This window comes from Euleptes europaea, chromosome 8, assembly GCF_029931775.1.
Source record: "Euleptes europaea isolate rEulEur1 chromosome 8, rEulEur1.hap1, whole genome shotgun sequence".
In the NCBI taxonomy this organism is placed as follows: Eukaryota; Metazoa; Chordata; class Lepidosauria; order Squamata; family Sphaerodactylidae; genus Euleptes; species Euleptes europaea.
Window position 1 is genome coordinate 64,633,280 of NC_079319.1, and position 72,089 is coordinate 64,705,368.

Sequence of the window (72,089 nt, forward strand, 5' to 3'; positions counted from 1 at the left end):
CCTTAAGGGGTGTGACGATCGGGGTTTCCCACTTGGCGTTGGGGACAGGCATCAGGACGCCCTGCGAGACGAGACGGTCGATCTCAGAGTCGATCCGATCTTTGAGTGCGAAGGGGACCCGGCAAGGTTTGAGGCAATTGGGGGTGGCGGCGGAGTCGATGAGAAGGCGAACAGACGGCCCCTTGTAGCAACCCAGCGGGCCCTTCCAGACATCCTCAACGTGTCTGGTGGGGGCACTTGCCCCTGGCACAAGAAGAGGGGGGTGCCTGCATGATAGGGTCGCCAACCTCCAGGTACTAGCTGGAGATCTCCTGCCATTACAACTGATCTCCAGCCAACAGAGATCAGCTCACCTGAAGAAAATGGCCACTTTGGCAATTGGACTCTATGGCATTGAAGTCCCTCCCCTCCCAAACCCTCCCCTCCTCAGGCTCCACCCCAAAAAACTCCCACTGGAGGTGGTGAAGAGGGACCTGGCAACCCTATAGATGAGCATGGAGAGCACGGGCATGGGCAGAAGGAGCTCTGCCTTGCCAGCTGGTGCACACGCCTCACTCCTACCCGCTGCTCTCCCTCTTTTTGTTTCTGCAGGGGCAGCCGCCGCGTGCCCTGCCTGGTGCATTTGTCTTCACCCCAGTGCCTGGCTCCAGCATGTGTGTGCATGTGGCATACCCCCTCCTTCCCCCCTGCCCCAGGCACCCCTTCCCCCAGCTCTATGCCTGACACAATGCAGCTGGGGTGTACTTCATTTAAGCAAGTGGACTAGCCATATGTATAACATGCTGAGTTCTGTGAGGTACAGAAGAACCCGTACTCTTCTCCACTGCAGCAATATAATTTCTCAGCATAGTGTGTGTGTTTGTATATGTGTGTGCAGATAGATGTGTGTGTCTTGGGTGTATAAATAAATAAGACTTCAGAGACTTTCTGCTACTCTATATTTCCCTGCAGATGTGTAATTTATATAGTGTCAAAGGTTTGGCATGTCTGAATTTATGCAGTCCCAGGTGGATAACTCATGAGCCAAACAACATGAGCATCCAATGTTTAGTGCCTTAGGTAGATAGGTAGGTAGGACAGAGTTTGCAAACTATTTTCTGTTTGCTGTCTTCATGATGTCCAATCGAAGTGGTGAATCAGATCAACTGCAGTGTCTCAGGTGTGCTGCACACTTAACCAAATTGTTGCTAAGCTCCCTGACAACCCTTTTTTGCTCATTCCACCGGCCAAGATGGTATATGCAGGTCTCAGTGGAAGCAGCAATGTCAGCTATTCATTACACCATAGAGATTTTTGATGTGCAGAATAAACTGCTCAGCAGCCAGCCTTTGTTTAAATAGTAGCTTTGATGGGAACTTTTCAGAAAAGACAAATTCGACAAGGTTTTTTTCCCGCATCACTTATAAAACATTTTTTTCATGTCTGATTACTAAAGTGGCAGCCTGCAAAGACATCTCCTGGCATTGCTGTGAGGTACTTGAAAGCTTAATGGTCTGAACACTCCATAAAATGGATACCTACTAAATGAAGTAAATAAACCTTTAGCGTTCCTATCCAATACTGCTTTCCTACATTCCAGAAATGAAACATTTGATTTTTTTCATTAAGTGTTTTAAATAAATATTTAAATCTATGCCAGCTTTTTCCCTAGATGTAATCTCAATTAGATGCATTTCTTTTTTATCTGCTTATTATTTCATGAATTAATATTTAGTTCCTCTTACTTATGCAATAGAAAAACTCATATTTCTATCCCATATATTTGCTTAAATTGTCAAATACGCATTCCAATTTGAATTTTTTTTTTGGGGGGGGGATACTTCCAGATATATTTTATATAATTTGGGTAAGGAAGAATAAACTAGACTTTAATAAAGATAAAAGTAGGGTTGTGCATAGCGATAAACCCGAACCAAAAATAAACCCGAAATTAGCCGTTTTGGTAAATTTTGGGTTTTGGGTTTACTAAACTCTAAAACCTGGGAATAAAGCCGAAGCCGAATAGCCGATTCCAAAAAAAGCCAAATACTTATTCGGTTTTGTGGGTTCAGCTATTTGCCTTTGCTCAGTCATGGCTCTGTGCTTTCTCCCCTTTTTCTTTCTTTCTTTCTTTCTTTCTTTCTTTCTTTCTTTCTTTCTTTCTTTCTTTCTTTTTTGACTGGTTTTGTTAGGGCCCTATAATTGGGGCCCTTTTGAGATGGGGATCATGTCATTGGAGCCAACTTGGTCTGACCAACTTTTCAGGCATATTACCCAACAGAAGACTAGTCTGCAAGCAGAAGAGTCATTAAAAGATGGGGCTCACCCAGTCCCGTCCAGAGGGATTTACCCTCCAAATAAAAAGAGCCAGCTTCAACAGCTGCTGACACCATCAGGCTTTCAAAGGAGATTTCTTCATCCATGTGAATTAGCAATCTCCTTCAGACAGCCCCAATGGTTGAGAGTTCGGCTGGCTCCGATCTTACCACCCCAAAAAACCTGCTGTCAAACTGAAGATCTCGCTGATTAGAGGCTTCATTTCCCTGCCCCATGACCATCTCTTTGAATCAGATTTTTCATGACTACAATAAAGGACTGCTCACAGGATGTCATTTGCCACCAAAAGTAATGTCTTCTCTTGCATTTAAGCCCTTTTCCTTACTTTGGAAGCTCATTTGCATGGACATCAGGCAAAGCAACCCAGAAATGAAAACAGACCCCAGACTTTGAGGCATCAGCCTGGAATCACCACTTTCCACCAGTCCTCAGCAATGCTGAACTTTTGATCCTGATGGATAGCTCGGCTTGCAAATGCCTGGAGGATGGGGATGACCCCTTTTTGGGCTCATAAAAATGCTCCCCTGTCCCAAAGTTCACCAAACTTTGGTGACCGTCGAAGGAGAGTCCCTTGCAGCAACGCTGCAAATTTGGGGGCTCTACCTCCAAAAATGCCCCCAGGAGCTTTGAAAAAAATCCCCATTGACTATAATGGGCTTAAATTTTTCAGGAAACCTTAAAATAAGCCAAATACCCATATTTGCCAGTATGAGTATTCAGCTGAACAAACCCAAACCTGAAATTTACGGATTTTTTTTTGCATATCCCTAGATAAAAGTTAACATTCAAACTCCAGATAATTTCACATGTCAAATAGTGTACATAACATCATCTGTTTTGAGAAAGTTAACTATGTTCTGCCTCTATATCTCCTCAAAAACATTATCTGTGGCATTCCAGATACTATTACTGGGACAGTCTATGTATTACTGGGAAGTGTAGTGTAGAGGTTAGAGCAAGGGTGTTAAAAATATGGCTCGCGAGCCAGTTTAGGCCCTCTGAGGGCTTTCATCCGGCTCGTGGAGATGAGGCAGCCACCCCTAATTCAAGGCTGGAGCATGCAAGCCCTCAGAAACTCCATATGGGCTCAGAGGACGGCAAGCAGCAGAGAGCTTAACGCAGCAGCCTCCAGCAGGTAAATGAGGGGGGAGGGAGGGGGAAGGTACACCATTATTGCCCATTCCCCAGCCAGCCACCCCCTCATCCCAATTTGGGCAGCCACTTCCCCAGTCCAGATCCTAATAACAGGGACCAGAGATACAAACTTTATAGAAGACACAGGCAAAGCCAATTAAGTATATTTTTTACTTTTTTAAAACTTAAAATACATGTTTATATTTTAAGTAAAAATTTCATTAATTGGCTTTGCCTGTGCAGGAGTGTGTGTTCTGCTTTTAAATTTTTAAAGTGTAAAGTTGAGTCTGTGCGGCGGCTAGTGGGTCTTTCTCCACTCAGCACCCGGGCCGCGCCTCCTCCTCTTTGTTTGTTTTTCCCATTTGGGGTTGAGCCACGCCATACTGGTTTGAGGGGGGCTTTGCCCGTTCTGCCTGTGTGTCTCTCTCTCCCTGGTTTGAGGGTGAGGAACTTCAGTTGTGTGTCCTCAGGTTTTCCCTCATTCATAAGATCGGTTAGGTCTATTGATGCTTGCTCAAAACTGGTTTTCAAATTGTGACTTAAACAATGCATTTGCCCGGTCCCGAGTCCCGACTCCTGAGTCAGATGCAAAAGGGGAAATTCCACCCCACCTGCTCCTTATACATAGCTAGCACGCCTCTGTCCCTTTCCATGCTTTGCAAACTCCCAAGGTCGCGTCACGTGTTGCTTTGCATGGTTTTGCAAACTCCGAGTCCAAACAGTCTATTTATTTCTATTCATTCCACTGGATGGATGGGGGGGGACCGCATATCTCGGGCCCCCGTGATCCAATCTTCACAAAACTTGGGGGTTCTTGCAAGAAGGGTCACCTCAAGCTACGCTGAACGTTTGAGGCGTCTACCTCCAAAAATGCACCCCCGGAGCACAGAAATGTGTTTTTAATGGAATAAAGATGCACATTAAGGAGGGGGGACCCCTTCTGGGCCCCATATCTTGGGCCCCCGATCCAATCTTCACAAAACTTGGAGGTTCTTGCAAGAAGGGTCACCTCAAGCGACACTGAAAGTTTGGGATTTCTACCTCCAAAAATGCCCCCCCCCGGAGCTGCGGAAAGGCGCAAATGTGTTCTTAATCGCTTTATTCCAATGGGCAAATTGGAGGGGGTGTTCCAGGCCCCATATCTCGGGGGGCCCTGATCCAATCTTCACAAAACTTGGGGGTTCTTGCAAGAAGAGTCACCTCAAGCTACACTGAAGGTTTGGGATGTCTACCTCCAAAAATGCCCCCCGGAGCCGCAGAAAGGCGCAAATGTGTTTTTAATGGTATAAAGATGCACATTAAAGAGGGAGGACCCCTTCCGGGCCCTATATCTGCCCCCCCATCCAATCTTAACAAAACTTGTGGGTTCTTGCAAGAAGGGTCACCTTAAGCTACGCTGAAAGTTTGGACGTCTACCTCCAAAAATGCCCCCCCGGAGCAGCGGAAAGGTGCGAATGTGTTCTTAATTGCTTTATTCCAATGGGCAAATTGGGGGGGCCTTCTGGGCCCCATATCTTGGGGGGCTCTGATCCAATCTTCACAAAGCTTGTGGGTTCTTGCAAGAAGGGTCACCTCAAGCTACGCTGAACGTTTGGGACGTCTACCTCCAAAAATGTCCCCCCAGAGCCGAGGAAAGGCGCAAATGTGTTTTTAATGGAATAAAGATGCACATTAAGGCGGGGGGACCCCTTCCGGGCCCATATCTCGGGGGGCCCTGATCCAATCTTCACAAAACTTGGGGGTTCTTGTAAGAAGGGTCACCTCAAGCTACGCTGAAAGTTTGGGACCTCTCCCTTCAAACATGCCCCCCCGGAGCCGCGGAAAGCTGCGAATGTGTTTTTAATGGCTTTATTTGGTCGAATTTTTCCCCGAACTTTGAATCTCATGCCGAATTCCACGGATCCGAAATGGGGGAGTTCAGACTTCAGCATTTCCCAAATCAAAATGGGCCCAAAAAAATTTTCAACAGCCCTAGCTGGATGGCCTTGGGCTAGTCACTCTCTCAGACTATCATTAACTTATAGGATGTTGTGAGGATAAAATGGAAAAAGGAAGACAAATACCTGAAATTACCCAGCTGGACTGTCCTTTGTAGCCCTGGAAATGGTGCACAAAGGTGCCAGGCAATTCAATATAACATGTTATCTCATGACACTTCCAATATAGCCTTCCCTTTTTCCTTACAATATGACCTTCATGTTTCCAGAGGTTGCAAATCCATAAATACATGATTAACTTAACCCAATGATACTGGCAAGACGAAGGTACATTTCTTGTTATCTTTAGAGATGCTCCTTGTCAGATAGGTAAAAGTAGCAATTTATAACTGGATGCTATTAGCCTCAACTGCTTCAAAAAGGAAAACAGTGTAAATTATTTGAAACCATCTCATGGAGTTCTCTAATGTGACTCCAAAGCCAAGCTCATTCAAGGTCAAGGGGGTTGAAGGTAATTCTACTTAACGTGTATTTATGCTTCCTACAGTTCAGAAGTTAAGCTTTGTATTCTCCTTCCAAAGGAAATAAATCAATAAAATGGGAATAACACAGATAAGACACCTGGTTGGATGCAGCTTAATAGAACTGGAATCACTAGAAATTTAAAAGTGAAGACATTTATCAATGCCTTATAAACTTCCTATGTGTCCCTGAACAGTTCCTTCCTAACTTTCCTCAAATGAGACAAGCTTTACATGAATGAAAATCAGTTTACCCACCCTTTCACCCACCACCTTCATTGAACTGTGGTTCCCAGGATAATAAACCTCCCTATCACTCAGATAAAAATTTCAACAGTGTATCAGCCACTTCAGAATGCATCAATCTTTAAAGCAAGAATACTTATCATTTATGAATTCTGAAGTACTTTCTAACATTTTAATCCTAGTTAGTTCCTTGTAAATGTCTTCCAGAAGGGTAGCAGCGGTGTCAACATGGAATTTACAATGGATCAAAAAGTAAAAGTGAAACAGCTCTTTGTATATTTTAAGGTGGCGATGAATCCTTAATTTTATTGTTTTTCTTTAATTGGGGGAGTTAGTTTTAGGGTTATGCATCAAAATGTAGGAAAAAGTACTTTGGAGAATAGTTCAAAAATAAATTGAGAAAATGATAGACCATGTATTTGAGTTTTTTAATATTTTATTATTAGGTGATCTTTCCAACCGAATATAAAAAAATATATAAATGCTGGGTTATGAACTTGACAATTGCAGGAAAAATGACAGGGATATAAACAACACAAGGATGGAAACAACAAGCTGTTCCAGAGAGAAAGGGGTTGCAGAATATTTGGTACATAATGCTAATGGAAAAGCTCATAACATACAGCTATATGTGGGAAAGGAAAGACTGGTCCCAAGACAAATTTAGTCAGAATTGGTGTCCTTTTATTACATCCTGTGATTTGTACAATTTACATGTTAGAATTAAGGCAGAGGTGTTATGACTACATGTGGGGGGGCTTCTTGAATAAAGGGCATATGAGTGTGTATTTGTACGGGGTAATTTGTTTTTTGTGCTTTGAAACAATAAATACAAAGCATGTTTGAATTTTGAACAGGTTTCTCTTTAAGATACGGCCCACTAGCAAAAGTTATTGATGTATAGGAACTGTATTTTTTTTTTAAATTGCTGTAAAGTACTGAGGAGATCATAGTGAAGTTTAAGATTTGTACAATCCTGTGATTTGTACAATTTACTTGTTAGAATTAAGGAAGAGGTGTTAAAATGTATATGACTAGATGTGGGGGGTTCTTGAATAAAAGGCATATGAGTGTGCATTTGTTTAGGGTAATTTTATTTTGTACTTTGAAACAATAAACAAATACAAAGCATGTTGAATTTTGAACAGGTTTCTCTTTAAGGTAAATTCCCACATGACCCACTAGCAAAAGCTATTGATGTATCTGAACTGTATTTTTTAAAATTGCTGTGAAGTACTGTAGAGAATCATAGTGAAGTTTACGAAAGGAAATATTCAATGGCAATTCTAATGTACACATTGCTTTGATTCCAGGGCTGCTTGGCAAAACACACAGATCTTCTCACTCATAATGGTTTCTCTCTTCTCTCTGTTATAGGAGAGCTACTCATAGGTTCAAAATGAAATGAATGAGGAAGTCTGCCATGGTTGAAAACTGTGTGCATAACTGGGGTTAGGGCTTCCCCAGCAGCCTCTTGGAAAGGAAATATTTTAACAGGAACCAATGGAGGGTCTTGCAGTCCTCCACTTCTGCCCCAACATTGCAAGGGATCCAGGGGTGCCCCTCACACATCATACAATATAAGCATCTCTATCAGCAAGATATCTACTTCCATCACTGGAACCACTCTAGTATATAAAATACACCTGATAAGACATCATCAGACAGAAATAGTGATTTATGAAATAATTTTATAAGCATAGATACTAGTGTGCCAGCTAAAATCACATTTAAAAATGAAAATCTAAAATTCAAACTTCAATTCTATAAACCTTTAACACATCGGGTCAGATCCAACCATTTCCAAGCGAAGTGCCACTTCCCAGATGGAACTGTTGTGCTTCCCCCTTCCTGCAATAGCCGCTTGAGCCCTGCAACTCCTCCCCAGGGATCAGGAGACCCCCACCCTCGAAGCAGCATGGGACATGATCTATAGTGGGATAGGACATCAGCAATAGTTACACCTCTGCTAGGGGAATCCACTTTAACGATTGTTTGCAAGTGGATTTTGCCATTTCACACTGTAAAATCCAGCTTCAAGGTGCATTGAAAGTGGATTGAAAGTGCATTATTCAGCATGTCTGAAAGTGCCCATAGCAAAAGCCAAAAAAGGACTTTAATGGGAAATGTTGGCAATGTCACAACACAGATGCAACATTTTATCATATGTGGTGGATGTGTACGAAAGCAAGAAAGTATTGGACAGTGATACATGATGAAATACAAGACATTAAAAATCAAGTTTGAATTGGATCGAAAAAACATGTCATTACTGTAAATATTTTGCCAAGCAACATATCAAGAACATATAACAAACTATTTAAGTACATGGTGATGGCAGCAAGAGTGATAAATGTGGCAAAATAGAAAGCAGAGAAATACCCTAATTTAGATGAACGGATTAATAAATTATCAGAGTATTCAACCATAGCAAAACTGACATCTTTTATACATAACAGATAAATCTCAGAATTTCAGGGGAAACTGATTTTTTAAAAATTGTATAGCTAAAAATTTGGAACAGAATTAAATTAAATTAGAATAAGAAAGATTTAGGTAATATATGATGGGAACAAGTAATAAATATGTTATAAAATATGGAAATATGTTGAGAACAAGGAGTAATGCAACTCAAAGAAGTTGATAATTTAGTTGTAATTTTGAATGGTAAGCTTCACATTTATTGTTATATTGTTTTAATGCTTTAATCTATTTATGTTTGTTTGTGTTTATGAAAAATAAAACTTTTTTAAAAGTACAGAAGAGGGCAACCAAGATGATTAGGGGTTTGGAGCACCATCCCTATGAGGAAAGGCTGAAGAGTCGGCGACTTTTCAGTTTAGAAAAAAGACAACGAAGGAAAGACATTATAGAGGTTTATAAAATTATTTACGGGGGGGAGAGAGTTGACAAAGAGAAGTTATTCTCCCTCTCCCAAAATACTAGAACTCAAAAGCATCCAATGAACATACATGGAGAAAGAAAGAAAGAAAGAAAGAAAGAAAGAAAGAAAGAAAGAAAGAAAGAAAGAAAGAAAGAAAGAAAGAAAGAAAGAAAGAGCTTAATGCTGATTTATTTTTTATTATTTTTATAATAATTTTTATTGTTTTTCAAAATATATAATCAAACAGTTCAACAATTAATGAAAATTATCAAAGAAAAATAATAAACAATGAATTATTGTTGAAGATACAAATATAATTAAATAAAATATAAAGACTTCCCCTCCATCTCCTTCTATCTCATTATAAATTTATGTACTCTTTTGTATCTAATTCTAATCCTAATATTATCACATATATATAAATGAATTTTTAATCAAAATCAAATATAATAAATTCATAATATCAAATCATATATAATTCTTTACCTATCTTAAAATCAGTCTTGTTATAATGACTATATATTTTAATATAAGAACATCCCTGATAGTAAAATATGGAGTAGATCAATGAATAACCCTTAAATTCTCCCGTTTGAAGTTCATTTTCACAATAAATTCTCCATGCCTCCCATTCGCCCACAAATTGTGTATTGTCTTTTTGATTTATCAGTGCCGTAAGTTTAGCCATTTCCACCAGTTCCAACATTTTTTGTATCCAATCTTTTTTGTCTGGAATGTCCGTTGATTTCCATTTAGCTGCATAAATCAATCTTGCAGCAGTGGTGGCATAAATTAAGAATGGTCTCTGAATTAAAATAGAGTCTGGTATCATACTAAGTAACATCATCTCAGGTGTTTTAGATATATTGTTTTGTATAATCAATCTTATTTCATTATAAATCATGTCCCAAAAATTTTTTGCTTTATCACAAGTCCACCACACATGATGAAATGAGCCTATTTCTGTATTGCACTTCCAACACTTTGGGGACATTGATTTATACATCGCTGCCATCTTTTTAGGTGTTAAATGCCACCTATACATCATTTTGTAAATATTTTCTCTTAATGATTGAGCAAGAATAAGCTTCATGTCTCGAGACCAAAGTCTTTCCCATTTATCCAATAGTATATCATGGCTCAACGCTGATTTATTGATACACAAAGAATAATGAAACAATGCATACATTTTTACAAAAGAAATATTAGTGGGAAGAAACAGTAAATGGCATGCACATAAAGAATCACAAGTTTTATTTGCACAAGGATGAAATTCAAAACAATGGTTTTCAGATTACATATAATGAAGGAGAAATCCAAATTATTCCTCATTCTGTGGCTGATGCATTGTGACTCCATAAGCAAAGCGGGCTTGTCAGAAAGGAGGTTAATAAATACACAGACAATTATTTATTGGGTAAACAAAGTACACGGCTTTATTGATTACGCAGATGGAGCATTGGCGAGGCATGGGGAGCGGATCCACAACATCGGCTGACCAGCCTGTCATCTGATAGATCAATACAGCGACAGATTAATAAACCGACCCCAACCCACCTGTAGGGGTAGCAACCAGAGTGGCATATAAGTGGCTCCACAGGATGTAAATCTCTGAGTGAAACCTATGCCACCTGAGAGGGCAGCTACGAACAGCCCCCGAGCTGGGCATCAATGATGTAATCCATCCCAAGACCCCTTAAGGGGGTCCCCAAACGGGGGATGGCAGGCACGCTGGTGCATCTTCCCCCAATTTGATCTGTCCCAGTGCCAAAAACCACCTAAGCTGAGCCAAAAGAAAAGCAAGAAAAACCATGAATAAAGGGAGGAGGGTGGGATTCACCATAGCCAGGCACTAACAGGCCAGCTGGCCAGGTGCACTGGCTTTTAATAGGTGACAGGGGCAGAGCAATGCAGGGGTACCTGTGTCATCAGCCCCTGATGCTGGCACATTATTTAGCCCTCCCCGAATGCAGCAATAGGCTGTGAAGGGGGCGAGGAGGAAACACTCACCCCTGTGGAGCTCCCCTTTCTTCTGGAGCCAGCCCCATTGTGGCCGTTACTTCAAGAGAACCAGCTTTCCTTTGTGCTCCACATGATAACCACCCAACCAATATTGTATCCAGTTATCCAAAGAAATGCAGAGATGGCCAGTCGGGAATTGCAACAGAAAAACTTACCAGAGAAGTCAGTGTAAGGAGGGATCCCTGAAGACAGAACTGTTAAAAACCCAGAACTAATTTCTAACACTAGGCTAGTGGTAGAGGTAAAGGTAGTCCCCTGTGCAAGCACTGGTTCATTACTGACCCATGGGGTCACGTCACATCCCGACATTTACTAGGCAGACTATGTTTATGTGGTGGTTTGCCATGACCTTCCCCAGTTGTCTACACTTTACCCCCAGCAAGCTGGGTACTAATTTTACCAACCTCGGAAAGATGGAAGGCTGAGTCAACCTTGAGCTGGCTACCTGAAACTGACTTCTGTAGGGATCAAACTCAAGTCATGAGCAGAGCTTTTGACTGCAGTACTGCAGCTTACCACTCTGCACACGGGGCTCTCTAAGTCTAGTGGCAGTTGCTACTATTGATACTGCTAATTTGAAACCAAGGTAAATTCTTCAACATTTTTCATGAATAGCCGAATTCTAACCAAACTCAGATCGACTGACGGGTTTTTTTAAACATAAAAGGAGGACTTTGCTCAAGAAAAGAGTCCAGCATCTTGAACATGAATATATAATTCCTAGTGGATTGTATGGTGGGTTGATAAATGCCAAGACAAGTCTGGGTATGTTTCAGAACTTTTTCTCGATGAAGAACCGAAAGATTAATTATAGCAATAGATAACAGGTTATTTACAATGGATCATAAATCATATCCTCCTTTCACATAGTAAGTGAATGAAATTGTACTTGGGCCATTTTTTATACAAACAGGGGGAAATGTTTTATTTCTGTGTTCATTGCCTATCACAAGGAACCAGAGGTCTCAGAACCTAAGAATTTCAAGAATACAGGACAGTCATCTTAGTAAACAATAGGGTAGCCAGGTCCCTCTATGCCACCGGTGGGAGGTTTTTGGGGTGTAGTCCAGGAGGATGGGGTTTGGGGAGGGGAGGGACTTCAATGCCATAGAGTCCAATTGCCAAGCGGCCATTTTCTCCAGGTAAACTGATCTCTATCAGCTGGAGATCAGTTGTAATCGCGGGAGATCTCCAGATACTACCTGGAAGTTGGCAACCCTAGTAAATAAACATCCTCTTTGGATGTCCTCAGAGAAAGTTTTTAAGAGCATTGGTTATCTCTGCCCATGTGCACGAAATCTTTTTTCCTGTGTTACATCTTTGGATTCACACTGGCTTGTAAAGATTTATGAAAACTAAAAGCAAACTCATGCAGGTGCAGAGAGGTATGTGCAAAAGCATCTCTATAGGGCTTAATACAGCCCTTTCCGCTTTCCTTGTGAGCACTTATGGACTCCATAGCATGATAGACAACATGACAGCCAAGCAATGGAACGTACACAAATCCAAATGCAGCCCCTCCCATTCATCATGGGTGCTTGAAGGTTGTGAGAAGCATGGAGATATTAGAGATATGTATGGGCAGGGCCTAATTCACTGAAGGGGAAAAGAGGGGAAATGTGTCTCTACTGAGCCCCTATTCTTATCTTTCGCTATACAGGCAATAGTCCCAGTATGAAAATGGGGCCTATCCTTTAGAATTTTGAGATTCATGAATCTTCCAAGATTCTGTATTATGTCTGTTTTATGAAAATAAATAAAAGCAAGCACCCTGCTTGATAAGGAGCTTCTCTCATTAATGCTTTATTAAGAATATTAACTGCTCTGCAAATGTCATTTAAAAACAGAGCATAATGATGGTATCTATATATTTAGGGCATTTAAAGAGATACAGTGCATTCCTAAGGAGAGTTACTGCAGTCTAAGCCCATTGAAATGAATGGGCTTAGACTGGAGTAACTCTCCTTAGGAATGCACTCTTAATCTCTCTCTGAGTTTACTGGTTGTGACTCTAATAATTTGCTTTCCTCTTTGATAGACAAGTCTGGGTTTTTGTGTGTGAAAAATGGATTCTTATTAACTTCATTAGCATATGTCTGGTAGTAAATGAAAGGCTCCATTTTAATATGTGTTACACAGCCTTTAATAACAGCGAATTAGCACATCTGTTCAAAGATTTTAATGGTATATACTTCATTTAGATTGGTTTAAAGCTCAAGTGAACACATAGACATCTTATTGAAAGCTACTTCTGAAAGGGCAAATTCTCTTTTACATTCAGAATGTTGTGGTTTTGCATATATGAACATAGGAAACTGTTTTATACTGACAGCCCATTCCTGAGCTTCAGGGTCAATTGGTCATAGGAGGTGGCATGAATTTCCTGCATTGTGCAGGAACTAGGTGATCCTGGAGGTCCCTTCCAACTATGATTCTAAGAAAGGAAAAGCACGCACCCTCATTCTGATGGTGGTCCACCTTAGAATATATATTTTTCTAGCTACTGATGCTAACCACCAAAGCAGACTGGTCTGGGAACAAACTGCTGGTCAAACTGAGGTCCTGCTTGTAGGTTATTGGGCATATCATGGCCTAGTTCCTCTAGAGAAATTGGGCTGCTATTAATTGCTATTGACGTGGCTATCAGAAGTGTTTCCTCAAAAAAGCATGCCCAATGGTAACATAAAAGGGGGAAATGCTAATGAACTAAAAGCTGCAGCCCCTGCTCCAATGCTGGGAATAATTTTAGAAATTCTAGTTAAGACAGAATTAGAGAAGAGTGGAATAAAGCAAAGAGTGAAATTCTAAAACGAAAAAGGAAACCAGAGAACCACTGTGCCTGGACTCAGACTAACTGAGAACGCTTGCCCCAGCAGCATTTTTAATTTAATTTTAACTGTTCTGATTCATTTTGGAAGCCAATTTAAGGCTGAAAAAATGGGATCAAAACAAATAAGTAAATTGTAATAAACATATATCTGCAAAACAGTACAATAGGCCTACTAATAATGAAATGACTTTTCCCTAAAGATTTCCTTTCCAAACTTCCCATTATAAAAATGATTTAGTAGATAAATGCTTCTTTTAAGGGAAAGCACATCTAGACTTCTTCACTCAGTCAGAAGCTTTTTGTCAAAGTGCTAAAACATCAAATATGGATTTGTGTTTTGCTCTGTGCTCTGTTCTTGAATTTGTCAAGTGTAATATACCTTTCCAGCAGTGTCTCATTTGTCTTGGAATTCATGGATATTTTCAAGTGAAGTGATCTTTCCTGTGCTTGAAGAACGGTTTTAGCTACACCATCAGTGAAAGCCAGAATGTGCTCTATATTGACTGAAGAAAGTTGCCTCTCCAAATTACTGTACTTGGAACAACTTCTTGCCTGGTGAGGGATCATGCTGATGAGGGCTAACTAGCATCATGGCAGTGTGATCAGCCACACCTGAAGTAAAGCAGTTCAGGTGTAGCTCGAAGCCACACAATAGGGCAAGACACACACCTAGATTCAAGCATATTTTAAATGTGTCTAGTAAAAACCTTGACACAACTTGGCTTTTCTGAGCTAGTTTTTTCTAGAGTAACCCATGCATAACATTATCTCACTGAGACATCCTCAGGAAAACTATGTCGCTTATTCAGAAACACCAAAGCAGTTATTCCATGTATTTATTTTCTTTTTCCTGTGTGGATTGCTTGCGTTGAGAGACCCACCAATGTCTGATTGGCAAGGGGAAATTCAGTATCTCCTTGGCAATACTGCTATTTCATCTTAAATACTTTATTCAGTGGTAATATTGAGGAATCATTTGTTCAGTCCATGGTCCAAGGATAATTAGCTGTGCTCAACTCCCACTGAAATTAGTGAAGTAGAATCATAACTAACTTATCCTGTCTTCATATTCTTAGGGTTGAAGCCTGTACATTTAGTTAGGATGGAAATCTGATTTAGTAGAAGATATGCCAGAAATTATTTGGAATAATTCAGCTCATGGAAAGGAGTTCTCAGAGACCTCTAGACATTGTCCAGAGTTAACAAAAATTTTTGAGGTTCCTATTTAGGTGGAAAGGTGGCATAAAGATGTTTTAAAATAAATAAATTTAAAATAAATAAAGTATTGTTGCATTTTTTATTGCTCAGCTCTTTGAATTAGAATCATAGAGTTGGAAAAGACTACCAGGGTCATCTAGTCCAACCCCCTGCACAATGCAGGAAACTCACAACTCCCACACACACACAAACCCAGAGAACCCTACTCCATGCCTAGAAGATGGCCAAGATGCCCCCCCTCCCATGAACTGCCCAAGGTCATAGAATCAGCCTTTCTGACAGATGGCCATCTAAAATGGCCATCTAAAAATCTCCAGGGAAGGACTGCTTACCACCTCTCGAGGAAGTCTGTTCCACTGAGGACTGAATGTTCTTGCTCCTCCTCCTGTGGGTGTGAATGAAATATTCTGAAGTTGGTCATCTATTTGTCTTTTGCAAGGAGAACCTCACATACAGGAGTCTATGTTCTTGCCAGCTTCTCTGTTGGATTAATCAAACATCCATCTGTACAGATAAACAATTCTAATTTGTTGTGCACATGTGAGCACAAGAATCCTACATTTGTGCACTTGCTGAAAAGGAGGCAGTTTTGTTCAAATTCGTTTCTGATGACAGCTAGAGCCAAATAAATCCAAGTCAGGGCAACCTGAAGTTATTATTGAGTTTTAATCAAGAATTTAGTTTTAAGCAATGACCATGATCAGGACACAATATCCACTAACCCAAAGTGGATCGTCAGAAATTCCTGTTACCATACTCATTTCCTCCACACATCTCTCAGGGTTATGATTTGACAACTGTGGGGCCAGCTGTTGTGATGAACTGTATCAATTTTATGAATTTAGTATATGATTATTAATAGTTCTCATACCGAGACTTCCAGAGATTAATCAAATGTACTAAAAATAATGGAAAGGAAATTAACTATCACTGCACAGCTGCTTACTTTCTCAGTAAGTCCAGATCTTTGAGTTAGGCCTGGCTGCCACTAGCTTTTTGCCTCTGCAGGGTTAGTATATTTCTCTGGAGAAGTCCTTCAACAGACACCACGAAAGGCTACACTAAAGATTCCTGACACATACTACAAAGTGTGAAACATAGCAAATATAGTACACAAACTTGATCTTAGCCAAAAGGCCAAGAAGCTGGGATTGCTAGCATAAACCTGCAATCTCAGCTGCTGGTGAGGTTGAGGTCAGCGAATCCCTTGAGCTGAGGAGTTTGGGGCTGAAGTGGCCTACACTGATTGGGTGTCCACACTAAGTTTGGCACCAGTGTGGTAGCAAACATACAGTTTTGTGGAATAATTCACATGTTGTGGGACTAATCCCCAAAACTATCAGTAGCAAATGCACAATTTTGTGGACTAATCCCCCAGTATCCTTTGGTGAATTAATCCCCAATACCCTTTGGCCATTTTGACACACAACCCATATCAAAGATGCAAACGGCAACACGGCATTCTCAGAGTTCATTATACATGTTTTTCTCTAGTTTGACTTTGCTTTTCCTCAGTAACTTTTAAGGGCTTTCTTTGAATTTCAGTGCCAAGCATTCCCACCAGCTCATTATTGATTCTATTCTTTGTTTTAGTATCAGACTAGCAAATACATATCCTTCTTTCAAGTGGTAAATAATTAAAATGCAAAGACATTACAATGCTCTGAGGGCCAATTTGAGAGCTGAAGCTGTTTTACTTAAAGAGGAAAGCTTCAGCGTTACAGACGCCAGCTTGGGTTTTCTTTATTAGTTTAGAATGCTACTATTATATTTCTTCCCATTGTAAATGCCTCTTAAAGCTGATGCTGATGATGTAGTAATGGGGAGCAGTAAATAACTGTTTATCCATCAGGGAAAATACATGCTAAGCTATAGTTAACTGATGCAATACCTTTTTCTGTTCAGTTGAACTCTCCTGGTATTTGTGTGTTTAATAAAGATACACTGCAAATTTTCTAATTCAGGACTAAATGCAAGGTGAATCTGTTCTTTATCAAGGTCTGTGGAAATATTTTCACTGTATTTTAAGGTAACGTGGATCCTCAGTGGAATCATCATGAACTTTCTCCAGCATGTTTCAATATACACATTAAGTACATATAAATACAGTAGCCACTCTGACCCCCGTCTTTGGCTGGGGAGGGCAGGGTATAAATTAAATAAGTAAGTACTACTCTTAAATTCTAGTTTTGCAAAGGATCCATACATCATGGGATACTACTCTGCTGTAATAATTTACCTCCTGGATTTCCTTGTCTGGATGGGAATATCTGGGTAGTGATGGAGTACTTTACTGCAGTGTCTATCAGTGTGAATCCCCTGCTAAGCATGTTGTCTTGGAAATCAAATGATTCAGTGGGTTTTTGTTCCATTCAAATTGTTTTTATTGTTGTTGTTGTTGTTATTGAGCCAGCGTGGTGTACTGGTTAACAGCGGTGGTTTGGAGCAGTGGACTCTAATCTGGAGAACCAGGTTTGATTCCCTACTCCTCCACATGAGCGGTGAACGCTAATCTGGTGAACCAGGTTGGTTTCCCCACTCCTACCCATGAATCCAGCTGGGTGACCTTGGACTAGTCACAGTTCTGTTAGAGCTCTCTCAGCCCCACCTACCTCACAAGGTGTCTGTTGTGCAGAGGGGGAAGGTGATTGTAAGCCAGTTTGATTCTCCCTTAAATGGTAGATAAAGTCAGGATATAAAAACGAGCTCTTCTTCTATTATCTCTATTATTATTACATCTTCAAACATAGTAAATGGGAGACATACCCTCTAATACCACCCAATACTCCCCCATGAAAGCTTTTTGGTCCCCAATTAAAGAACAAAATTAAGATTAACATATGTTAAAAAAAAATCAATTCATATTCCTTTTTTTCCCCCTTGTATAATGTCAACTGCCAAATGTCCTGTTTCTGCTCAGGACAATATATTGGCTTGCAGAGAGTCAAACAGGAAGCCTAAACAGAAAACTTCACCTATTCTGGCAAAATGTAATTCAGTTTATTAACAGTATGTTATGCAATAATATAACATCAGGTCCTAAGATGTCAGGATATTTAAATGGATTGGTAGCTTTCTTGACATTGAGTTAGTCTCAACTCAGTTTACAGTTGCTCAGATGGTTATTGCAGGGTATTAGGGGGGAAACCCCTTCTATAAAAGGTAGGTTTAATTGTGTCTGAAATGTAGCCTTATTAGTTAAAGTAGCTGTATTAATTCAATTCACATTCTAACAAAGTATGCGAAGAAATGCTGTGGCAATTTTTTTTTACTCTACCTGGGTTTCTGTTTGCATCCATTTCCTCTTTTCACCTCCCTGCCTCCTTCCCCTGCCCTTAGGACTGCAAATAATTTACAATGTTCAGTCATGATTTGTAAACCCTGGCCAATTCTTGCTATGTAATGGAATGAAAAAGTAACAGATAAAACATATCCTTTTGTTTTTATATAAATAGCTGTAAACCCCCTTTTATTTTGTATTAAGTTACTATGTAGTGTAAAGTATGCAAAAAAATTACAATCCAAAAACTGTAACTGCAAAAAAACAGAAACAAAAAACAAATAACCATACAGAGAAGGGATCAAAAAAGGCCTTTAAAAGAGTGGCATACTTTACAGACATTTCCTACATTATATCTTTGGGGTTTTCAAGGCAAGAGACATTTAGAGGTAGTTTGCCATTGTCTGCCTCTGCATAGCAAACCTGCTCCATGTGGAGCAGCAAAATCATTAAAATAATTCCCCCCTAGGGTTGCCAGTTCCCTCTTCGCCATTGGCAAGAGGTTTGGGGGGCAGAGCCTGAGGAGGGAGGGGTTTGGGGAGGGGTGGGACTTCAATGCCATTGAGTCCAATTGCCAGAGTAGCCATTTTCTCCAGGTGAACTGATCTCTATTGCCTGGAGATCAGTTATAATAGCAGGAGATCTCCAGCTAGTACCTGGAGGTTGGCAACCATACTCCCCCCATTGCTAAGTGGCTGTGGGGAACACAAGCTGGGCCCAGGGAATCCAGACCCAACTCCTTACAAACTGTAATGTATAGTTTGGTCCTAATTTTGGAGCACAAAAAGATTAGACTGGTGGATCTAAGGAGCTCTGTGGGGGAGCATATAGGAAGCACAGAGTTAGCATCCCATTCTGGTGCTTCAAAGCATTTAAAGATATGGATACCATTTCTAGGTGAGAAAATGGCATAGACGCTACACTGTGAATGACATGTGCATGCAGAAGCACATAAATATTATGCTGATCCGTCTGCTCATGGTTCTTGTAGGTTTTCCAGTCTGTGTGACCTTGGTCTTGGTATTTTCTTTCCTGACGTTTCGCCAGCAGCTGTGGCAGGCATCTTCAGAGGAGTAACACTGAAGGACATCTGCTCATAGTCTGCTTTTCTTGAAACATATGTACATTATATACTGATTTGGATCCTTTCTTCCCAGCTTCCAGCTGGCATTGATGATGAAGCCATAACAAGGAGCAGAAGCAGTAACTGTGCATTTCTTTAACCTGCTCAGAGCCTGTTCCAGCAGAGAGCTGCCATTCTGCCAACTTCCAACTATCATCAATGAAGTCATCAAAGGGAGTGGAGGCAGGAACCGTGAATTCCTTGTTGTGTTTGAAGACCATTTTAGCTAGGGTTGCCAATCGCCAGGTAGTAGCTGGAGATCTCCTGCTATTACAACTGATCTCCAGCCAAGAGAGATCAGTTCACCTGGAGAAAATGGCTGCTTTGGCAATTGGACTCTAAGGCATTGAAGTCCCTCCCCTCCCCAAACCCCGCCCTCCTCAGGCTTCACTCCAAAAACCTCCTACCGGTGGGGAAGAGGACCTGGCAACCCTAGTTTTAGCTGAGGCCTACTCTCTTCAGCTTTAATACCTGTAATATTGTTCTTTAAAAAAAGATATACCACTGTGAGGACACTTGTGTGGAAAACTGGTGTTAAAAACACACAAAACAACGAGTTGGATCCAGCCAGCATTTCCACTGGTGAAATACAGAGGAAAGAATCCCTTTTAACTACCCAAAGGATATGCTGGGAATCATGGGACCCACATGGACAAAATCCCTGTGGAATGGGGGCTGTAGTAAGGATGGAAATTAGGGGAGATTGAGTGGAAAAATTGGATGGATCCCACCCCACAGACAGAGAGATGTTATACCGATTACACGGGCCATAGATGGCTTCATGTTTATTAGTGCAGCCCTGAATTCCAGTGATCCAGTTCTAAAACAATGTATTGCTTTGTAGTTTGAAAATACAGATACCTGAAATGTTAAGTTGTGTGTAGATTTTTCAAGATTCACAAAATTCTTCATCAGAGAGAATGGAGGAATATTGACAAAGATTACCAGCAATATTCTTGAACGCTACTCTTCTAAGTTCGGCAACTCCAGATGGGTGCCCATGTCAGTTTGTAGCTGCAAAATAAAACAGAAGTCCAGTACCATACAAATTTAAAAGACTCCCTCAGTTTGTTCACTAATCTGTTATTTGTATTTCTTCTTTTTATTTCTGTTTACAAAACATGTTTACATTTGTTGCATTTGTCTCAAAAATATGCAAAAGTGAACGCAAACGCATCCCAGGTAATTGTGATGATTATATTTTAATTATACACTTTTGAGTTCTAGATTTTTCCCCACATTGCTTAGTGAGAGAGTAAGTAAGAGCCAGAAATTACAGAATATTATACTCAGACTAATTATGCAATTTAATTCATTTAATGTTGAGGTGCTTTGGGTAGCACAAACACTTTCACTTAACGCTAGAAAAACCACTGAACGTTTTCATGCCCAAATGCCTGGCACATTGGGCATGAGTCATACAAAATGAAAATTTTATTTACAAGGTGTGATGGGAACAACATACTTCCTGGCAGACACTATGTTTCCACAGAAAATGTTATGTGAATGAACTCGAATTCCCTGAGTTGGTCACACTGTTTTTCAAAAAAAGAAAAGAAAAACTCTACAGAAGCATATCTTCATAGCCACCTACATCACTGTGATCAAGTACAGTTCCAGTGTTTTAATAGACTATACTCATCTAAGTACTCTGTGAATCACAGCCTAAGGAATAGGCACGTCACAGAAAAAGCAGTTTCCAGGAACATCCCCACTTGTGTGGGCTGACTCATGCTCAAAAACATTTGTCTATACAGAGACTCTATATAGCTAATCCCCACGTGTGTCCCCTGCCTGTGGATACTTAAATCAGCAAATAGGGAGCACACTGACCCCCAACAAATGTTTCTGCAGACATGGGGGACCCCCTAGAAAAATTAAAGAGTGTGTGAGAGAAAGTGAGTGTGTGAGAAAGAGAGACTGGAGGGATTGAGAGAAAAAGACAAATTGAGGACAGTTTCTGTATGTGTGTTTGTGTGGGGGGGCATGTGGGTAGGGAATGGAGAAAGAAAGAGAAATTAAGGATAGTGTCTGAATGTTTGTGTGTGAGAGACAAGAGAGGCACTGAAAGAAAGAGTAATTAAAAATGGAGTATGTGTGTTTGTGTGTGATACGAGGGGGAGACATTAGGGGATGAAACAGTGAGTATGTGTGCGTTTGAGGAGGCATTGGGGACACAGAAAGAAAGACTGATAGCAGGGATTAGGGGGACAGATAGTAAAAGAAAGACAGGTATTGGGGGAGGGAAAACCAGAGGGGGGAGAGAAAGTGAGAGAGAGAGCATGAGAAAAAGAATGGGGGAAGGAAACAAAAGCAAAGGGAATATGACGGCCACCCCCGCAGTTTCCTTCCAGGTTCCCACTTGTAACCACTAAAACACAATTGTGCATAAACACTAACATTTGTTCACACAAAAGCCAAAAATATCCATAGCTGATGTTCAGACTTTCTATTATATGGTGGTATTATACAGCTTTGTGATTCAAGCGAAATATAAATATCCCCATGAGATTCCAGATCTTATCAGGCAACAAAAGAGAAACCCTGTGTTTACTGTGTCTCTAATGAGAGACTTCAGATAAAGAGCCACTCTGACATCTACACCATTGACAGTTTGAATTGGACAGAAAAGAACTGTAGCTAATGCCTTTGAATATTTTTTAAAGATTGTATATGGAGAGGACAGTAAAGACAACCTGGGCACTAGTGGTGCCGAGAAAATGCAGTGACTGAATTCTCTATTCAGACAACTATTAGGCATGCCATGAACAAGGGTCAAAAGAAACGGGTTCACTCCCACTGTCCCCAACCTCCTTGTATTCAGCCTAAAGTCTGAATCAATCCTAAACATGTGCAAGTATATGAACTTTGCTTCAGTATATACAGTTGAGTCCCTACATTTTGCAGCACTGCCAGTCAATTGTATGTCCATGGCCTCTTTCTGGCCTTCAATGAATGTGTGGAGGCTAGGAACAGGGACAGCATAATACCTCATGCATTATCTGACCATGTGAATGGAGCTCAAAAAGAAGCCGAATGAGCAGAACAGTTCATACACACACAAACGTACAACGTTCCACTTTCAATCCATTTGACCCTGCAAGTTGTACCACGCAAAGTGTTCCTTATGGGGGTTACACTAGAATAAAGGTAAAGGTAAAGGTATCTTGTGCAAGCACCGGGTCATTTCTGACCCATGAGGTGACGTCACATCCCGATGTTTCCTAGGCAGACTTTGTTTCCAGGGTGGTTTGCCAGTGCCTTCCCCAGTCATCTTCCCTTTACCCCCAGCAAGCTGGGTACTCATTTGACCGACCTCGGAAGGATGGAAGGCTGAGTCGACCTTGAAACCGACTTCTGTCGGGATCGAACTCAGGTCGTGAGCAGAGCTCGGACTGCAGTACTGCAGCTTACCACTCTGCGCCACGGGGCTCCTTTACACTAGAATAAGAAAGCATAAAATACAGTGTAACCACAGGTATACCAAATAAATAGTCCTGGAAATAAAACACTGGTTTCAGAGGAACCAGCCCAAGCATAAGAGTGCCACTAAATATTCTGGCTCACGAAAGCTCATACCCTACCAGAAAATATTTTTGTTAGTCTTTAAGGTGCTACTGGACTCTTGCCCTTTTTGACTCCTAAATATTCTAGAATATCTTCTCAAATTGTATGGAAACATATAGTTCCACATTCCTATCAATAATAATTCAGTCTTTGAGACGTTTTGTGGGGTCAAGATACAAGGGGCATTCATCTTGCTGGAGGTGAAAATGTTAAATATCTCATCTCATATCCATTGCAAACATCTGCTTGTCCCAGTTAGCATATTCACAACGAATGCAACAAATCTTCAAATTAGGACAAAGGGACTTAGGCACAGAAATGGGAGTGCTGCCATTGTGTTTTTCTTTTAGGTAAAAGCAGCTCATTTCATCTATTCTCAGATGTTTAGAGTTAAAATTACAGTTCAAGTAATATTGAGTCGGATATTGAAAAGCCACAGCGATTTGCAAAAGAAAATTAAAAAATAAATCTAAAGCAATTTTAGAGGCTTTGAGTTCCAAGATTAGAAGTAAGCTCCGATATATATGGGGAACAAACAGAAGGATTATTTCTCAATAAAAATCAATCCTGGGCTAATCTTAGGGCGGCGTTTCTTTTGGCATCTCCCCCTCCCCATCAGCCAGAATATTTAACGTTTTCAAGGCAAGGAAAAAACAGCCCTCCTCCCGCTTCAAAATTCAGCACTCTTTCAGAAAACAAAAAGAAATGTATTAATAACTGCTTAATCTATGGCATGTTTACTTAGAAGTAAGCACTGTTGGGTTAATGGGGGTAGTTCCCAAGAAGGTGCTCTAGGAAAGTTCTTCTTGCCACTCTCATTTGCTAAATAATTATAACAACAATAATAGGTAACTGGAACATCCTTGCTTTCAAAACTGGGGTGGGGGGGAATGTGGGGATTTGATTCCACACCGTAGGACTTGCTTTCAGGTTTGGGGTCATGCTGCATAGGATTCAACCATGTCAGACTGGAGTCAGGCCAGCAATTGTATGTTCAAACAGTCCACTTAATTGTATCCCTTTGGGAACGGTTAGAATCGTCTGTGCAACTATGTATAAGAATTGATGTATCCCATGTGGAACTGAAGATTATTAATATACTCAAGTTGCTTCTTTCATCCCAATGGGAGAATTGAAAATATCTGAAATGCCTGCATAATTGAAACATGCATGTGAAGTGATTCTAATTGAATTGAAAAGGGCTGAAGAAGAAATGAAACGATCGTCCCCCTGCAACAACATTTATACATGAAGACAACGTTCCAGTTTCTACTTGCTATGAACTTTGATACCTGTACCTTTTGGACTGTTTAGTTATATTGTATATATGTAATTATTTATTTATAGTCACTTTATGCACTTTAATACACCTTGGTCCATATAGTGGTTGTAAGTTTCCTCAGCCGTACTCTGTGCTTATTTCCTAACCTTTGGTAACAGTACAGTGGTGTTTATTTTGGTTGCTCAACCTCCAGGTAATAGCTAGAGATCTTGTGCTATTTCAACTGATCTCCAGCTAGGGTTGCCAACCTCCAGGTACCAGCTGGAGATCTCCTGCTATTACAACTGATCTCCAGCCGATAGAGATCAGTTCATCTGGTGAAAATTGCCGCTGTGGCAATTGGACTCTATGGCATTGACGTCCCTCCCCTCTCCAAACGCTGCCCTCCTCAAGCTTCACCCCAAAAACCTCCCACCAATAGTCAAGAGGGACCTGGTAACCCTATCTCCAGCTGATGGAGATCAGTTCACCTAGAGAAAATGGCCACTTTGGCAATTGGACTCTATGGCATTGAAGTCCCTCCCCTTCCCAAACCCTGCCCTCCTCAGGTTCTGCCCTAAAAACCTCCCACTGGTGGCAAAGAGGGACCTGGCAACCCTAGAAATACTACCTCCCAATGTTTAGTGAGAAGTAGCTCTCTGACTGAGAGGACCACACAGTAAGAGTGCATGGGACTGCAGTCTTAAAGTTATATGTGTAGTAATTTATTGACAACTTCCAATGTAATTACCTATCATTGAGTATAGGGAGACCGTTACACTTCATTAAGTCATGAGACATGGGCTCCTTTTCTGACAATGGTGAGCAGATAGTCTTCATAAAACAAAAGCAAAGCAAGAAATTCACATAAAGAGACTATTATTTCAGGATGTTGGGGTAACCGTCTGGCATTCTTTGCTTTCTTTCAAAGGCTACATGAACAGTTCCATGGTTCAGTGTTCCAGCAGAGGCGTGCTCGGCCCCCAATGAATAAACAAGTCCATAAAATGTTTACAAGGTCAAAAAGTGCTGCAGGTATCCAACAGAGCATGGACCTTTATTTGCTAATGACAAAGCATGAACTATCCAATACAGGCTCACGGCACTCAAAAACATACATTCCACACAACACTCAGGACAGTAATGGATATACTAATTCAGAGGAAGAAACACGTTTTCCCAGGCAAAACGAACTACCTCAAGGGAAGGCAGCTGGACATCCTTCAGCCAAGAAGTATCCAACACCAAGAACCCCCAGCTTACCATGTGAAGTGGTTCACTTTGTTGCAGAAGTGACAGCCTGGAAAATTGACTCTTTAGGGTGCATCTCAGTTAGCATAACAACTGCACTATTCCTGCCATTTCTAGTAGTCAGTGCATAACCAATCCTTAAGGACTGGATCTAATTATCAATACTGCCAATCAAAACAGACAGTGCAAATTAAGTAGAAAAAGGCCCACTGTCAAGCCAATCCAATGGAAGCCCCAAACATTGAACAGGATGCAATTCAACAAAGATAAGTGCAGAGTTTTACATCTGGGTAACAGAGGGTCATGCATACTGGATGGGGGATACACTTGCTGACCCAGGGTTAATTAAAAGGAACGCCGATGCTCAGTAACAGACACACTTTAAAGTTAACAGTTTTATTACAACAAACATTATTAAACAAGAACATTATTAATATTTAACATTATTAACATTTAACTAATAAGAATTGGAATAAGTTGGAATAAATTGGGCCACAACTTGAATTGGCAACAGCTGCGACCCTTGTGGCGCAGCATGTGTGATGTGTCAGGTGCCCAGGCCGTGCCATCACGGCCATAATAGCATCTGCCCACAGCGCCGCCGCTGTGGGCAACTGGGATGGCAGTACCAGGATGACACCAGGACGAACGCCACTATGTGTTATCCCCCACCACATGGGAAGAGGCGGACAACCTGCCCTGCCATCAGGGCATGTCCCTGAAGCCTCTCCCAAAACCCCATAACTGGGGTTCCCAAAACCTGGGAAGCGACCCCATTACCATGCGCTTCCCCCAACGTGACACATCCCCATGCCAAACCGCCCCAAGTTGTGACAGTGAATAAATTAAACTTATAGGGAGGGAGGGTGGGTTCGCAAGAAAACGGAGTGAGCTGTGGGCGGGCCCCTTCCCCCTTTATATACACTTGGGGGGGCTAGCCACGCCTCCACCCAGCTCCCGCCCTCCGCCCTCATTGGTCAAGATCCTCCCAGATCTGACCAATGAGGGGGCTGTAACCGGGCAGAGCGGGCCAGGCTCCGCATGCGCGCACGCGTCGGTTGGCTGGCCCCGATCCCCCACCCCTTCGCCTGCGGCCGTTCCTCCTTCCCCGGGGCAGCAACAAAGGCTCCCGAAAAGGCGGGAACCCGTGCTTCTGGGCAGCAGTGTGTGTGAACAAGATATTGGGGAGCGTAAGTTAAATATGAGCAACCAGTATGATGCAGAGACAAAAAAAGCTAATGAGATCTTGGGGTGCATTAAAAGAGACATAACATCCAAATCGCAAGATGTCATAGCTGCACTGTACACTGCATTGGTCAGGCTGCACCTGGAGCATTGTGTGCAGTTCTGGAGGCCTCACTTCAAAAAGGATGTGGCCAGAATGGAGCGGGTGCAGAGGAGAGCGATGAGCATGATCAGGGGCCTGCGTTGTGGCGGTGCACCACTTTGTGGAATGTTTGATTTTACTTTATTTTTAGCATTATTATCTTGTAGCTTTATTTTAGCTTTATTATCTTTTAGTTTTATTATCTTTATTTGTAGGGTTTAGCTGGCTGGCGTCCACACTATCAAAGGAGTTAATAATAGGCATTTGCCACTCTGCCTCCCTAAAATTCCTCTACAGCAAGTTTGAGTAAACTCATCGCCAAGGCGAATGCTGAAGGCTTCTGCTTTGGGGTGCTGCCTTGTACACCTCACGTAACTTAGAATTTTTGTTGCAGAAATTTCCTTTCTCCCTCTCTTATTAGGGTGTGACAGAGGGGTGAGAGGGTTGAGCAGGGAAAAGAAGTCAGAGAGGATTTTGTAGGATTTAGCTCTGCTCTGTCTTTGTTTTGCTTGCTTTCTTTCCCCCTGTGCTTTTCCTCAAGACCAAGGTCATGAACAATAAAACCATACAACTTAAATAAGACCCATCTCTAAAAACACCTCCCTTCGTCTATTCGAGCAACAAAATAAGTACAATGAGGGTCAAAGTCCTCTAAGAGGAATGGAACCTTTTGCTCCAAAGTTGCTTGAGAAGATGTGGACCATTTGTTAAAACATGGTACAATCCATTTTAGCCTAAGTTGGTATATGTAAGGACAATGCAAAAGGATATGTACCAAGGAGTCCACTGTCTGAAAAGGGCAGGGACACAGCTGGACTGAAAAAGGGATCTTTAGCATACGGCCCAGCAAAAACATTGAAAAGGGGCAATTAAATCTTGAATGCATAAAGATTGTACATAACTTTGGACTAGCCAGAGAATCCATATAGGAAGGAAGATTACCCTTAGATAACAGGGCCAGGGCAAGTGGAGAATGCGTCTTCTGAGCAACAAAATGAGTGTAATTCTTATCTCTAGCATAGATCAATTTGGCCACATGTCTTTGTTTTGCTTTGTCTTGTTTTTATCCGCCTCTTCCAAGTTTTGCAAGGCTTTTAACTCTTTTAACTCTTATAACCCCTTTTAACTCTTAACCATTTATATCCATTGTCTTTGGTAATGTGCAGTGTCTTGGCAAAATGGCAGGTCTGACTGGCAATATTCTGCAAACAAATAATCTGGGTATATGAAACAACTTTCATGTTGACTGGATGTCAACCTTCAACCCTGGGTTTGTTGCAAACATCTAGCCTAATGCACTATAGTAGTATCCTCACAATCACTCTTTTAAATCCCCCCTTCACATTTATGGAAATGCTATGATGGAAAGGACCACCCTTGTGGTACCCAATTGTGGTGCCCCTCAATTGCCTGCCAGTACAACAAAGGAGGACTGAGGTTCAGATAAGCAGAATAGGTGCCAATAGCAGCAGGCCGTTTTCCTTGAGCATGCAACTTTGGCTCACCTTCATTCCATGCCAAAAAGTGAAACTCTGGCGAAAATGATTTCTGACCAGAGCATTACACATTCTATTAGTCCTTTGCTCTATTCAATTAAAACTAAATGACACTGAGGCCTGCTTAGCGTCTAGGATACCACTTGTGGAATGGCACATTTAAAAAATCAGCAGAGACTGTAGATGCAAAAGGGAGTGGTTTAAAGATTCATTGGACGCTTATTATTCTTTGTAAGGAGTTGCCATTTAAATAATCAGTTGATCTTCCAACACTTCCATCGGCTGAATTCATTTTTCGTTATAATCCCCTTTTTCAAGAGGACCTGCCTATCTTGTTTCCAGACAAACTAGATAAAACATAATGTGATTTTCAATAAATGACAATCTTTAAAAAAAAAAAAAACTCCTCTGCCTGTAAGCTGACAGCACGTGCTTCCTTTATCACATTGCTTTCCTGTAAAATGGATTGGGGAAAAAAATTAAAATCCTTGTAGGCGGCCTCAAAAGAAAATTTGCATTTTATTAATTATGGTTAAACACAACAGCCTTGCTACTGCATCTGAGCATGTGCCTGGCTATGTATAAAGAGGAGGTGTGAACTGTTACAAACAATGAGCAAATTTAATTAAGGAAACTAAGTTGAGAGACACAGTAGAATAAGAATTACTTTCACAACATTTGAGTAAGGGTTTAATTTTTAAAAGGGAAAAGACAAGGTTTTGCAACAATGTAATTATCAGTACAGCCAGAAAATCCATTTGTGTACAGATTAAAATTTGGGTAAGTGGCTTCAAACATGTGATTAAATGTTTTCAGAATCTGAGGCAAAGTCTATTGACAACAGCAATATCTGATGGAATATATCAGAAAATATGAAGATCAGATCCTGCTCTCTTATGCTGGGATTATGAATGTACCTGAAGATAAAAGTCAAATCTGTCCCTTTCTATCTCCACTAGATCTCTGGTTCTAACCCTAGATGCTGTTCGCATCAAGGCAGATTCAGGCAATTTGTCTCTTCCTATCACAGTGAAATGACCTCTTAGCAGCACAAAAAGACACTACTTCATTTGCTTTGTTTTTGGTTGAGTGGTTGAGTGTGAAGCTGGAGGTGGCTGCCTTGCTGAGCTAAAATGATATGCAGGTTCACCTCATGTGACCTGAAGCTTTTGAAAAACTCTATTAGCAAGACTTGTGCCTTACACCAGTAGAACTCCATCCATGCAAAGAGCAGGAGGCATGAAAATCTTGATAGGAAATTCTCACTCAATTAGTGACCCCACCCCAATGAAAAGCCAGCATGGTGGGGTGGTTAAGAGTGGTGGACTCTAATCTGGTGAACCGGGTTGGTTTCCCCACTCCTCCACATGGAGCCAGCTGGGCGACCTTTGGCTAGTCCAGTACTCTCTGAGCTCTCTGAGCCCCACCTACCTCATAAGATATTTGTTGTGGAGAGAGGAAGGGAAGGAGACCGTAAGCCGGTTTGATTCTCCTTAAAAAGGTAGAGAAAATTGACATATAAAAACCAACTCCTACTCCTCTTCTTCTTCATCATCCTGAAAAGGAGAGGTATGTCAAAACAGTGTCACTGAAATTAATGGGCTGTCATTAGTGCTCCTCCTCATCAGCCCCAAAGCCACAATAGAAGATAGGAGACTTTCAGTCATTACACAACACCATGGTCACATATGAACTCACCAGAGACCTCTCAGATATGAAGTTATAGGATATGGCCATAGAGCTCCGCGCATATGTGAGAACTTAGGGATATGTACAATTATAGATGATTCTCCCGTACAAGAAGCCAAGGTGTATAGGATGGGCAAGAGAGATCAAATTGCTTCTAAGCATTTTTCTAGCCTAGCATGAAATGAAAGGCTCAACACCTCATCTCATACATGCTATAGGAGACGGAATGGATCCAGTGTAAGCACAGTAGCTATTTGCCAGTGTTAGCCCAAAATGTCCATGTGGCCCACCTGTGGCTATAGTCAACTAATAGATCAGTCATTCAAGATGCGTGACTGTACTTTGCAACCATCACAAACGTTTGTTCCAATAATCAATTAAAAGCACCCAGTTAGTACAGAACTGTTTCCCTTGCTGCATACTTTTAAAAAATACATATGATACTTGGCCAGATCCATAAAACTCCAGATCCTTTTCGTTCACTGGGTTGGGTCCAACTAAATGCAAATGGATTGAGGTGGACTTCCCTATTTCCCCATCCTAGTGCAGCATTCAGAGCCTTTCAAAATTGTTCTTTTGGGAGTTCAGTGATCATCATGAACAGCTTGAGGGGTGAAGTGGAGGGGCTGCAGTGAGAAGGGGAAATCAGCAGAAATTGCCAGCAATGGAAGTACTGTTCTGCCAACTGTAACCTTAACTGTAACCAGATCAGAACTGGAGGGGTGGCTGCCTTGTTAGGTGAGCCCGCAGCGAGCTTGCCAGCCCTGATTGGGACTGAGGGGGTGGCTGGCTTGGCTGGCTTGCAGGCCGGTTAAGAGCTCTCAAGGGGCCAGATCCAGCCCATGGGCTATATGTTTGACACCCATGCCCTAGATGAAGTTTGGACCTTTTCTGTGTTACCCTGCACAGGAATGACCAGGGTCTGCCTCCTACCACACTGCTCAACAAGTTTTGAAGCCTTCCTGTAGTGCGAGTGGCCTTTGTCCAACTTCAGGTGCTCTTCCTCCAGTGAAGAAGATACTTAAGTTGGTGAAAGTCTGCTTAGGCTGGAGGAAGACTTCAGAATTTGCTAAGCAGACTGGTAGACTTAAGGCCAAAGTGTTTGATTTGGAGAGAGAGAAAGAGAAACAATCTTCCGGTTCCTATGTTTCATTGTTGTTTTAAAAGGTCCCTTAACCACACTATTTCTCCCCCATCCCTGGGTAGAAACAGTTCTTGAGCAAGGCTGAAGAAAAATCTTTAAGGTCTATGGCAAGTTGTAAAGGAGTATAATTAATAACTAGAGAACCGCATTCCCCAAGGGCCAATGGCACCATGCACTCTAGCATACCTTGAATGGATGGTAAAACAAATTGTGTTTCCTGTTCATTTCAGAAGGATGTTTGTGCAGAAGGCACCAATGGATCATGCTGAACGTTTAGCCGACATTCTCTTCTCACCCACACATGACTCCCAACTTTGGTATTCAGTTCACCATCAGCATCTTTCCTTCCTTGGGGGAAAAAAAAGCTAATAGCTATTAGTTACGTTATATAAACATTTAGGTTATAGAATATAGCCCATCCTGTCCTGTCGTCCCTATTTACCAAACCCCAGCAACCTCAGCAGATGTGCTTGCTTTAATTAATAACTAGCATTCAATGACCTATCGCTCATACAAATGCTAATTAAAACCAGTCCAATGAGCATGCATGTGTATTTTATCAACAGTTTGGGGGCATTGTTAACAGAGTTCGGTGAAGTACAGGTTGCCATATGCTGCAGCTTGACCTTTAAACAGAACATGAATGCTGATAAGCTGCGGGGTTAGAACGACCAAATGCTCACGCCACCTATTAGCAACGAAGATCAGCTGACGATTCTGAGACAGGCAGGTGAAATAATAGAAAATGGATTTTCTTTAGAGGAGTGTCATTCATGGCATTAGCAGCCATGGATGTATTTGCCCTGGCCCCTTCTGCCAAATGAGGCACGAGGCAGCATTGGTCAGTGGTGGTAGAAGCACCCATTAAATGCAAAGAGGATGAGTGTGAGCCAGCACTCTGTGATGTACCTAGCCCAGCAATATTGCAAGCAGACAAGGCTCTAGCAGCTACCAGGGTACAAGGATTCAGCAAGCCTACTGACAGTGCAGTAGCTGCTGGCCAAATTTGCCATCTGGCCAGATTTTGCAATCTGTTGCTTCTAAACTTGTGCAAATCTCAAAAGACCATCCCTGATTGTGTGCCTACTCCTGTCCTTTAAAAGGAGATCATGGGTAGAGGGTAGGGTTGCCAACCTCCAGGTAGTAGCTAGAGATCTCCTGCTATTACACCTGATCTCCAGTTGAGAGCAATCCACTCACCTGGAGAAAACGGCCACTTTGCCAATTGGACTCGATGGCATTGAAGTCCCTCCCCTCCCCAAACCCCACCCTCCTCAGACTCCGACTTAAAAATCTCCAGGTATTTCCCAACCCAGAGCTGGCAATCCTAGTTGAGGGGTTTAGGGAAAAGTAGGATACTGAGGATGAGTAGGGTTGCCAACCTCAGGCACTATCCAAAATAGCAAGGCACCTCCGTGCTGCTACCAAAATGGTTAGGAAAAACTGCAGCGGAGTCTTCAAGTACAAAAGTAGCAAAATTCTTATTAGTGCTTACACATATATAACATTACCAAGACATAGTGAAAGACATAGACAAGAACTCTTGGAAATATATACAATATATACAGCTCAAGTTTGGTGCAGTCTCTGTGCAACGTAGCAATCAGATCTTCTGGGTATATATTTCTTAAACAATCTTCAATAGGTCCAATAATTGGTACACAAGTCCCAAAAGAACCACTTTTTGGGAGGCGATGGGGGACGGCCGTTTCAAAGTCTTTTCTTCAGCCCCATTCAAAGTTATGTTTACAAATGTGGACTCAACTATTATGTATTTCACTCAGTGCATGGTTCCCCGAAGGATACTCCAAAGTGCAGCCGACAGCTAAGGACACAGTAGGGTAGTTCTTGTCTATGTCTTTCACTATGTCTTGGTAATGTTATATATGTGTAAGCACTAATAAGAATTTTGCTACTTTTGTACTTGAAGACTCCGCTGCAGTTTTTCCTAAACTCCAGGCACTAGCTGGAAATCTCCTGCTATTACAACTGATCTCCAGCCAATAGAGATCAGATCACCTGGAGAAAATGGCCGTTTTGGCAATTGGACTCTATGGCACTAAACTCTCTCCCCTCCCCAACCCCTGCCCTATTCAGGCTCCACCTCAAAAACCTCCCACCGGTGGCGAAGAGAGACCTGGCAATCCTAAGGATGGGACATGGGTTGCACAAGCTTGCAAAGGCCATCCTGCTCCAGACCTGCCAGAACTTGTAGCATCTGACTTCTACCTCCTTGGATCCACGGAATGCAAGTAGAGAATGGCCAGCAATCAAACCCAAATCTGCCCCCTTGTGCCTATACCTCGTCCTGGGAACAGGGATTCCAAAATCTTGCAAGAGCATCAGCTTGCTGGAATTTGCATCCAGGGCTCTCAGCCTTGCAAGGGATTGCAACGTTTAGGGGAAAAAAACTCACTTTGCAGCCTCTTCTTGTCCCTTTCCCTTTATCAAAGGCTTGCAAACTCTGGAAGGCCAAGAAACCTTGTCTAGAGCTGGCTCGAAATCAGATTTCATAACATGAATCAAATACAAGGAGGCGTGGGGGAAAGAGAAGATGTGCACAATGTCAAGGTAATAAGAAGAAAGGTCAACCACAAAGCATTTAAAGATTACTTCTCCTTTTTATCAACTCTGAATAAATATTTGGACCTAATATTAGTAGTAGCTTGGGTTAGAAGGAGATAGCGTATAATAAAAACAATTGAGGGAAAAGGCTGGAGTAGAATTCCTTCTCCGTAGTTTAATTTACCGGGTTTTTTTAATATGCCTTTAGCAGACGTCAAACACTTTCCAGGATATGACACAGTTATGTCAACAGTTATGTCAAGGGAAAGTAAATTATTTCTGCTCTTGGTTGGATGGTTCATGTCAAGAGCCAACTAACTTTCCATTTTTCTTGATTTCTGAGACATCATTCCTGCATTTGTCAAAACCAGATACAGGATGACAGGAAAGGAGGTTACTGGGGTGGGAGGCAGGATAAAGTACATTTTCTAAAGAAGGATACAAAACAATCCATGCCTCAACGATTCTTTAAATGTTAAATAAAAATCAAATATGAAATACCTAAAGACTTCAACACCACTTATGCTCAGTAAGCAATGTCAAACCAACAAGCAATTTATTACTATAACATGTCAGTATTAGAAGAGTTGGTGTTTACATGCTGACTTTCTGTACCACTTAAGGAAGAATCAAACCAACTTGCAATCACCATCCCTTCCCCTCCCCACAACAGACACCCTGTGAGGTAGGTGGGGCAGAGAGAGTGGGACTAGCCCAAGGTCACCCAGCTAGCTTCATGTGGAGGAGTGGGGAAACAAATCCAGTCCCCCAGATTAGCCTCCACTGGGCATGTGGAGGAGTGGGGAATCAAACCCGGTTCTCCAGATCAGAGTCCACCGCTCCAAACCACCGCTTTTAACCACTACACCATGCTGTATAATATGTCAGAGCCAACTAGTATTGCCAGGTCCCCCCTCTCCATTGGCGGGAGGTTTCAGGGGGCAAGGCTGGGGCAATAATGCGCCTGCAACACGATCACGTCACTCAAACCCCTAGTGCTAAAGCAGCTGCAGCGATGCAGTGCTTCCAGGGGTAAACCCAGAAGTCACGCACGTGCGATGGACTGTAATCTGGAGAACCGGGTTTGATACCCCACTCCTCCACATGCAGCCTGCTGGATGACCTTGGGCAAGTCACAGTTCTCTCTGAACTCTCTCAGCCTCACCTACCTCACAAGGTGTCTCCTGTGGGGAGGCAAAGGGAAAGTGACTGTAAGCCATTCTGAGAGTCCTTTTAGTAGAGAAAAGCAGGGTATAAAAACCACTAATGGCAGCAACCTGAATTACCAGGTTGATCATTGGGATCCCCTTGGGACGGATCCTGAGGAAAAGGAGGTCACGCGGGAGGGAGGGGGAGCGTCGACAATCTTGCCATTCCACACGGGCTTCCGGCCATTGTCCCGCGGCTTCCAGCAGCTCTGCCCAGCCTATGGCGCAGGGTGGGTGCCGGGGAGTGACGTCATGGCAACGGCTCTCGCTCTCCCCACCCCCCGGCACTTATTTAAGGGTACACCGCCGGTTGCAGGCCTGTTGTGACCCAACGGCAGCGAGTCCCACCACCCTTCCTTTTTTTGCTATGCTTGTAAATTCATTTTGTCACAGCTTGGGCGGTTTTGGCATTGGGGCTGATCCAAATTGGGAAGAGGTGCCTTTCCTTCCCGTTTTGGGGGACCCCCATAAGGGGTCTTGGGATGGAGTACATCATCGTTCCCAGCTCGGGGCGGGTTTTGGGTAGTCCACTCCCAGGTGGCGTTGGCTTCATCCAGAGATCTATGTCCTGGTGGGGTTATCTAGGTGCTAATCCAGTTGCTGACCCAACATGCGGTTTGGGGCCGTTTTATCGATGCTTTCGATACATCGGATGACAGGGTGGTTATCCGATCCCCGGATCTGTCCCTATGCTCTGCCAATGCTCCATCTGTTGTAATCAATAAAAGCTGTGGCCATTCATTTTCCCAAAGAAATAAGTGTCTGTGTGTTTACTGGTTTACCTTTTCCCCGTGGAGCCATTTGCCCATGGGATCACGCTTGAAGAAACCATATTCACTATGCATGATCCTGTGTCAGCAGAAGTAGGTTTTACGCAGGGTTGTTCAGAGTAGAGCTACATATGATGTAATTATTGTCAATGCTTGGCATAAAAAACAAGCAGTTCAGAAAAGTGAATGTGAACAATGATGTTGCTGGTATGTTGCAATCCCAAGGGCACAGACAGTAACAATCCACTTTTTTCTGAATACGTCTCAATGGGAAAAAAATGTGGAATCAAATACTTGTGTTTACATCTAGAGAATGTGTGGGGCAGCATTAACACAGATCCTTCCTCTCCTCCCAAAGCAATTCTATCACTGCATCTTTTACAGACTGTCACGTCAGACTGTCTAACTCGACTGCCACATCAGATGATGGTATGACAGATTTTTTAAAGCAAACCTAATATAGGGGCACAAAACAAAGCAAAATCCTCTTTGGGGGGTACTGTCCGCGTACCAGTTAATAGCAAATGGTTCAATCACATTCCAGTACTCTAATTGATATGTTTCTTAATTCTTATTGATTTCTGATTAATATCCAGAGACGAGCTACTTAATATAGATGGGGAGTAGCAAATACATCAGCCACCATTTTAAGAGTGTCAATTTATTACCTGACCCTAGAATTAACAAAATCTTTAATGTTCCCTTGAGAGAATAATCATGATTGACATTATAATTATTCAGCGACTATATATGCGGCAGTATTTTCAAATAACCCTTATCAGTTATGAAAGCTAGAAATATCTTTCCTCCTTCTGGTTTGATGCTTTCAATAAGCTTTGAAACTTATGAGTCACAATCTCCTTTCTGTTTAAAGGTAAATATGAGCCTTAAAAAAGAGAGAGAGAGCCTTGGTGTCTCTCCTATGTTAGAATTCTGATCTAATTCATCCCATAAAGTTAAAGTCAGATTGAACTGACTGCTACCTTTTCAACATATGGTGACTTTTGTTGTTCCTGCTCCAGCATGGCATAGCAGTTAACAGCAGCAGACTCTAGTCTGCTGAACCAGGTTTGTTTCTCCACTCCTATACATGAAGCCTGCTGGGTGACCTTGGGCCAGTCACAGTTCTCTCAAAACTCTCGCAGACCCACCTACCTCACGAGGTGTCTATTGTGGGGAGGGGAAGGGAGGGTGATTGTATGCCACTTTGAGACTCCTTAAAGGTAGAGAAAATGGGGTATAAAAACCAACTTTTCTTGTTCTTCAAACATGTAAGTAAAGTAAGTAAAGGTCCCCTGAGCAAGCACTGAGTCATTACTGACCCATGGGGTGACGTCACTTCCTGACGTTTACTAGGCAGACTTTGTTTGCGGGGTGGTTTGCCAGTGCCTTCCCTAGTCATCCTCCCTTTACCCCCAGCAAGCTGGGTCCTCATTTTACCGACCTCGGAAGGATGGAAGGCTGAGTCAACCTTGAGCCGGCTACCTGAAACCAACTTCCGTTGGGATCGAACTCAGGTCATGAGCAGAGCTTGGACTGCAGTACTGCAGCGTACCACTCTGCGCCACGGGGCTCTTCTCTTAAAACATGGAGGGCCCTGATTTGGATCCTGACCACAGCATGGGGGGAGGGAAGGTTAAGCCAACCCAGAATGGGCCTGGTATTTGCCCCTTCTTAAAGGTATAAAAACCAACTCTTCTTCTTCTCCTCCTTGGGGGACGGGGTGTGTAAAGGGCTTTTCTCTATGATGGATTCCAGTGCCACAGTGTTTTCAGCTGCCTGGTTTCTACAGTTTATCCATCATGCTTTGGACCCTAAAAGATCATTATACTCCCCAAAGATTCCATTTAGAGAGGCAATACCTAATCACCTTACCCTCAGACTTTCATTGCTGTGAATTCCAGGCAATTTCTGTACAGCTCATTGCTGAATCACATTTGGAAATATTGAAAGGTGCCTAACCTAATAAAAAAAATATATTTCCAACATCTGGGAGTTCCCAAAAGCCTTCATCCTAATTGTTATTTTGGTGTCACGCCCACTTTCATTTTTCAGCATAGATGGAGATAGAAGTGATTGAAACAGCAAAGGGAGGGACTCACTGTCAGCAGATGTGTGCATGACAGGTATACCATCCAATAAGAAAAGTTCCCAATGAATGCAATCATCCCGCCTGGCACTTCTGTGCTCAGTGCATTCGTCCACCAATGATTGTACCTTCTCACTGGCTTTGAAGAGCTTTCAGATTCAATGTAGCCTGGTGGCAGTCTTGTTAGTGTACATAGGCAAAGAAAATGAGGGAAAGAGAGAGACGTGCCCAGGTTTTGCAATAGGCAACCCATCTGACCTGTAGATGGACAGTGGAGAGGGATACATGCATACTACACAAATAGAGGCAGAGATGAAGGCTTTGCCCTCTGACAGGAAAACACAGATACACACCATACTAGAGAAGATGAGAGAGATCAGTGATGTGCAAGGATCAGAGCATCTCTGCATGTGAGAAAGAGCTTCTGATTCAAATTACAGAATGCTCCATTAGTGGCCAATTTAGCTCATGTCTTACTCACTGCCTTTAGTCAAGGAGCATCTGAAGGAAAGTGGATGTGTCCATTTGTACTATTACACTTCTTTTCTTGTAGCTTCCATACAACCACCTGTATGCTGCGACCACCTCCAATTATTAAAAGTTACATTGTTAAAGGGGGGAACCCTATTTGACATGTTCAAGTTGAGGACTATTACTTAGATGTTATTTGTGTTCCTTCAGCATTCCCTCATGAGCCTAGTTAATCTTCAGTAAGTTATTGTGATCATTGACTGCACAAGTTTAAAAAAAGGCAATGTATTTATTTATTTATTTATCTATTTTACATGTTTCTGTGCTACCTTTTGACCCACCACAGGGTCCCAAAGGTGGAGAGCATTAAAATATGTCAAACATTAAAAACACTATTTAAAATAAAAATATAGAGAAAATAGTTAAAATAATTAAAACACATAAACACATATAAAGGTAAAGGTAAAGGTCCCCTGTGCAAGCACCAAGTCATTCCTGACCCATGGGGTGATGCCACATCCCGATGTTTACTAGGTAGACTTGGTTTACGGGGTGGTTTGCCAGTGCCTTCCCCAGTCATCTTCCCTTTACCCCCAGCAAACTGGGTCCTCCTTTTACCGACCTCAGAAGGATGGAAGGCTGAGTCAACCTTGAGCCGGTTACCTGAAACCAACATCCATTGGGATCGAACTCAGGTCATGAGCAGAGCTTGGACTGCAGTACTTCAGCTTACCACTCTGCGCCATAGGGCTCTTAAACACATATAAGGAGGGGTAATAAGTGTTCCTGGGGGAATGCCAAACTGAACAAAAAAGTCTTCACCAGTGTGAAGAGCCAGCATGGTGTAGCTGTTAAGAGCAGTGGTTTGGTACAGTGGACTCTGATGGGAACTGGATTTGATTCCCTACTCTTCCACATGAGCAGTGTAAGCTAATCTGGTGAACTGGATTTGTTTCCCCACTCCTACACATGAAGCTAACTGGGTGACCTTGGGCTAATCACACTCTCTCAGCCTCACCTACCTCACAGGGTGTCTGTTGTGGGGAGGGGAAGGTGATTGTAAGCCGGTTTGATTCTTCTTTAAATGGTAGAGAAAATTGGCATATAAAAACTAACTCTTCTCCTCCTCCTCCTCCTCCGGCTGGCAGAAGACAACAATAGAGGGAGATGGTGAATCTCCCTGAGGAGGGAGTTCCAACATTTCGGCGCCTTGGCCAAGGCCCTTTCTCAGGTTGCCACCCATTTAGCTGCAGATGGCTGGGGCACCCAAAGCAGGGTTTCCCAACGATAATGTAAAGGATGCACCTAACTCCACAGGGATAAAAGAGGGATTGATGTGCAAATTTTTCCATGCTTGACAAGTAGATCAGTTTAATGACTCAGCCATGACCCTAGAGAATACTTGCTTCATCTCTGATAATCAGACTATGGTCACAAGTGACCAACAGTTGAAAGTTATTTCCCATGACCTGGCCTGTAGCAACAGCAGATACTGGTCAGGCACAAAGCTACTTGGCACAGTTCTTGAGACAAAATTCAACAGAAAACACTGACGCCATCCAATCAAGTTATCTCTTTGCATGTTCATGAGGGAGTTTGATCAAAGTAAGTTCACCTGGCGATTGACCAGCGGGTGAAATTCAATGACCAGTTTTGTTCCTACTCTAATTTCCATTGCCAATCAATGCCCTGGAGTTTATTTTGAGATGCAGGAGCAATTTAGTATAGACTTGAGTGGTTTGAGAGTGCTTAATTTCATGGTGAAAGCATATCCTGTACATAATGATTGCTTCTAAATCATAAACATGCACTATACCGACAGGAGACTTAGAAGCCATTACCTGTTGCAATTCACATCGAAAATGTCCCAGTGAATGATAGGAGAGATTTTTATGAATGAGAGATGGTGCCCTTTTGGGTTGCACAAATTAGCCTATTATTCATAAATCAATGTGTGCCTGTGCACAATTAACCTGGCAAAGAGAATGAAGCTACATCACAACAAACCATGTAGAATTTGTTGATTTAATGTTATTATAATTCTTTTTTTCCCCTTCGCTTGTTGCAGTAATCATCCCAAAATTTACACGTCAGATGCTATAATCAGAACAAAGAGGGGCGAGGGCATGCCTTTGAGGCCGGCATGCCTCCACTTTTTGGTGGGGCTACTGGCAAATCTCGCCCCCCTTCCCCCAATGCATTGGATTTACAGTGAAGGCCTCTTCTCAAAAGATATGTCGTACCCTGGTATGGATGCCAAAATATGCAAATGCATCCATCCCAGTTATGAACTATTATGACGACTGATTCCTCATGTAGCCTCGTATTTGCATGCGAAAGTGTGTACGCTTGCTACACGTGTACCTGTTTCCTTTTCCAGTGATGCTGCAATCCTTACAACTAGCATGCTCAAAAACTGAACATATCCTGTTTGTCGTGTTTTAGTGATGTGTTTTTGTTGGTTTTAAAGGTTTTTATGGTGTGGTTTTATAATGCATGTTTTAATTTGTTAGCTGCCCTGGTAGCCCTTTGAGAGCAGAAAGAGGGGTACGTATTTTGTAAAATCAAATAATTAAATATAGGAATAGTTGTAGAATTTCAGCAGGTCAGTCAAATACAGCAGCTTCTGGCTAATGTAAAGTGGTACAGTTACTGACACTTGGATACACAGTTATAATGGGGGATCCAGATGACATAATCAGCACTCCGTTATTCTTCCATTCTTTCCCCATTATAATCTCATTTTTCCTATGAGCTGCTTTGTCATGATTTTGTTTTTGTGCAAAACAGAAGTGCCATCTCTATGGTGGTGGACTATTTTTGTATTATTATTTAGCCACATTCTTACGGTGGGGAGGGAAGGCAACACAGTACAGCCTGATCTTGTCAGATCTCAGAAGCTAAGTAGGGTCAGCGCTTGGAAGGGAGATCTCATAAGAAAAGCCATGCTGGATCACACCAAGGCCCATCAAGTCCAGCAATTTGTTCACCTCCCAGGAAGACTCTGCAGAGGAGGGCAATGGCAAATCACTTCTGCTTAATCAGTTGCTTTGCAAGCTCCTTGCTGGGGTCGCTATAAGTCAACTGTGACATGACAGCACGTTACATACGTGCATATTCCTACAGTGATGTGTCTTTTGGCACATGTTACACCTTCAAACTGCTTGCCATTTTTTAAAAGTACTATTGTACTGTTGTGAATTGGCACAATTTTTACTAGAACCATTAGATGATGTTTCTGGTATCATGATGCAATAAATACTAATCAACTTAAACTGTGTGGGGGAGGACTATACCTCTGTTGACAGTAATCAGAGGAGAAAGTAAATTTGTGATCAGAACAGAATTCTGTGTGGATGGGAAAATCCGGGAGGTAAATTATTCCGAAAGAGCAATACCCACCAGTATGTGGATCCTCCACTGTAATTCCACATTTATCTAATGCTGGGACTATCAAAATCTTTTTTTCAATTTATTGCTAGTGTGTATTTTGAAAAGAAAATACATGAATGAAATGTGTAAACCCCCTTTTCAATTGACATGGTATCTGAGTATTCTATTCTCAAGAATCTATAACAGACTTAAAATATCAGGTAGCTCTCAATGAAGAGACATTAGCTTTTGGAACAGAACTAAGGTCTGTTTGACTGGTATGAAAGAATACAGTATATGGCAATTGATTTGGAGACAGCTGTAACTTTTTGGGGTCAAGTGGCTTGGCACCCTTCTCTAGAGGCAAATAAATTATAGTTGTGTTCCATCCATTTAATTAAAAAAAACACTAGCACCTTCTACTTCAAGCAGCAGTACTCTCCAAGCCCCGCCCTCCTCAGACTCCACTGTAGGGCTGCCAGGTCCCTCTTCGCCACTGTCGGGAAATTTTTGGGGTGGAGCCTGAGGAGGGCAGGGTGAGGGGAGTGACTTCAGTGTCATAGAGTCCAATAGCCAAAGCGGCCATTTTCTCCAAGTGAACTCTTTTGGCTGGAGATCAATTGTAATAGCGGGAGATCTCCAGCTAGTACCTGGAGGTTGGCAATCCTACCTGGGTTTCATTCGACAGACAGTTCTACCAGGCCAGGGCCAGGGCTGAAAAAGCCCTGTCTGTTGTTGAGATTAAGGTTAATTGTTTACATGAGCACTAAACAAATAAGCAGAAATGGGGAGAAATCCAGCAACCGCCTAAAACTTGGAGACTGTTCCTGACCTCAAATCATACTTGTTATAACACAGCCAGAATTACTACTGTTCATGACATATTAATTTGATGTGCTGAGGCATTCCAAAATGATGTCAGTTTCAAGTTAGATGAAATAGTCACCTCTTTAAGGAAGTTTCTTGGCATCATTATAGATCTGAAATTCTAGCCTCAGAGTGTTTCCAGCTAATGTTCTTTCACCCTTTGTGGTACTGCCTGTCCCAGACAAAGTACTAAATATAGGATTTCACATTTACAAACTTTGCAATCACTAAAACAGGCCAAGAAACAAAGGTACTAGTAAATCAATCTCGTATGTAAATTGGCCATTTTACGGTCCAGCTTTGCTCAAGAAGGTCAGATGATAAGGGACTCCTGATGCAATGGAGAACAAGGAGGTATAGTCTGTAGGGATGTGCATTTGGGCAAAACCAAACCGAAAATATACCTGGAAAAATACCATATCAGTATTTTTGGGGTATATTCGGCATCCCAAATATATTCAGGAATTTTTGGGGATACCGAAAAAACGATTCCAAAAAATCCCAGAAATATTGGGAATTAACTGGGAAGATCAGGAGCCAGCATTTGCAGACCCCAGGGCTGCCCCCTTTCCCAGTTTTTCTTTGTTTCTGTGTTTTTATCAGTTTGCTAGGATGCTTCCATCTATTTCAAGACTGTTTGTCAGTTTCAAGAGTGGGGTGGTTTTTTCTGCCAGAATTGCTTTGTATCACCCCCACCTCTTGGATTTGTCCTGCTTTGTATCATCCCCCCTTAAAAAAAACCTGAATCCAAATACCATACTGGTATTCAGGGTTCAGGAATATGGGAAATACTGATACTTTTGGGGTCCAATATACCCAAATCTGAACAATATCCCCAAAAATTTGCACACCCATAATAGTCTGGGGTATATAGAAAGGCATTATGATGCTCTGATTTGGATAGCCCAGGATTGCCTGATATTATCAGATCTCAGATGCTAAACTGAGTTGACCCTGTTTAATATTTGGATGGGAGACCACCAAGGAATACCAGGGTTGCTACACAGAGACAGGCAATTGCAAACCTCCTCTGAATGTCTTTTGCCTTGAAAACCCTATAGAGTCATCATAAGTCGGTTGCAACTTGAATGCAAAAAAAAAATATCAAGATTGGCAGCATATTTAGTTTTGTCTGAGAGGTAGATTAAATGACAGGGGTGTTGATGTTTTAAAGTATTCCTGACACTATTTTTAGTCTATAAGTCCCAAAAATGTTTATATATTTATGAGGTTATTTCTGTTCCCTGTAGCCAACCCTGACCAACATTTTCTTGAATAACTCAAAGAAATGAAATCTAACAGCCTACCCTTATTACATTAGTAATCTGCTCTCATAGTCTAGAAGGGTTTTTATTTGTTTCAGCAGATCTCTTCCTTTCTGTTTCATTTTCAGTGATTACATCTCTTTCTCATTCTGATATATTTTGACCATTTCAAAAATGATGAACATGTTTTACGTTAATCTATATTTTCTAGACAAAATATAAATCATTGATTTGTTGAGAAAATATTTTTTATGGATAGCCGCAGAATTGCTCCCATGTTTGAACTCAATCCATGTTTACTGTGCCACTGTACAAATCATATGGTGAAGAGGTGTAATAAATAAGGAATGGACTGGAAACTGGCCATTCAGCAAAGCAATGATGTGATTGCTTTGCCATGTACTGAATTTTCCATAGATCAATTCCATTCGACTCTAGGGTTGCCAGGTCACTCGGATGGGCAGGCAATTGCCCACCAATCCATTGCCTGGCTCAGGCGTGGGGATCGCGTGTGCCAGATTATCAGGGTTGGGGGCTAGCTGGGATAGGGTGCGCTACCAGTGGGGCACCAGTGGGGCAAGAGGCATGGCATGCTGGGGGCTCTGCTGCTGCTCCCCTAGTGTGGGCGCCTTGAACATGCTGTACATCCAAAATAAAAAATAAAAATCCCTTATCTGAAACACATCTGGTCTCAAGCATTTCGGATAAGGGATCCTCAACTTCATATATGTTTCTCAAAATTTCCCTGCCAAGTCATTTATGCCTATCTTGTATGTTTGGTTGTACTCTCCTCAGTGTAAGAATTTTACATTTCTTGTTGAGGTTCTTTTTTCACCCTAAGCCCAGAATAATTAGAATGTTGAACAAAATCTCAAATGTTTTTCCTATACTTTTTAGTTTTGTATCATCTGCAGATTCATTGAGAGTACTGCCAGCAATTCCATCCAAGTAATTGGAGAGTACCTAATCCAGGCTGTTCAGTACAGTATTGTACTGGCGATCTCCTTCCAATATGATGTTAATTCATTAATTACTACATTCAGTATCTCAAAGCTGACAACAATATAGTCACATGAATTTTCAGCATCCTGAAAAAAATATGGATATGTGACAAAAATTTCTTTCCTGCAACCACATTGACCATCTTGAGTTCACTTTCATTTCATATTGAATGAATTTTCTGAATTATGTAAACAAGGCATGTTCACCTGTATTTTTCCATAGGCATCAACAAATTCTAGGTTTTTTCTTCATGCCACGTTTTAGAGTTAGAACACAGAAGCTTGCTCATCTCTTGGCTTCTAAAACATGTGCAGTTATTTAAAGTAGTAATGAAATTTGAATATAGTAATGAAATGTTTTTGAGAATTAAAAATCAGGAAAAGTTGAGTGAGACTAGGCTTGTGCATATCAATAAACCCAAACTGAAAATAAACCCAAAATTAGCCATTTTGGTAAATTTCCAGTTCAGGTTTACCAAATGCACAAACCTGGGGAGAAAGCTAAAGCCATATAGGCAATTCCTGGGGAAAGCATTTTTGAGGTAGAGCCCCCAAATTCACAGCGTAGCTTGAAGGGACTCTCCTTGCATGACCCCAAAAGTTTGGTGAAGATTGGGTCAGGGGGTCCGATTTTATGGGGTCCAGAATGGGTCACCCCCCCTCCATAGAGAATCGTTGCAAACTTCACAATATTTCTTTATGGAGGGGGGGTGACCCCTTCCGAACCCAATAAAATCAGACCCTCTGACCCAATCTTCACCAAGCTTTGGGGGTTGTGCAAGGAGAGTCCCTTCAAGCTATGCTGCAAATTTGAGGGCTCTACCATGAAAAATGACACACACACCCAGTCCGAATTTTTTCAGGAAACCCGAAAATAAGCTGAATGCCCATATTTACAGGAATAGGCATTCCACTTATTCCAGGTTTCCCGAAAAAAAATTGGCCCAATAAACCTGAACCCGAAATTAACAGAATTTCTTTTTTGCACAACCCTAAGTGAGACCAATATTCTGGAAGAGCTATAAATTACTTTATTGCCTACTAGTTCAACTTGCCTCCTGCTTCCAGACAGAACTGAGTACTTAACATATTGTTTGGCTGCATCTGAACAGCTTCAGTTGTTCCATTGTAGCAAATAACTGTGCCAGAGATGTCTCCTCCCTGATACCATATATGCCCCAACCACAACCTTCCATTTTTAAAAGGCACATGACTAAAAGAAAAAAAGTGATGTTCCACATTTTGAGGCAAGACTTACTACTTAGGTATCTCTGTGTGTCTGCTTCAGAATGACCGACCATTAACGCTGTTAAGTAAAATAAATAAATCAAATGATAGCATCACTTAATAGCTGCAGAGATGGCCAAATCCAGATCATTTCACACATCCACATTCTCATCCTGCCTTGTGGGAACTGTAGTCCCTTTTCCTCCCCCTCTCCCCCAATCCGCAAAAATTTTGTTTCCCAAACTTTTATACTGCTGGAATTTCAATGCAATATTCTAGACACACATTAAAACTAATAGGGAAAACAGCTGACTGGTCCTAATCAAAGATAAATTAATGCATGAGGTTCTTATACCATTCAAAGGAGCTGTAATTGTTTTCTATGGAAGACCTATTGGCTCCTGCTTAATCTCCTGCACCATGATGAAGAAAGCCAACCATGGCTGGACCCCTGCACTGGCTGCAAAGCAAGCATTGGAGATACACAGATCCAAACCTGTGCAGATGCACAGTTGTTTGGCACAGCATTAGAGCTGAACAAGGGAAGCTCAACTTGCCTATAAATCCAGAGCATGATCAAGGTAACTTTCCCTGGCAACAGCATTTGTACCAGCATTTTCAGCTGGTGCTAATGAGCCTCCATGCATCTATCTGTCTGGAGTCAGCTCACATCAAAGTGACTGAGGCATCCCGATGTTATAGCCAAAACAAGGGACCACAATATAATGACTAAAGCAGGCTTTACAAAACAAAGGGAATATCTAACAAACAAATGATCTGTTTGCTGAAGATTTTTTTAGGGCCCTGAGTGTTGGAATGTAATTCTACTTTCCATGGCAAAACACAGATATCCTTCTTCTAGTATATATCTAGCTTTCACACATTGCTGCTTTCAATATCCACTAAATCCTAATAGGTACAACTTACAATATGCTAGGAAAACAAACAGATATCATTCTTCTCCCAAAGGGGCAATCAAGAAATTATTGCAAAGAGTTCTTGCAGTGTCTTGGTGAATTTGAACAATCTACTTTTTGGCCTTTTCCACACATCGCAACAACATCTTTAGAAATCAGTACGAAGCATAATGTATTGTTGGGATGCAATTTCAATTCTCTTAACAAAACAAAGATATCTTCACCCTTTCAGTATTAGCATAGCTACACTTTACAGTGTGTCCCCGTCTGGTTATCTAGCAAAAGTCTTGATTTGCAACAGCCCCAGACTTACCCTGGGGCTGCATTTGCAGTCAGGGGACCAGGAGCTAAGCAAGGCAAGCTGTCTCATCAATTCTGAGTTGGCACAAAGGGGGGGAGAAGAAGAAGAGTTGGTTTTTATATGCCAACTTACTCTACTACTTAAGGAAGACTCAAACCGGCTTACAATCACCTTCCCTTCCCCACAACAGACACCCTATGAGATAGGTGGGGCTGAGAGAGCTCTAAGAGAGCTGTAACTAGCCCAAGGTCACCCAGGTGGCTTCATGTGGAGAAGTGGGGAAACAAATCCAGTTCACCATATTAGCCTCCGCTGGTCATGTGGAGGATCCTGCAGCTGCCCTGGACAGCCAGTCAGCTTCAGGAGGACCTGGAGCTCAAAGGCTTCATTCTGGTCCGCCCCTTCCCTAGTTGACTGGGTTGCTGTGAGCAGGAATATCAGAGCAATGCTTTCAATGGTGGGAAAGTTTGTCCGGTTCCTCCATAGAGAAGAATAGCAACTTTCGCAATAGAGAATCTGACCGCGGCCACGTCACTATTTCTTCTCTATGGAGGAGGATGGGGCGAGCCCTTCCAGACCCCATAAATCCAGTCCCCCAGACCCAATCTTCACCAAACTTGGGGGGTTCAGGCAAGGAGTGTCCCTTGCAGCTACACTGCAAATTTGGGGGCTGTTCCTCAAAAAATGCCCCCCCGGAGCTTCAAAAAGCTCAAATGCCCAGATGTTTTTAGTCTGCTGATTGATTGTTTTAAAGATTTTTAGATTATTTGATTGTGTACTATTTTAATGTTGTAACTCTTCCTGAGCCTGGTTCAGCTTGGGAGGGCACATCAAAAGTCAAACAAACAAATTACATGAGATATAAGAAACCAAAAATTATTTTGCCTTGAATCATAGTTCAACATAACCCACCCCCACCTAGCTCCTAGCTGTGAAGAGTTTATCCATAATGGAGAGACAACCTGTTTTCTAAGTTAGTGTTGGGGGAAGCAGAAAATGATTTTGGGGAGGGAATAGCCATGGCAAAGAACTGCGCAAACATAACATGTCCAAAATTTCCTAACCCAGATAGTGTACCTCCCTTTTCCCTGATACAAATAGTAGACCTCCCTTTTCACGAACACTGGGTAAGGCAATTATATGGTACCTCACAGCTGCAAGCCACTCCGTGTTGAAATGTAAACAACAGAGAGAGAAGGTGGCAGCAGCAGCTGATCATCATCCCATGTATGTTCTCATGCTGCTGCTTACCTCCCTCCCATCAGATGCTGATGGAAGGGAGGTAAGCAGCATGAGAACATGCATGGGCAATCAGCTGTTTTGTGCAATTCGTTTCTTGAATATTTGACTGTGCTAATTGCAATTTGTGGACCATTGTGATGCAGACATTTGAGTGATGGTTCTAACTTGTACCAGTCAGTTCAGATAGACAACTTATTAGATAACAAAATTATTCCATGCAAGCAACACCCTCCAAAAAAAAGGCACACACAATCCTAGAAAGCTTAAAGGTAAAGGTAGTCCCCTGTGCAAGCACCAGGTAATTACTGACCCATGGGGTGACATCATATCCCAACATTTACTAGGCAGACTATGTTTATGGGGTGGTTAGCCATTGCCTTCCCCAGTCATCTACATTTTACCCCCAGCAAGCTGGGTATTCTTTTTACTGACCTCAGAAAGATGGAAGGCTGAGTCAACCTTGAGGTGCTACATGAAACCGACTTCCATCAGGATCAAACTCAGGTCGTGAGCAGAGCTTTTGACTGCAGTATTGCAGCTTACCACTCTGCACCACGGGGCTCTTATCTAGAAAGCTTACCCAGACATAATTTCCCTGATAACTCATTGTGGGAATACAGGTAAGCGCCATAGCTATCCACAAATAACTAGTTGCCATGATTCAAAAGTCTATGAAGCTCCAACACATGAGCATAATCTTCCCCATCCTTCTGATCCTCTGAACATTAGTTGCAGCTTAGTCCCTTCAGCAATCAGGCAGTGCTATGCACTGATAGTTGCCATGAAAAAACAAAATAAGCCAGTCTTCATTGACTTTATTTTCTTTAGCTGAATTTAGCTTCATTTAGAACTCAAATAGCTGAAGTTGTTGAATAAATGAACTAAGTGATTAACACAATCCTGAAACAAACAATCTATCCCCTATTGCAGCCTTATTTGCATTTGTTGAAATTTAGCTCACTGTTAAAAATAACCACATTGATAAAAAGTAATTAATGGTGCAATTCTAAGGAGAGTTACATCGTTCTAAATTCATTGAAGTCAATGGGCTTGAAGGGTGTAATTTTGTTTAGGATTGTACTGTAACACCCTTGTTTATTTCAGATTCAAAATTCATTTAAGAAGAAGAAGAATAGTTCGTTTTTATACCCCGATTTTCTCTAGGGTAAAGGTCCCCTGTGCAAGCACCGGGTCATTCCTGACCCATGGGGTGATGTCACATCCCAACGTTTCCAAGGCAGACTTTGTTTGTGGGGTGATTTGCCAGTGCCTTCCCCAGTCATCTTCCCTTTGCCCCCAGCAAGCTGGGTACAGATTTTACCAACCTTGGAAGGATGGAAGGCTGAGTCAACCTTGAGCCGGCTACCTGAAACCGACTTCCGTCGGGATCGAACTCAGGTCGTGAGCAGAGCTTTTGACTGCAGTACTGCAGCTTAACACTCTGCACCATGGGGCTCCTCCAATTTTCTCTACCAAAAGGAAAACCTGCTTACAATCAACTTCCCTTCCTTTCCTCACAACACACACCTTGTGAGGTAGGTGGGGCTGAGAGACTTCAGAAAGAACTGTGACTAGCCCAAGGTCACCCAGCAGGCTTCATGTAGAGGAGTGGGAAATCAAACCTGATTCTCCAAATTAAGAGTCCACCGCTCTTAACCACTAAACCACACTGGCTCTCTTTAGAGAATACCGTAAGGCTCCGCCCCAAGAATCTCCAGATATTTCCCAACCCGGAGCTGGCAATTCTAAGTCTACTGGAAGGGAAAAGAATGGAAAGTCTGTCTTCTATATCTCAAGTTGCTTCTGTGTAAATTGAGGAGGAAACAAAGCCTGTATGTGGTAAAAAGGAAACTGTCAACAAAGCACTCCTAAATCCACAGTGGCATCCATACAGCCAATAAAATAAAGCTCTCCTCCTAGCAATGTGACCTGTCACCCTGGAATTAATTGACTGCGTACAAGGTGGCTTTACTAACTTGATGAGGCGTTGCTTCTTGCTTGCCTTCAGGCTTGGACCCACGGTAAACAGCCTTTCTTCCTCTAACTGGATTATCATGCAAAGATCTCTCTCAACAAATCCCTTGAAAGGCTGATCTTATACTAGCAAAATAGCAACTCCCGCTGTATGTAAGCATACTCTCTCACAATCTACTAAAACAACCCTAGGTGAGCTCTAAGTCAGATTGTGGGCACGTACGGCTTTCTCATTTCACTGAAGCAGGAGGACAGTGAATAAGCATCTTTCTCCTCTATACCTGGCACCGTCATGATTTTCTAGCGCCTGTCTAATACTTTAAAAAAAATGCTGCAGGATTTTAGTTTATTGATTGTTCCCTTTATTGGCACAACCCTGCTGTTTTTATTATATTGCGGTTGATGCGATTTTAAGTAGCCACCGCTGGTTTTATATGGTTTATACAAATATCAATAGTTTTAGGAAAGTTTATTAGTCATTTTATTTTGTTTATGAGTTTGTTTTATGAGTGTGTTTTGAATACCTCAGGTATATATTACAGAGAAGAGGAATATAAAAGTTTCAACAAATAGATAAAATTTGGTGTAGATATAAGGATGGTGTCGAGCTTCAGAAATGATAAGTGTTTAAACTCTATATGTCTAGTTTTTTTTAACATTACAGCAGCTTAAAGTGGCAAAGCAGTCCATAACTTCTGCCTTGTCCAGGTTCTTCTGAGGGGGGGGCATTACAATGTTTCTCTTAACAGTGAGGAGACTAGATCTCTACCAGGGGTGGGGAACGTCAGACCCGGGAGCTGTTTAAGGCCCGCAAAATCATTTGGTCTGGCCCTTCGTGGGTCCTTGCAGATCTCTAGCTCAGAAGGATCTAAGACTGGTGATCCGCCCCCTCCTGCAGACAGGAATAGCCTCTTTTCAAGGTGGATGTGAGGTTGTTTTGCTGAGAAAAGGGACCTTTTTTCCCGTGAGTGCTCCACCGGTTGGATGCCTGCCTGCTTGCCCGTGCCGGGGGGGGGCGTGTCATCTGGGGCAGCTGCCTGCTTGGGGCTTGGTCGGCTAATTTTTAAGTTGATAATTTTGTATGACCCATAAATGATGGTATAAATATCCAAAGGGGCCTTGGAGGAAAAAAGGTTCCCCACCCCTGATCTATACATTTACCAATAAGTGACTGGTCTTATCCCCGTGAGCTAGAGATAAAATCTCACCAATGGGCATGTGTTTTCCATTGAAACAAAGGTAACATCACCTCAATTAGTAACAGCTAGAAACAAGCCAGTAGCACCTTAGAAACCAACAAGATTTTCAGGGTATAAGCTTTCAAGAGTCAAAGATCCCTTTGTCAGATATCTGTACCTCTCTGAATCACTTGGTCTTTAAGTTGGTCTCTAAGGTGGTCTCTAAATCTAGCTGTTCTATTGCATTTAGGGTTGCCAGGTCCCTCTTTGCCACCAGCGGGAGGTTTGGGGACAGAGCCTGAGGAGGGCAAGGTTTGGGAAGGGGAGGGACTTCAATGCCATAGAGTCCAATTGCCAAACAGCCATTTTCTCCAGGTGAACTGATCTCTGTCTGCTGGAGATCAGTTTTAATAGCAGGAGATCTCCAGCTACTAACATTAACTTCGTTCTATTGCAGCACTGGTTCCTCTTTTTTGATTATTGTGGACTACCTGGAGGTTGGCAACCCTAACTGCATACCAACATGGCTACTCTCTGAAACTATCAATAAATAATTACTTCAAACACGGGATGTAATGATATTAAAGAATACAGACAAAAGGTTTAACAAACTAAACAAGCTGAACCCACGTAAGATTTCTGTGCACTCTTAAGTGATGCAGCTATATATCCATCTTCCGACTTGGTCATCAAGATGATAATAGTGCATTTTAAAGGGTGCCTTTGTCTTTCATGCCTCTCTCCAAAAGCAGGAGTGAGGCTTGGAAAGGCTATAAGTGGTGCATGTGTAATATGCATAATTGTGTTTGATGCCAAAATTCAAAGCAAGCAAGAAACATTTACAAATTTTCAGTTGTTGCCACTGAACGTATTATGCAGATCAGCTATGTGTTTCTTTGTTTTTAACCAATCAGGAAGTTTCATTACTGACCTAAGAAGGATTTAATGCAAATTATTATAGCTTCCTCTGTCTCAAAGGCACCTTTTGAGTATTTGCTCTGAATTTCTAAGAGGTGATACCTGGATCTGCTCATTTTTCTCTTTCCTCTTCTCTTCCCTATCCCCTTTCCTTGTGGTGTTGCATGAATTATATTGTAGGCAGATAGTCTGTATTGCAAATAGTCTTGAATGCAGTGGCAGAAAGGCAATATATAAATGTTCCAAATAAATGGAGAATTTCCCCCCTAAATGCCAGCCTTCTGTTCCTTTTTTTATTTCCCAGATATACTGTGCATTGAAAGAGGAGTTCTGTCTGCTTTTCTGTGCTTGCTTAATTTTAGGTTTCATTTTGGCACTTATCAAATGATCAATTGCTTCCTTCATTGGTTAGATCTTCATGGTTATCTAATCGTTACACTTAACTGATTTTTTGTTACATTTATTCAATCTCACTTGCATCTTTTGCTTGACTTTTATTACTAATCAAGTATTTATTCTGTGTTTCTACATTAGTAAAGTTAATTTGATCCCTGTTGTCAATTGTTTTAGAATGACAAGCAAAATTAAGGCCTAATTTGCTTATTTGCCCCACGGCCACAGCCATATAGAGAAAGTCAGTTAATACGTTAATCGTTGGAAACATGGAACTTCTCAACACTGACTTATGTGAGCACAGCAGGTAAAAATTGTGGTTGCAAAAATCACTATCAGAAGCAGTGTAGCTCAATCAGCGAGTTTGTTAACTCCACTGTGTAGCTGGGGATGGCTGTACTTGGGGAGGGGGGATTTTAGCTCATATCAAACGAGCATTATTTAAGCAATAATCTCTGATCCAAGTAGAAACTATCAAGGATTCAGCTCTGATCTACTTAGGAATTTTAATTTATGACAAGGTTGTACCATAGGTCGAACGTGTGCAACTTCCCCTTCTTTTGAAGGGTGGGGAGGAGATTTCCTACCACTATATCCCTCCCAGATAACAGGCAGCTTCTAGTCCAGTAGCACCTTATAGACCAACGCGATTTCGGGAGGATAAGCTTTCGAGAGTCAAAGCTCCCTTCAACAGATACAAGTTGGAATGGATATTTCTGAGTCCTTATATTCCAGTCCGAAGGTGGGAGGTAGGGTTGCCAACCTCCAGGTACTAGCTGGAAATCTCCTGCTATTACAACTGATCTCCAGCTGATAGAGATCAGTTCACCTGGAGAAAATGGCTGCTTTGGCAAGTGGACTCTATAGCATTGAAGTCTTTCCACTCCCAAACCCCGCCCTCCTCAGGCTCCGCCCCAAAAACCTCTTGCCAGTGGTAAAGAGGGACCTGGCAACTCTAGTGGGAGGGATGTTGCAAAGAAGTTACCCAGGATGCAAATGTACAATGTGCACATAATTAGCTTGATTAAAGAAGAGAAGAAATTCTTGGGGGCAGAAAATTATCATCTGTAGTGATAAGAATCCTGTGTCCCTATTTAGCCCTGGTGGGGTCCATTGTTCTGAGCTTGTGTATTAATAAATAAGATCATTCTAAAAATTAGAAAAATGAAAGAACCCAAAGGAGTCCTTTACATCAGCACAAAGTAAACAGATTTGGATGGGGGAGGGCTTAGGGGAAAGATTACTCTGATGGCCCTTAAAATTTCTACCACCATTAAATTTGCTAAGATGAATGAGACCTATACCAGCAGAACACTCTGAGGATCAGGATCTCTGAGGCATATTCCTGGAGAAGATATGAAACACTCAATTTAAGGCTTTACCACTTCACCGGAGCAGATAATTAAGAAATTAGAACAATTAAGAACCGACAGAGCACCAGCAACCCCCAGATGAACTGAGCCTGTGATGAAAGTAAAAACAAAACAAAAAGAAGTCATCCTTCGGCCAACATGGAGGATACAGCTGAGATGAAACAAAATATGTGGCCAACAATTTAAATCTATCTAGACCCTGTTCTTACCTCTCACTCCCCATTATATATCTTTTTATATATTATATCTTTAATGCTATTGTACAAGCTTTGACTAGACCTCCAGGTGGGTACCCCAGAACCTTGAATCAAACTTTTCATTTTGGGAATATCAACATACAGTACTAATTTCTTCCTGCTGTACTGGGCATCCACATGGATTAAGTGATAGTCTCTGACTGTAGGAAACCAGTCCAACTGCTGCACAAACAGGAAGCTGTTCAGAAGGACTTCCTATTAATCAACATAGATTAGGTTTACTGCTGTTGTTTGGGAGAGCTGCTAGATGGTAGCGGTTAAGACTGCTTTTTCAATTTAGGCTGGATTGCCAGGTTGAGTCCTTCTTGAATAGGCTGAACAACTGCAATGTGGTGTATGTTGGCGGCCTTTGAAGAGTATTCAGAAACTACAACTGGTTCATTAGAATATATGACATGGACATAGAATTCCACTTCTTCTTCAGCTTCACTTCAGTTGGTTTCTGGGCATATTTTCAAGTGAAGATTCTGAGCTTTAAAAACTTAACTGCTCTGCAGCCATGATATCTTAGGAATCACCTTCTCACTCATGAGCTTGCCTGTTTACTCTCTGGGGGTCTTAGTCTGTGTATATCTAATGTGTTGTAAGTATCTGCATTTGGCCAAAAGAGACGCGGCACTGGGACATCCATCAATAGTACACTGCACATTTCACAATGGACATGTTTGACAGTCAAACATCCCATACTTGAAGGGTCAATCAGATGCAAGTCAATCACTCCATCTGTTTGGTTCATATTGAACAGCCATGAATTCCTGACAAACTGATTTGCATTAAGTTTTCACAAAACTGCACGCATGCAAAAATGCTGCTGATTCAAAATGATTGGTGGACATTAGAGTCATGGGTTCAGATCTCTAACTTTGCTGTATTTCAGCCCCCCCCCAAACAATGATTAGGGGAGGGATGGATTAAAAGCTCACTCCTAGACAGCACTAACCACTGAATCCACACTTTTTATTGTGCAGTGCATGGACACAGATGTGATATGGAATCTTCCAATGTATTTTAGGGAACTCCATGTAAAAATCATAAGGATACAGTCAGTTAAAATTAAATTAGCAATTGTCTTCAATGACATAGCTGCTTGCCCTCAGTAATGATGTGGGATGTGGCATGGAGACATAGCTATTGAGAGGTACCTCAGGCTCTAGACATTCTCTGTGGACTCTTTCCATTATCCAGATGCAATCCAAACATCATGTGAATACAAACTACAGGACTTGTTCAAGGGCCCACAGAGTGGTTAAGGTGCCTGGAATTTAACTGGGGTGTCCAATCAGCAGCCCTGAGGTTTGCAATTGGAAGGGGAAATCCAAGAAAAACATTTGCCTCCACACTGCAAAATGACAACACCAGACAAAATGCATGGGTGAAACTAGGGATTAGGAATTGCCACCTGAATGACATAAACAATGAAACATTCTCTCCCCATTGTGTGGGTTCTCTAAAAGGCTGCCCCATTGGGTTTTCTAGCATTTGAATAATCCTGCCTTGGTTCTAGGCTGAACCAAACCATGCCCTGCTTTTTTTTTTTTTTTTGCCTGAACTAAACTTGTACAGAGAGATGTTGCACTTTGCAAAGGGTCAAGGATTGTTGCACACTAATGAAGGATAAGAACCCTCTCCCTAGCCCCTTGAGACTGTTCGGTTTTGAGCATCTGGTTTGGGTGCATCTTCCTGTGCTCACAATCCTCAGGGTGCTCTGACAGATCTGATTAAATAACAGGCATCTAACCTGCCTGCCAACCCCAGTTAGAGCCTTACCAACTCTTCACATCAGGCTTACCTATATATAACCCAACCACACAATAACAGATGTGAAGCAGATTTTTTAAAGTTCCAGCTCTCTACCAATCAACAGGGACACAAAATTCCTCCTCAGCTCTGAAGCAACCAGCTAACCTTGGGTTTCCAGGTCCCTCTTCACCACCGGTGCGAGGTTTTGGGGGCAGAGCCTGAGGAGGGTGGGGTTTGGGGAGGGACTTCAATGCCATAGAATCTAATTGCCAAAGTGGCCATTTTCTTCTGGGAAATTGATCTCTATTGGCTGGAGATCAGTTGTAATAGCAGGAGATCTTCAGCTAGTACCTGGAGGTTGGCAACCCTAAGCTAACCTTGCACTGTTGCCCCAGGGAGGGAAGGGCACGAATCTCTGGGGGAAAAAAAGGATGCAACAAAAAGAGGATAATTAATTACCTTCCCCTTCCTACACCACTAGGTAGCCATTATTTCTCCCCCACCCATAACGTCTGGTGACCCCCATTCTCTAGGTAGGGTTGGAGTAAAACAATTCTTTCCTCCATTTGGGCAGGAATGTCCTTCTTTCTATTGCATGAACAGAAGCATTCATTTGCTCACAGAAAGGGAAGTGAAGAACCAAACCACCAGATATATTTATAACCAACATATTAGGTTTCAAGTATAAAACCAACTTTTGATGGTGGCACAGGAATCCTCTATAGAAAGATTCCACAATAAGACTCAGGGAGTCTCTCTCTCTCTTTGACACATAGTTTTGAAGAACAAAAATGTAATTGGGAAAGTAGGAGAAGAATAGGATGGTTCTGTGATTTATAGTGAGAGAAACTGTTGAAGGTATATATGGAAAGCAGACTCAAGAGGAGGAGGGAATGATTCATGATGGGGAAATGGGGTGTAGGTTGTATGGGAAGAGAGAATTACAAATGGGTGGTACACTTTTGCTCAGTCAAGGTCAACATACCAAAATATGTTTATAACAAAAGCAAAACCTCAGAGGAGAAAAAAAATCAGGACAACTCCTTTGCCTCCTTGGTCTTCCAAAAGTGGTATAAAATAAAACCAGCTGGCCTTCTTCAAGGAGACATTGCCAACCACCTTCACAATATGCCGAATAGAAACAAGAATCTCTTTGTCACTTTTCTGCAACACTCAGGAAGAAAATATTATTAGTTCTGAGTATATTTTTGAAATTATATGTAGAGATATATAGATGATAGATGGACATATGGATAGATGGATAGATAGATTTACAATTTTTAATAACCCAACGCAAACCTCAATCCACATAATACACAAGTATGTACAAGTGTGCTTTGAAGGCAAAAGCTTACACACAGTTTTGTGTCATTGTAGTTGGTCCCAGTAATAGTACATGGATTGTGGTTTGTTTTTGGATTTTTGACCTGTATGGTTTTCTGAGGTAAAAAGGGAATCTTGGGATGTTGGGTGATTCCCATTGCATGCTAATGGAGGCAGGACCAAAATCTTCATTTCCTGTCTTCCTAGGCAGGAATCGCCCAACTAGCTCAGTTTCAAACTTTCCAACCTAAGTATAAGATGGTGAATAAATGTATAAAGAGATAGACTAGCTATCTGGATCCAGACTAGTAGGGTTGACAGGTCTGTCTTCACCACCAGCGGGAGGTTTTTGGGGTGGAGCCTGAGGAGGGCGGGGCTTGGGGAGGGGAGGGACTTCAATGCCATAGACTCCAAAGCGGCCATTTTCTCCAGGGGAATTGCTCTCTATCGGCTGGAGATCAGTTGTAATAGTGGGAGATCTCCAGCCACCACCTGGAAGACAGCAAACCTAAGACTAGCATTTTCATGGGCTCAGGGACTTCTGCTTGCCAAGCATAATTTTCCCCCTCTCACTTCCTAAAACAGACTAAAATTCCACCCCAAATCCTGTTCCTTGGGCTCTCTGACCCTGCTGGGATCTAAGCCACTGTCTCTTACTTTTTGGCAACACACTATTGTATTATTCCATTGCTCCTTTAAAAAAAAAACCTGTTGGGGAAATGCAGAATAAACTTTGTGCTTTATTTGACTGCTTCTACTGAAGATGTGCTTCTTCTCTTTGCTGCTTTGCTTGCCATGGTCTAGAACAGGCATGCCAAACATAAGGCCTGGGGGTCAGATCCGGCCCCTTGAGAGCTCTTATCCAGCCCACGAGCCAGCCAAAGCAGCCACCCCCAAGTCCCAATCTGGGCTGGCGAACCTGCTGCTGGTCACCAGCCAAAGCCACCATCCCCCCAGTCCCGAAGTGTCAATGATCAAAGCCTGTTAAATAAAATAAAATACTTTTAAGAGTGTCATTATTCTGTTTAGCATGTTTGTATTTTAAGTAAAACATAAAGTAAACATAATATAATTAATTGGCTTTGCCTGTGTCTTCTATAAAGTTTGTATCTCAGGTATGGCATTAAATTTTATGGTACACATGGCTCGGCTTGATGAAGTGACATTTATGACATATCTTCTGGCCTCCGTAACAAATGAGTTTGACACCCCTGGTCTAGAAAGCCACCAATTGTAAAGGCAAGCTAAATCACAGTTCAATATTAATTTTAGTTGATGTAAACAAATCTATCTGCCCCCCAAATCAAGTTACATAGTTCTTTGGCTGTATTTCCTTGGAAACATATCTTTTTATTTTCATTTCTTTCCTACATCTGTGAAAATATTCTTTCTTTTCCGATATTATCATAGTCATCTGGTCTGAGCTGTCTGCACAAACTTCCATTCCAATAACTGATCAGCAATGGCATCTTAGCAAGAGCTATATCTTTAGAGCACAGCAACGGTAAAATATTGATCCCTTGAAACACACTTAGGATAAGTGATGGAAATCTGCAAAATAAATTACCAGCAATCCAGTATGCCTAAAAATTCACCTTCACAATCTTAGCTCTAATTTCTACAAAGCTTTAGAATTGCACTAAACTGGGTGGGGGGTGGGGGATAGATATGATAAATATATCCCTTTGAATGAATTCATTGGTACCCTAGGCTGTTGTACCATTACAAGATTCTTTATAGTCGGTTAGAATGCCTATGTGTTCACTTCACATTCATTTGAATTTTAACAGCTGCTATGGAAGAGCATGCTCTATGCTAAAGAGCACATGGTTGATGTGGCTGCATTGAAGCTTTTCTTTTCTGCCGTTCTTACATGATAATCCTAACTCTTGTAGATGACTGCCTGAGAAAAGTATTAATATACCTATTAGGGATGTGCATTCAGATATTTACTAATCAAGACTGGCCCCGAACAGTGCCATTCATAAACACAATAAATGCTTTGAATTCTAATGGAATGATTTCTGACGTTCCGAAACAGAAAGTAGCCTTCTAATGTGATGCCTATTTTTGCATTTTACTGTCTGGTTTCATTTTCCCAAGGAACAGGAGGTAGTAGCAAGGATGAATACTGTATTCCTCACTTGGAATACTGTGTCCAATTTTGGGCTCCACAATTTAAGAAGGATGTTGACAAGTTGGAGGGTGTCCAGAGGAGGGTGACCAGAATGGTCAAAGGTCTGGAATCCATGACCTATGAGGAGAGACTTAGGGAGTTGGGTTTGTTTAGTTTGGAGAAGAGAAGGTTGAGGGGAGACATAATAGCCATGTTTAAATATTTGAAGGGATGTCATGTTGATGAGGGAACTAGCTTGTTCTCTGTTGCTCCAGAGATTAGGACACAGAGTAATGGATTTAAACTAATAGAAAAGCGATTCCACCTAAGCATTAGGAAGAACTTTCTGACGGTGAGGGCTGTTCAACGGTGGAATGTACTGCCTCGGAGGATGGTGGAGTCCCCATCTTTGGAGGTCTTTAAGCAGAGGCTAGATGGCCATCTGTCGGGAGTGCTTTGATTGTGGGATCCTGCATGGCAGGGGTAGGGTTGGGGTCACTGCGGATGTGGGGGGAGGTAGTTGTTAATTTCCTGCATTGTGCAGGGGATTGGACTAGATGACCCTGGTGGTCCCTTCCAACTCTATGATTCTATGAATGTCACTCAGCAATAGACTTATCCCATTTCCCCCCAAAGCAGGCAACTTCCTACATGTCTACTCTGGCCCCTGCCCTCACTCAGTAAAGCAACAAACGCAAAATCAGGAGGGGGACAACATTTCAGGATGCCGTGATTTTGTTTCTTGGTACTTGGAGGCAAATCCTAGAGCATCACCTCCCAGAAGTGACATCATGGCATCACGTGACATAGTTTCCCCCGGTCTCAGCATTAACTGCTTCTGCTGCCCAAGACTCCTAGCAACCCTACTGAGAGATTCGACTACCGCAATAGGATCTGCTCAGTAGGGTTGCTAGGAGTATGGTTGCTAGGAGCTACATAAACCTCACACACAAATGGGTTCTGTGTGATTGTGCATAGAAGGGGTGAGGCCAGCATGCTCACTCCTACTTCTCCTGTACATTCCTTGTACCCATATAATATGTTGTCTGAAGAAGACTACATTTCTGACATTGCATGGAATACTTAGAATTCTCCTAGTGACTGCTACCAGTCTTGAATGGAGCACTGTCTAGTGTCAATTTTATCCAGACATATTTTGGCCTCTCCTAATATTCACCTTGAGGTGGACTATTATTAAATATTCCTTGGTCTAGTGAAATATGCTACTAATTACAGGGAAATTCAACAATACCATCTTCATGTATCACCACCACCCCAACCTCAAAGTGAGAAGGTTACAGCCATGTATTGCCCAGTTTTGAGTGGAGCTGAGCAGGAAGAGGGTATTTAATATCCTCCACACAAACATGATTATCTGAATCAAAACCATTCCTCAGTGCAATGACTAGTCCTTAAAAGGAAACAAAAATGCAGGCACATACCTTTTTTCGTTTAGGGAGCTGATAAGTAGGAATGACCAGGTTCTGCATTTCCATCATGTATAGGGTTTGATCCCCTACTATTCCTGGGGACTTGATCTGAAAATCTTCCATCAAAGTTTACAAATGCTAGTGGACCAAAACCTCAGAAGTGGAAGAGGAACTCTTCCTTTGCCTCCCTCCTTTACCCCTTTATTCTCCATGTCTGGGGAGACCCCAGAAACCATGGTGTGTGTGTGAAATTGATCCAAGTATTAAGAGATGGATTTAAATCAAGGGAGACGGCTCATGTCAAGGGACATTAGTGCACTCTTCTGAATTCAGAGGAGTGATCCAGGCACCTCCGCAACCAATTCTAAGTGCCAAGTCTCAGACTCTAATGTAGCTCCACTGCTTATTCAAATGTCATGTGATCTGAGGAGTAGTCCAGAGAGTTGGAGCCTGTTTTGATTGCAGAATTGTATCTAATTGGATGTCACTATCATCCTTACTAATAACAGTGTGGTGTACAGTTCTGATTAGCTTTGTTGAGTTGGAAGGGTTAGAGTGTGGAAGACTGTCCATTTCTTGTTTCATCCTAATCTGAATTAGTACCTCATATGGCTGTGATTTACTTTCAAAGTTGAATAGTGATGTGTGATCTTCACCTCATCTAGTTTGACCCTCAGTTTTCTTAAGTCAAAGGCAGTCTTGAGTCCCTTGAAGTTACCAACCTCGACAAACCCTTCCATGGATTTCCAACGGCACCTTCCAAAAACCTTACTAACTTCGATATGTCATTTCTGATCTGGATAATCAAATTAAGCATCACCACAGTGTTCAAATCTCCCAAATCCATTTGCAGAATGTAATCTTATTTAGTGCACTCAAATTTACAGAAAGAATTCCATTCTAAATAATAACATAGCATTCCAATCCAATCAGAGCTAAATAATTCTGTATTCAGCCAAATTACACTGGGAGTTAACTGGGTAGAATTTATCTAACCAAGCTGAAATTGAAAAGGTTTTTTAAAGAAACCTAATGGCAAAAAGAACGAGTAACAGCCTCAAGCTTAATGACTCTGGAAGTAATACTTTCCCACTGATACTTCCATGTCTTCATAGCTGTTCTGTTGTGTTTCGGTTTTCTTAATCATTATGCTTTTGTGAATATATTTGCACTTGCCCCAAGGACAGCATTTTGGGGAGTTTTCCCAAACTTTTTGCAGATATCTAAGGCGCTGACAAGAATAGCAGCAAGTATATTATAGGTTATCTGCCTGTGTAATATTGCTACAGTAAGGTAATAAAAATGTCGGCATATTTTACATCACAGTGTTGGTTAAGTTGCTTGGAAGATGAAGCAAAAGCTATGGAAATAGACTTTATTGGCATTTTCAATTAAAGGGGTGTTTTCTACCTATTTCCTACCACTGTGAAAGAGTGAGAGAAAATGATATCCTTGTAAATCCCTGGCATAATGCTTGTGGCATGGTAATGATAGCTGATCAATCATTAAAAAGGTAAAGGTCCCCTGTGCAAGCACTGGGTCATTCCTGACCAATGGGGTGACATCACATCATTACTCTACCTTTATCAGAGGCGCTTATTCCAAAAACCTGACCTACGCTGCATCCATTGCTAAATTATTATATTTCAATCAAACATGCTACTCAGTGACTTATATAGTGGATTCCCCTTTCCCATTTGTTATGAATCTGAGTCAATTTACAGGAACAACCTGGCATTCTGAGAAAGTGGACAGTTGTACCAGAACCCACATCAACCCAATCCCCCTCTGCATATAAAAACAAAGGACAATAGCATAGGAGTTATATTAGGCTTTATTAAATGATTGACCTGCATCAACAACCACTCCACTGGATTTTTAAGTCTGGGTTAAGGCATCTCATTGGCTACTGGCATTTGTGCCACTATCTGGCTAATGGTGGAACACTTATGGATCTGATGAAGTGAATATTATATTATAAGGCATGTTGTTAGTCTTTAAGGTGCACTGGACACCTGTATTATTTCAACATGCAAGTATAATTTTAGCACCTACTTCTCATGCCTATCCACATTGATGTCTTTCACTTCCATACAAGATTTTGCTATGGTCACTATGATGCAGCAATCTGGAAGAGCAACGAAAGGACATCCCTTCCAAAGCTTAAGGCAAAATATTGGTTTCCTTGAATTGTAGCACTGGTGAATGAACAGCATGAACTCACAAGGTTCTTAAACTCTAGCACACTGTTTTCTGAAGCATCATCCAGTTTATTTCCTAGATTTAATTTAAAATCTTTGTAATCTGGTGCAATAAACAGACGTTTATTTTAAGAGCTACAAACCTTCCAAAATACTAGGAGCTAAAACTGGGAAAGAACAGCTCTTCAATGAAAACTGAGCAGTTACCATGGGAGATTTTCCTTGAGCCATTAAAAACATTGATTCAATCTAGGGCACTCGTGCCTTCCATCAATTTGGCAAATAAAATATTGTTGGTTTGTGCTGAAGACAGAACAGACTTTATTCCAAAGAAGAGAGGGTCAAAGAAAACATCTGTGCTAAAACCAGCCTCTGTATGTGTGTGTAAAGCGCCATGAAGTCACAGCCAATTTATGGCAACCCTGTAGGGTTTTCAAGGGTTTGGAGGTGGTTTGCCATTACCTACTTCTGCATGGGCTGAGAGAGTTCTGAGAGAACTGTGACTAGCCCAAGGTCACCCATCAGGCTTCATGTGGGTGGACCGAACCTGGTTCTCCAGATTAAAGTGCTGCCGCTCTTAACCACTACACCACACTGGCTTTCTAAAAACCAGCCTACAAGTGGCAAATGATTCTCATGTTGTCTGGAATATATCGGTGTGAGTTTTCTGACTAAATTTAAATGAACAGGTCTATTGTTTCTTCTTGAAGTGACACTAGATGGGAGCCAGGTCCTTGAAAAAAGACTTTTAATGAATGGAATGATGTGAACATTGTACTGGTCTGAAACCTTTCCTGTTGGGAAGGAGATTTCTCTCAGTTTCCCATGTGGACTGGGAAAATACTGGCTAGTATCTGCTTTAGGCCTGAGGCAGTTCCTCCAGCCTAAGACTTTATCCAATTTTAGTGGTTCTTCCTTTAGAAAAAGAGTCACAGCAAATGGAAAGCGTCTATCATGATCCATGCGTACCGAGCGAGCGAGAGACTACTTTCCAAAATGTTCGATTAGAGTTTTAATCTTTCTCCTTAGTCCCTTTACTTATATTACCTCTGTAGAAATGAGACACCAGAGGCTTTTTCAAGTTAACAACCAAGTATCAGAGATTTATTAAATGCTGTACAAGGGATAGACTTGGAGGGAAAATGGTATGTAGGTAAGGTATAGAACCAGAGCTAGTTTATAAGTTTTTCTACAGAGAAGGCATAGATCTTAGATGGCTTAGTTAGTACGGAATTACAATTATTAATTTCAGTTTCCTAATTCAGTTCAGAGAACTTCCTATAGATGTTCCTGTTCAGACTGCTGCCTAGCTAACTGGGAGGTAAGGAGATTATACAATGCCTCTCCCCCTAGAGAACAAAGAAGTATGGCGAGTGGTCCTCAAATCTTTCTTCCAGTTCTCACTTTAGCTTCTACCCCACTTTTGTGACAGTAATCCCTTCATAAAATATCTCCTTCCCAGAGCCTATTCCCTTTCGGTGATCTGAGAAAGAGTTCTTTCCTCCCAATCTCTGCCTGTCACTCCACAAGAGTTGTTTCACAACCACTTCGGCAAATCTGAACCCTCAGGTCCCAGAGTCAAAAACAGCTACTGAACACGCAGGTTACCAAAAACAGATACCCTCCATTTTTGCAGAAAACAGAATGAGTTCCTTAGCTCTGCCCACTCCCTGTCAGTTTTTTTTTTCTCTGAGCTTCTCTCAAAGATTAACTCTTTGTTCATCACAGCTTCATACTTTGCTTAGTGGAATGGTAGGATACAGATGTTGTAAGCTGCCCACATGGTTGAATGATGAGCGATCAGCCCTGTGACTAACTGCATCCTGAGTCTTGCATAATTGCCAATGGGCATGGGCTGTGGGCTTAACTGGAAACCCAAATGATATGATGCAGTTTCAGTAGTCCAACTATGCAGTCTTGACCCTGTAAGCTACTTGGAAATCATAAGCTACCTGTTTTGAGGTCTCAGGAGAAAGAATGCACTACAAGTGTAATAAACAGAGAAAGAACTACACAACCATTTCCAGTATTTTGTAGGACTTTATCCCATTGCCACAGGACAGCAAAGGTGCAATACTCTAAATTGGACCTTCCTATGAGGAGAGGATAAATAAATCCTCAGAACAGATTCGGGGGTGTTTCAAAGCTACACCTGTACTCACTAGTATTTCAAGAATTTCCCTAGTTTCCACTAAAGGAAGTCAACATTGCACTAAAAGGAAAAGACCACAGATTGACTTAAGCCTTCTTAAGATATTTATGGGTGGTGCTTGCTTAGCAATCTTCACTACCCACTTTGGTTTAGCTCATCTTTTTTTATGAAACAAGGTTAATTGATTAAAAATAGATTTCATTTGTCATGTACAGCTTTTAGTAAAAAAACTGTTGAAGCCCAATGATATGAAACAGGTCTCACTGACAACGTGACTTTGAGATGTTTCAGTCAGCAACTGACTGTGCTTTAGCTGGTTTACCAGTTTGATCTATCAGTTTGACATTCCAGCTACTGTATTGACTGAGTTCCAGCTACTGAAATGGAAACTAAATATTGATATACTTCTCAGAAACAGCTAGAAACTAAGCAGATGCTCTTGGGCAACCCTATCAGGGAATTCTTTCTCTTCAGGTGCAATGTCCAATGTATCAATATTTTATTAGCTCTAGGAAGTAAAAGGGGGGACAGCTGCTACTAGACCGACAAGCTGTGCCGAAGCCAAAGAGGGATGAGCAACCAAGTTTCACCAGACTTTATGCATGCCTTTGTTAAATCACAAAAGGGAATGGGAGACTATTAAACATCATACATCACAAGCAAAGTTACATAGTCAGTGCACCCTTCTAGAAACCACATTTGGCATATGTAAAAATACTCGAAGTCCTGCCACTGCATCTAGTTTTAAAATCAGATTAAGGACATCCATTATTCACTGGATAAAATGATCATGATTATTTTTTGTAGTTAATCCTAAACAACTTAGATTAAAGTCTTAATCCTGTATATACTTAAATTCCTGTGGAAAGATTTTGGACACACACTTTACAGCCATCTGCTTAAGTGGATGATGTAAGGTCACGTCCAAAGAAATTCTTCAATGAACTTCCCTCCTTCAAAAAAAACCCACAGTATTTCTGGCACTGTAGATACTTTTGTCTGTAGAAGGAAAGAGAAATGTTAAACTGAAACATTTTAGACAGACCTAGGCAATGAAATTATATCACACAGTGCTAAATTTCCTAATGATCAGTGCTTTGTGTAATTATCTGTAACTGTATTAAAATTGCCAGAATTTACATTTTTAAGCATTTAATTTAGCGGTTTATCACAATGTGACATCATGTGTGGTGTGAAATGGGTCACCAAGATGTTTTTACACATCAGGATGTCACAGCGAATCAGTAAACTGAAGCAGCTACTGAGAAAAATACCCTCAATTCTACTAGATTGGCAGTTTACTGATAATATATCAAATCTATCTTTGACAGGCTACAAAAAAGTAGCAGAACTGTGACATGAGCTAGTATGGCTTAAAGATGGAACGGAATCCGCAACTGCCGTCAGAGTTAAGATTGACAACTAAATCAGGAAATGTATTACTTTTAATGCCTTTCACAGGAGCTTCCATCAGTATAGTAATTAATACTAATTAATCTGAACTCACAAGTGTCATTTTTTTTCAAATGTAGTCCTGCCATATGAAGATGAACTTTAAGGGCATTGTGGTAAACACTGTTTAGAATACAGTATCCATTACACTTGTTTTATATCAGTGGTTCCAAGCTTGTTTAACTATGAGGACCACTTTTTAGTATCAAAAAAACTGTCAGACCCCCGCATGATAACTGTTGTACTGTTAGTATCCATTGACTGACAAAATACATAAAAAGCTACCATGAATTCAGTAATGCTTTTAAATGGTTTTGTATTGTATCCCAAAGGAATCTACTTACATTTGAAAAATAGTAATACATATATGCATGAGACATTATTCATTCAGTCTACTGAAGACATGTTTGCTTGTTTATTATACTGAGGCATTTAATGAGATGGCTGGTGTTGTTTTGCATCTTTCAGAGACTGGAAGTCTGATTGAAGGATAGATAGCACAGACCAATGACTTGACACAGTACAAGAAAGCTTCATTGGTTTTTATAGCTTAGAGTTACTGGTGCAGCTGCCTAGAATGATTCCTTTGCCAGCACAGTTAGCAGTTTGTCTGTACTCATGAGAATTTGCTTGGATAACCAATGAGCTTTCAGTCCTTGACAGAACAGTTGGTGGATGCTTATTTATTTTGATTCCAACCCTGCTTTTTAGTGGTGTTTGTCAAGGAGCATCAGAAGTCACAGCTCCTGGAGCTTCACTTGTACTACAGGAGGGCAAGCGTGCGAGTTAATAAAAACCCCAAGCAGGGAGTCCACCCTGCTCTTCGGCAGCCTGCCACCACTCTTGTACAGGGTCCCAACCAAGCTGGGGCCAAGAGGCACCCCAGTCTCCCCTTTGCAATTACAAAACCAAACACCGACCCTGCAGGGGAGCACTCCTGCAAGGTGGGGTTGCAAACACAAAAGTCTTATTTGGTAAGCATGCCGCCTTAACCAGGCCAAACTAGATTTAGCTTGAAGCCAGCAAAGTTCAAGAAGCAAGTCAGAAAATATAGTTTAAGAATTTATTAAGGCTTGTACTTAGTTCCAGATAAAGGCATACATGAGCATAGCAAATAAAATAACAAAGCTTAAAGCAAATATCTTACTACACAGTAGAGGTTTGGTTCAAAGAGGTTTGGAACACAAAACATTTGCAGGTTCCCAAAGGTTTCTCACAGGCTTTCCCCCGTTATCAGCATTCAGCATATTATTCAAGGTTGCGAGAGACAATATCCCATCCTACAAGGCAAATAAACATGGTGATGTCCTCCATGCAGCGTAGCACACCGAGAACCACACACTGACTAGGCCCAAATCAAGTGTTCTTATCCTTGCAGACCCAGAATGGGGTGAGCTCATGACCCAATCAGGCTCTGCAAAGGACTATAGCCAGGTGTTGTAAATTATGCTGAGCAAGCATTCCAAACTGCCCCTTTGAAGTGTGGGTGCAAAGAATGGCGGCCATCCATCCATTTACCTAGATGGCACTTGCAGCAGGTGGACCCAGTTGGGGATTCATGGCCACACTGCAGCAAGCCAGCAGGCGGATGAAGCCCAACTAGTAGCCGGTCTTTTGCCATGGCCACCATATAGGTGTGCCCAGGGAGAAGGCACAGGCTAAGCAAGAGAAGGGCATATGAAACCTATTACTATCTAGTGATCTTATCAACTGGAGTCTTGTTATCTGAAGTTATCAGTTCTACAGCACTTTCCTGAATTTAAACTATTCTACTCTTTCAGCACTCTATTGTTGGGGTTATGGAAAGGTTGAGGTTGCGCAATATCTTTTTTCGTAGGCAGGAATGCAGAATAAATTTCCCTCAATGTCTTGCAATTGCATTCTGGGAAATATGATATTACACATAATATGAAAAAGAACTAACCACAGAAAAAAATATATAAGTGAAATAGCCCATAGTTTACCATTTTGTCTAAAGAGGCAAGGTTTCACATTCTGCTCACCTTTTCGTCTGCAACAGTATCAAGTACCAGTACAACAGTATCTCCTGCCACTATATTGAGTACTATCCTTTTACAGCAAGAGAATGTGTGCTGTTAATTTCACAATGTTATTACACGTCTAATTGGTTACAAGAGGGAACTGTACTAAGACACCTTGCCCCTTCCCTTCCTGGAGTATTTTCAGCTGCAGATCAATCAAAAAGTGAAGATGGAATAATTTAGTCTCAAGAAAATGGAACAATAGATGCCATACGACTGAACGATGGCTGGAAACATATTGCCTTAGTAAAACTGTCGCTAGGTTTGCTTTTCTTCAAGGCATTACAGAAAAATGCCAACAATGCCACTGACATTAGCCACCTTCCTGAACTGATTGGTAAGCAGAGAGATTTCAATCACGTCCTTTCTCTGCAGTTTGTCTTCAACAAAAGAAATCACCACAAAGGCTCAACTCCCATATGCCTGAATATGAGAGTTCAGAAATGACAATTTCCTTAACATATGAACTTCTAGGTTCGGTTTCCAAGCTCTGTGAAAATGACAGTAGAGTAATTGTTTAGAACTCTAGAAGACAACCCTTCAGTATTTAACACTGTACAGCGCAATGTCTAGAGTACATTGGTGTGGTACCTTATAGAACAACAAGGTTATTATGGGTAGAATGTCATCACAGTTCACACTAGCTAGCAACTGCAACAAGTGCAACTCAGGAAATGCCACTGGCCTCACAGCTAGGCAGAGTTCCCTTGGAAGAGCCATTGGTTTAAGCCAGTTTGGCTATTGCTATCTGAACAACCAGGATAGCTCAGACAAGCTCAGGGGAAGTGCCAGACTGTCCTGAAGAAGATGTTGAGAGCCAGCATGGTGTAGTGGTTAAGAGTGATGCTTTGGAGTGGTGGACCCTGATCTCGAGAACCGGGTTTGATTCCCTACTCCTCCACATGAGCGGCGGAGGCTAATCTGGTGAACGGGGTTGGTTTCCCCACTCCTACACATGAAGCCAGCTGGGTGACCTAGGGCTAGTCACACTTTCTCAGCCCCACATACCTCACAGGGTATCTGTTGTGGGGAGGGGAAGGGAAGGTGACTATAAGCGGGTTTGATGCTTCCTGAAGTGGTAGAGAAAGTCGGCATATAAAAACCAACTACTACTACTACTCCTTTTCCTCCTCCTCTTCTTCTTCTTCTGTAATAGGATTTCCAGGTGGGGTCTGGAAATCTCCTGGAATTAGAACTGGTCTCCAAACTACAGAGATCAGCTGTGGAGGGTAAATGCTAAAACATTATACCCTGCTGAGCCCTTCCAACCCGCCACAAATCTCCAGGAATTTTCCAACCAAGAGGTGGCAACCCTAGTTCTGTAGGCCACACAAAAACTTGGGTCACACATTTAATGAACTCTCTCTAGCATAAAGTGGAACTCCAGATGTCCAAGTTGCATCATCTTTATGTTCTACTAAATTTCCCATCTGACCTTCATCATAAGGAAGACTTACTAAAGTCAGTGAGATAGCCATAACTGTTTGAATCTATTTGATGTTTGTCTGCTCCTCTTTTTTAAAAAAAATTGCCATTAAAATGAATAAGAATATTAAGAGAGAAGGAAGACACAAATACTGAGAACAAGAATTGGTTTTTATTTTTCCTTTCTGCTCTTCCCACTTCTCTATTTTACTTATTTTCCACAGCAAAAAAAGCAGCAGTCTTGACAGGCAAATTCCCTGTGTGTTATTTTTGGTGGCCTGTGATTTTTTTTGTTTGCCTGTAAAGTGAATAGCGCTGGAATCCCAACTTGGTTTTCAAACCCAATCTAAGCCACCCACCATTTCTCTCACATTCCAGACAGGTGGCTATTCTAGAGATTTCCCAGCATTAGCGTTCAACTCATTTAGTCTTACACCACAGCCGAATGAGCTGTAGTCACAGACTAAACCTTCCTGACCTCCCTCCCTGCACTGTCCTTCTTTGCTAATCACCATCAGTCCCTGAAAAGCAAGCTTACATAATCTACAGCAGGCAAAGGGAACTGTAAGTAATTCTCATCTACCACCCTACTGCTCTCATCCAGTTACAAAACAAAAGTCAAATGCTAAACATACACTTAGAGCTGTTAGTTTAAACATATTCAAGACCGAAATGGCAACTTCGGCAACATACTAGTATACCAGATGAACAGATCAGCTAAAGAATGCCCGGCTTTAACAAAACCAAGGTCAAATTTCAGAAATGGCATATATAGAACAGAAAGATCTTTATTCAGAAGGTCTCATATATGACATAATAATTGAAGGTAATCCTGGATTGGGAATGAAAGAGAGAGGCAAAGAGAAGCATTAGCCCTTGTACAGTCTTGCATTATTCTGACATTCATATTTCAAGGAATATTTATTAGAACTTCACAGCAATTGCACTAAAGTTATATATGATGTTGTTGTTTTTCTTTCTTTCCATAATAATTATCTCATTTGTTTAGCATGATGTTTAGTAAGCATGGGGAGCCCCGTGGCGCAGAGTGGTAAACTGCAGTCCTGCAGTCTGAGCTCTGCTCATGACCTGAGCTCGATACCAACAGAAGTCAGTTTCAGGTAGCCGGCTCAAGGTTGACTCAGCCTTCCATCCTTCCGAGGTTGGAAAAATGAGTACCCAGCTTGCTGGGTTTAAAGGGAAGATGACTGGGGAAGGCACTGGCAAACCACCCCATAAACAAAGTGCTTAGGAAACGTCGGGATGTGACTTCACCCGATGGGTCAGGAATGACCCGATGCTTGCACAGGGGACCTTTACCTTTATCTTTAATAAGTATATGCTGCACTACAGTAATCAGGTACAACCATTACTTCTGATTGAGTCATGCAAGTGGGGTGGTATCAAGTTACTGAGAGGTTGCCGCCAGGCCTGGGGTTGCCAACCTCCAGGTGGGACCTGGCATTCCCCCAGAATGACAACTGAGCTCCAGACAACAGAGATCCATTCCCTGGAGAAAACAGCTGCTTTGGAGAGTGGACTGTATTGCATTATATTCAGCTGAGGACTCTTCC